This window comes from Nicotiana tabacum, chromosome 21 (genome assembly GCF_000715075.1).
Source record: "Nicotiana tabacum cultivar K326 chromosome 21, ASM71507v2, whole genome shotgun sequence".
Taxonomy (NCBI): Eukaryota; Viridiplantae; Streptophyta; class Magnoliopsida; order Solanales; family Solanaceae; genus Nicotiana; species Nicotiana tabacum.
The window spans coordinates 69948993-70021081 of record NC_134100.1 but is presented as its reverse complement, the minus strand read 5'-3'; the positions used below and the strand labels follow the sequence as shown (position 1 = coordinate 70021081).

At 38.7% G+C, this 72089-nt stretch overlaps 2 protein-coding genes across 3 annotated transcripts; both read right to left on the bottom strand.

The window, feature by feature from the left end:
- Positions 1–46410: 46410 nt before the first annotated feature.
- Positions 46411–53217, bottom strand: LOC107808643 (putative SWI/SNF-related matrix-associated actin-dependent regulator of chromatin subfamily A member 3-like 1). Of its 2 annotated transcripts, XM_016633171.2 has the most exons (4): positions 52667–53217; positions 51037–52262; positions 49492–49784; positions 46411–47331 (listed from the first exon to the last, which is right to left on the bottom strand). In XM_016633171.2, the coding sequence occupies exons 1-3, from the start codon at positions 53010–53012 to the stop codon at positions 49710–49712; spliced, it is 1647 nt and encodes a 548-aa protein (XP_016488657.2). In that variant the 5' UTR covers positions 53013–53217; the 3' UTR covers positions 46411–47331; positions 49492–49709. The 2 variants fall into 2 exon arrangements, with proteins under 2 accessions (XP_016488657.2, XP_075097765.1); XM_075241664.1 differs by lacking the exons at positions 46411–47331; positions 49492–49784 and having other exon boundaries at positions 50824–52262.
- Positions 46532–49660, bottom strand: LOC142175285 (putative SWI/SNF-related matrix-associated actin-dependent regulator of chromatin subfamily A member 3-like 1). Its single transcript, XM_075241870.1, has 2 exons — positions 49492–49660; positions 46532–47331 (listed from the first exon to the last, which is right to left on the bottom strand). Exons 1-2 carry the CDS (start codon positions 49658–49660, stop codon positions 46532–46534), a joined length of 969 nt encoding a protein of 322 aa, XP_075097971.1.
- Positions 53218–72089: the final 18872 nt, after the last annotated feature.

The following is a 72089-nucleotide window of genomic DNA, read 5'->3' as shown; positions in this document are numbered from 1 at the left end:
CATTAACGATTTGGAGGCATTATCTCTATGGTGTGTCTTGTGAGGCATTTATAGATTATCGGAGTCTTCAGCACTTGTTCAAGCAAAAGGATCTAAATTTGAGGTAGCGGAGATGGTTAGAGTTGCTAAAGGACTATGATATTACCATTTTGTATCATCCCGTGAAGGCTAATGTGGTGGCCGATGCCTTAAGTAGGAAGGCAGTGAGTATGGGTAGCCTTCCATTCATGCCTGTTGGTGAGAGACCACTTGCATCAAATGTTCAGGCCTTGGCCGCCCAGTTTGTGAGGTTAGATGTGTCAGAGCCTAGTCGGGTTCTAGCTTGTGTGGTTTCTCAGTCTTTTTAATATGATCACATCAGAGAGTGTCAGTATGACGACCCCTATTTTATTATCCTTAAGGACACGTTTCAGCACAATGATGTCAATGAGGTATCTATTGGAGATGATGGGGTGTTCTAGATGCATGGTTGGATTTGTGTGCCCAATGTGGATGGGTTACGTGACTTGATTCTTGAGGAGGCCCATAGTTCGCAGTATTCCATTCATCCGAGTGCCGCGAAGATGTAGCAGGACTTGAGGAAGCACTATTGGTGGAGGAGAATGAAGAAAGATATAGTGGGGTTTGTAGCTCGATGCTGAAATTGTCAACAGGTGAAGTACGAGTACCAAAGGCCGGGCGGTTTGCTTCAGAGGCTTGAGATTCCTGAGTGGAAATAGGAGCGTATCACCATGTAGTTCACGTTGCAGTTTTGGAGAGCAGTGCAACAAGAGTTAGGCACACAGGTGGAGTTGAGTACAACACCCTCAGACGTACGGACAGTTCGAGCGCACCATTCAGATATTAGAGGATATGCTACATGTTTGTGTTATGGATTTAAGGGGGTTCTTGGGATGTGTTTTTGCCGCTTGTAGAGTTGCCTACAATAACATCTACCAATCGAGTATTCAAATGGCTCCCTATGAGGCATTGTATGGGAGGCAGTTTCGGTCTCCAATTGGTTGGTTTGAGCCAGGAGAGGCTAGGCTATTGGGTACTGACTTGGTTTAGGATTCTTTGGAAAAGGTTAAGTTGATCCAGGACCGACTTCGTAAGGAGCAATCTACACAGAAGTGTTACACCGATAAGAAGGTTTGCGATGTTGCCTACATGGTGGGGGAGAAGGTATTGCTTAGAGTTTCGCCCATGAAGGGTATTATGAGGTTAGGGAAGAAGGGTAAGTTGAGCCCTCGGTATATTGGCCCTTTTGAGGTGCTTTAGATGATTGGAGAGGTGGCTTACAAGCTTGTATTTCCACCTAGTCTATCGAGCATTCATCCAGTGTTTCATGTTTCCATGCTTTAGAAGTATTTCGGTGATCCGTCTCATGTTTTGGACTTCAACACGGTTCAATTAGATGGGGATTTGACTTATGATGTGGAGCCGGTGGCCATTTTGGATCGGCAAGTTCGAATGTTGAGGTCAAAGAATATAGCTTTAGTGAAAGTATAGTGGAGAGGTCATCCAGTCGAGGAGGCTACTTGGGAGACCGAGCGAGATATGCGGAGTAGATATACACATATATTTGAGACTATTTGTTTAAGAGGGGGAGAATGTAACGACCCGGCTGGAAGCCTAAGTTGAAAGAGTAACATTCATGCATCTGATGAACATTATATTCTGAAGACGACATTCAGGACCCGCTATAGTCACTATGAGCTTTTTGTAATGTATTTTGGGCTGACCAATGCCCCAGCAACATTCATGCATCTGATGAACAGTGTATTCCAACCATATCTTGACTCGTTTGTCATAGTATTTATTGATGATATCCTGGTGTACTTACGTGGCCAGGAGGAGCATGCACATCATTGGAGGATTTTACTACAGACATTGATAGAGGAGAAACTTTATGCCAAGTTCTCCAGGTGTGAGTTTTGGCTCAGTTAGATGGCGTTCTTGGGGTACGTGGTGTCCAGTGATGGGATCAAGATGGATCTGAAGAAGATTGAGGCAGTTCACAGTTGGCCCAGACCGTCTTCAGCTATTGAGATTCGGTGTTTTCTCGTCTTGGCCGGATATTATCATCACTTTGTAGAGGGTTTATCGTCCATTACAGCGCCTTTGACCATATTGACCCAGAAGGGTGCTCCATTCAGGTTGTCTGATGAGTGTGAGGAAAGCTTTCAGAAGCTCAAGACTGCCTTGACCATAGCTCCAGTTCTAGTTTTGCCTTTAGTATTGGGTTCTTATACAGTGTATTGTGATGCTTTTTAGATTGGTATTGGGTGTGTCTTGATGCAGGAGGGTAAAGTGATTGCTTATGCTTCACGTCAGCTGAAGCCTCATGAGAAGAACTACACCATTCACGATTTAGAGTTGGCAACCATCGTCCATGCATTAACAATTTGGAGGCATTATCTCTATGGTGTATTTTGTGAGGTATTTACAGATTATCGGAGTCTTCAGCACTTGTTCAAGCAAAAGGATCTAAATTTGATGTAGCGTAGATGGTTGGAGTTGCTAAAGGACTATGATATTACCATTTTGTATCATCCCGGGAAGGCTAATGTGGTGGCCGATGCCTTAAGTAGGAAGGCAGTGAGTATCGGTAGCCTTCAATTGATTCCTGTTGGTGAGAGACCTCTTGCATCAGATGTTCAGGCTTTGGCCAACCAGTTTGTGAGGTTTGATGTGTCGGAGCCTAGTCGGGTTCTAGCTTGTGTGGTTTCTCGGTTTTTTTAATATGATCGCATCAGAGCGTATCAGTATGATGACCCCTATTTTCTTGTCCTTAAGGACACGATTCAGCACGGTGATTCCAAGGAGGTTTCTATTGGATATGATGGGTTGTTGTAGATGCAGGGTCGGATTTGTGTTCCCAATGTAGATGGGTTACGTGACTTGATTCTTGAGGATGCCCACAGTTTGTGGTATTCCATTCATCCGGGTGCCTCAAAGATGTATCCAGACTTGAGGCAGCACTAATTGTGGAGGGGAATGAAGAAAGATATAGTGGGGTTTATGGCTCGGTGCTTATGTCAGCATGTGAAGTACGAGCACCAGAGGTCGGGCGGTTTGATTTAGAGGGTTGAGATTCCTGAGTGGAAATAGGAGTGTATCACCATGGACTTTGTAGTTGGGCTCCCACGGACTTTGTAGAAATTTGATTCTATTTGGGTCATTGTGGTCCGGTTGACTTTGTCCGCGTATTTCATTCCAGTTAGGACTACATATTCTTCAGAGCAGTTGGATGAGATCTATATTCACGAGATTGTTTGTCTTCACGGTGTGCCTCTTTCTATCATTTCAAATCGGGGCACGTAGTTCACGTTGCAGTTTTGGAAAGCAGTGCAACAAGCGTTAGGCACACAGGTCGAGTTGAGTAAAACATTCCACCCTCAGACGGATAGACAGTCTGAGCGCACCATTCAGATATTGGAGGATATGCTACGCGTTTGTGTCATAGATTTACTGAGTTCTTGGGATAAGTTTCTGCCGCTTGCAGAGTTTCCTACAACAACAACTACCAATCGAGTATTCAGATGGCTCCCTATGAGGCCTTGTATCGGAGGCGGTGTCAGTCTCCGATTGGTTGGTTTGAGCTGGGTGAGGCTAGGCTATTAGGTACTGACTAGGTTCAGGATGTTTTGGAAAAGGTTAAGTTGATCCAGGACCGGCTTCGCATGGCGTAGTCTAGACAGAAGTGTTACGCCGATAAGAAGGTTCGCGATGTTTCCTACATTGTGGGGGAGAAGGTATTGCTCAGCCTTTCGCCCATGAAGGGTGTTATGAGGTTCGGGAAGAAAGGTAAGTTGTGCCCTTGGTATATTGGCCCATTTAAGGTGCTTGAGAGGATTGGAGAGGTGGCTTACAAGCTTGCATTTCCACCTAGTCTATCGAGCATCCATCCAGTGTTTCATGTTTCCATGCTTTAGAAGTATTTCGATGATCCGTCTAACGTTTTGGACTTCATCACGGTTCAATTATATGGGAATTTGACTTATGATGTGGAGCCGGTGGCCATTTTGGATCAACAAGTTCGAAAGTTGAGGTAAAAGAATATAGCTTTAGTAAAAGTACAGTGGAGAGGTCAGCTAGTCGAGGAGGCTACTTAGGAGACCGAGCGAGAGATGCAGAGTAGATATACACACCTATTCGAGACTCCAGGTATGATTCTACACCCGTTATGAGTGGAACACACTGGGACCGAATGTTTGGGGCTGAGGGGATGCGCAAGTGTGAGGTTTTGTCCGCATTAGCGGGATCGCAGATGCGGGAAGTGGAGCGCAAGTACAAATATGGCAAGGGGCAGGAGTTTCTGTAGAAGCGGAGCCGTGGTCGCATGTGCGACTCCGTAGAAGTAGAGCTGAGGTCCCCGGTACGACTCCGCAGAAGCATAGCCTGGTCCGCAGAAACGAAGGTAGGGGGCCTTTATGGAAACCACAAAAGCGGAATATTTTGTCATGCCTGCGGGACCGCAGATGCGGTTAAGTGAACCGCAGGTGCGAAAGCACTGGCAGTGTATTAAATTCGAAAGGGTTCTGAGATTTCTTCATTTGTGGACTTTGCAAGCTCGGCTAGATGTTATTTTTGAGAGGGGTTTCAATAGATTTCAAGAGGTAAGCCACTTTTGATCATTTTTATTCATTAATATTGAATACCCATTGAATTTCTTACTTAGATTATGTGTTTCAAGGTGAAATTTGGGGAATTTTTGACTTGAGATTGGATAGTAAGATTTGAGGATTTGAGTGACGATTTGAGGTTAGAATTAGGTGATTTTGGTACGGTTGCACTCGTTGTTGAATGGGTGTTCGGATTTTATAAGTTTTGTTAAATTATGAGACATCGGCCCAGAGTTGACTTTTGTTAAAGAACCTAGATTTATCATATGGAATTGATTCCTATAGCTCGTATTGATTGTATTAAGTAGTTTGTGGGCAAAATTCGAGTCGTTCACAGGTCGATTCGTGAGGCAAGGCCTTGTTGGAGTAGGGATTTGCGTGGTTTGAGGTAAGTAACACTTCTAAACTTGATACTGAGATTATGAATCCGTGAACTACGTGTTATGTGGTTGGTGTTGAGATGATGCACATGCTAGGTGACATGTGTGTGGGCATGCACCGTAGTAATTGTGACTCGATTGATTCCGTGGAACTTTGTAGTTACCTAACCTTATTATTATTCATGTAATCTCTACGTGTTAGAGAAATTGAGATGTGATTCATGTTAGAAATCATGTTTAGGCTATATGTTAGTACTGTTGGGACCCACAGAGGTCGTTTTCTATTTTTGAGTTATGTGCTTAAATTGCAGTTATGTACTCAGTCGCATTCATCACTTGCATATCATGTCTCAGTCTCTGTTATCATTTATTATTACATCATGTATTATTGTTTGGGTTGATTGGCATGACTTTTGTGAGCCCGAGAGACTGGAGATATTGATGACTGAGTGAGGCTGAGGGCCTGATTGTGAGTGATATTTATGGGATCAAGCTGCACACCGCAACAAGATTTATTAATTCATGATGGGATCGGGCTGTACGCCACATCATGCTATGTTGGCTTATATTAGAGCTTGGGCAGGATCCTCCCTCCGGAATCTGACATACCAACAGTGAGCACATGTACTGTTGAGTGCTGAGTGCTGCGTTTATCACTATGTTGCATTTCTGGTGACATGCATATTGACATGTAGACATAGAGAAATAATATTCCTCATGTTAGATTTACTTGGCATATTTTACTTGTATTGGGCCTAAATTGTTGAACTTGAAAGCATGTCTACTTTTTTTGCACTATGTACAACTAGATACGAGAGTTTCTTTGAATTATTATTGTCCTTTTCCTGTCATATCTGTACTGTTATTGTCTAGATTCAGACTGTACCAATTTGAGCTCGTCACGGCTTTTAGCCCAAGGTTAGTCCTGTTACATATTGAGTACATTTGGCTAGTTGTACTCATATACACTCTGCACTTGGTGTGCAGGACGAGGTACATCTGGCCGCGGTGATTTCTAGAGTGGTGCTAGTACATGTTCGGAGACTTTGAGGTAGCTGCTATGATGCGTGCACACCCTGACTCTCTTTCCTTTCATTTTATTCAGTACTGTTCTATTTTTTCATACAGTTATACTAGTGTTTTAGACTATGTTGACACTTAGTAGCTTATATACTCGATGACACTAGGTTTTTGGGATGATTGTAGTAGAGTTTCAGTTATTTTATCAGATATTTATGAGAATTTTCACTGTTGAGCTTATTAAATCATATTATAATTCCAATGCTTTGTTATTACGTGATTGTCTGCTTCCCTAGTAAATGTGTTAGGCACCATCACAACAGGTAAGGATTTTGGGTCGTGACAAGTTAGTATTAGAGCACTAGGTTACTTAGGTTTTAAGAGTCTTGAGCTGGTTCAGTAGAGTGTTGAGGATCTGTACGGAGACATTTGTATTATCTTCGGATGGTTACCGAACCATCAAGAAATTTCACTTTCTTGTACTCTTGTTGTGCGGATTTGTTGATTATGGAAACTGAACTTCTATTCTTATATTCTCTCATGAATGGTGAGGACACATGCGATTAGATCAGGTGGATGACCACCAATATTACCAGCTAGGGTAGCGAGAGGCCGGGGCTGCGGTATAGGCCGGGGTATGGTTCGTACTACAACTAGAGCAACACCTGTGGAGCCACTAGTTGTTCCATCTTGGGAGTAGGTACTAGATGTGGTTGAGCCGGTGGGAATAGCTCAGGCACCAGTTGTGCCCATTGTGATTCCAGGCCTTCAGGAGGCTTTGGCCTAGATATTAGCTGTATGCACGAGCCTTACTCAGGCGATTTCTATTCTAGCTACACCAGCCACTTCTCAAGTCGGGGGAGGTGCTCAGACTCCCGCTGCTCGTACTCCAGATCAGGTAGCTCAGGGACTCTAGACACCAAGGGTACTACCAGCCCAGCCGCTTGCAGCTGCTCGGGACCAGGTTGGCCCACCTATGAGTGATAAGGAGCAGAAGAGACTAGAGCAATTAGGGAGGTTTAAGCCCCCAAAAGTTTATTGTGGCCGAGTTAGAGGATGCTCATGATTTCATACACAGGTGACAGCAGATTCTTCACACAATGGGCATTTTTGGAGACTAGTGGAGTTTCATTCACTACCTTTTAGCTGACAGGGGCAACCTACAGATGGTGGGAGGCCTATGAGTTGAGCAGGCCAGCCGGTGCTACACCACTTACGTGGCATGAGTTTTCAGTTCTCTTTTTAGAGAAGTTTGTTCCACAGACTTGCAAAGAGGAGTTGCGTAGGTAGTTTGAGCAGCTACGCCAGGAGGGTATGTCAGTGACTCAGCATGAGATGAGATTTTCAGAGTTGGCTCGTCACACGGTATGGTTGGTTCCCACTGAAAGGGATAGGATTAGGAGTTTCATTGATGGCCTCAACTATGGACTGCGTTTCATCATGACTCTGGAGATTGTGACGGGTTCGAGGTTTGACGAGGTGATTGATATTGCTAGACGCCTAGAGTTGGTTCGCAATCAGGAGCATGAGGAGAGGGAGGCCAAAATGCCACGTGGTTCAGGTGGTTTTAGCAGTGCCTCATCAGGAGGACAGTCCTACCACAATAGGGGTCGTCCTTATAGCCTCTCTCAGATGGCTCGTCCAGTTTTTTGTGGTGCATTAGCTAGACATGATTCATACAATTCTCGTCCAATTCAATCATATTTCAGTGCCCTTCCAGCTTAGAGATCATCGCGTGCTCCATTAGTTCAAGGTTTGTCTGCACCAGGGTCTTCTAGTGGTTATTCTATTTCTCATGGTCCAGTTCAGTCCCCACCACCATCATCAGATCAAGGTTGCTTCGAGTGTAGAGAGTTGGGGAATGTGAGGGGTTATTGTCCCCGTCTTATGGGAGGTCCAGTTTAGTAGAGGGGTTAGGCTATGACTTCCGCACCAGTTACTTCACCACCCGCTCAGCCAAATAGGGGTAGAACTCAGGCAGCTCGAGGTCGCCCTAAAGGTGGATGTCGATCATGTGGTGGTCAGGATCGATGCAATGCTTTTCCCGCAAGGCCAGAGGTTGTTTCTTCTGATGCAATGATAATATGTATTGTTTCAGTATGCCACAGAGATGCTTCCATATTATTTGACCCTGGTTCCACCTATTCAGATATATTATCGTACTTTGCTCGTTATTTGGATATTCCCTGATTAATTAGTTACGCCTCTTCATGTATCTACACTGGTGGGTGATTCTATTATTATGGACCATGTGTATCGGTCATGTGTGGTGACTATTGGGGGGATTGGAGACGAGAGCTGATCTTTTACTAAGTATGGTTGATTTTGATGTGATTCTAGGCATGGATTGGTTGTCACCATGTTATGCTATTCTAGATTGTCATGCTAAGACCGTGATGCTGGCGATGCCGGGATTGCCTAGGATTGAGTGGATAGGTTCTCTAGACTATGTTTCCAGTAGAGTAATTTCATATTTGAAGGCCCAACGGATGGTTGGGAAGGGTTGTCTGTCATATTTGGTCTTTGTGAGGGATGTTGTTGCTGATACTCCTACTATAGAGTCATTCCGGTAATGACTTTTTGGATGTGTTTCCTGCTGGACTGTCGTGCATATCACCCGATAAGGATATTGATTTTGGCATTGACTTGGTACTGGCACTCAACCTATCTCTATTCCTATGTATGGCACCAACAGAGTTAAAGAAATTAAAAGAGCAGCTTCAGGAGCTTCTTAATAAGGGATTCATTAGACCTATTGTGTCACCTTGGGGTGCACCAGTTCTGTTTGTGAAGAATAACAATGGCACGATGCATATGTGCATTGATTATAAGCAGTTGAACAAAGTTACAATTAAGAACAAGTACCCACTACAGCACATTGATGACTTATTTGACTATCTTAAGGGAGCTAGAGTGTTCTCTAAGATTTATTTGAGGTCTGGGTATCACCAGTTGAAGATTCGGGATTCTGATTTTCCGAAGACGGCATTCAGGACCCGCTATGGCCACTACGAGTTCCCTGTGATGTCCTTTTGGCTGATTAATGCCCCAATAAAATTTATGGATCTGATGAACATTGTATTCTAGTCATATCTTGATTTTTTTGTCATAGTATTAATTGATGATATACCGGTGTACTCACGTAGCCAGGAGGAGCATGCGCAACATCTGAGCATTGTATTGCAGACATTGAGGGAGAAGAAGTTTTATGCTAAATTCTCTAAGTGTGAGTTATGGCTTGATTATGTGGCATACTTGTGGCACGTGGTGACCAGTGAGGGGATCAGGGTAGATCCGAAGAAGATTGAGGCCGTTCAGAGTTAACCCAGGCCGTCTTCATCTAATGAGATTCAGAGTTTTCTTGGCTTGGCCGGATATTATTATCGTTTTGTGGAGGGTTTCTCGTCCATTTCTACATCTTTGACTAGATTGACCCAGAAGGGTGCTCCATTCAAGTGGTCTGATGAGTGTGAGGAGAGCTTTCAGAAGCTCAAGACTGCCTTGACCATAACTTATGTTCTAGTTTTACCTTCAACATCAGGTTCATACACAATGTATTTTGATGCTTCTCAGATTGGTATTAGGTATGTCTTGATGTAGGAGTGTAGGGTGATTTCATATGCTTCACCCTAGTTGAAGCCTCATGAGAAGAACTACTCAGTTCATGATTTAGAGTTGGCAGCCATTGTTGATGCATTGAAACTTTGGAGGCTATATCTATATGGCAGTCTTGTGAGGTATTTACAAATCATTGGAGTCTACAATATTTTTTAAGCAAAAGGATCTAAATCTGAGGCATTAGAGATGGTTAGAGCTATTAAAAGACTATGATATCACCCCGGGAAGGTCAATGTGGTGGCTGATGCCTTGAGTATAAAGGCGGTGAGTATGGGTAGCCTTGCATATATTATAGTTGGTGAGAGACTACTAGCATTAGATGTTCAGGCCTTGGCAAATCAATTTGTGAGATTAGATGTTTCAGAGCCTAGTTGGGTTCTAGCTTGTATGATTTCTCGGTCTTCGTTATATAAGTACATCAGAGAGCGTCAATATGACAACCCCCCATTTGCTTGTCCTTAAGGACATGGTACATCACGGGGATGCTAAGGAGGTTTCTATTGGAGATGATGGGGTGTTGCGGATACATGGTCGGATTTGTGTGCCCAATGTGGATAGGTTATGTGAGTTAATTCTTGAGGAGGCCAAGCCCATAGATCGTGGTATTGCATTCATCTGGGTGCCGTGAAGATGTATTAGAACTTGAGGCAGCACTATTGGTGTTGAAGAATAAAGAAAGATATAGTGGGGTTTGTAGCTCGGTGCTTAAATTGTCAGCAGGTGAAGCATGAGCACCAGAGGCCGGGAAGTTTGCTTCAGAGGTTTGAGATTCCTGAGAGGAAATGGGAGCGTGTTATCACAGACTTTATTATCAGGCTCCCTAGGACTTTGAGGAAATTCGATGCTATTTGGGTGATTGTGGACCGGTTGACTAAATTCGCGCATTTCATTCCGATTGTGATTACCTATTCTTCAGAGCAGTTGGCTGATATCTATATCCGCGAGATTGTTCGACTTCACGATGTGCCTGTGTCCGTTATTTCTAATCGGGGCACGTAGTTCACATCACAGTTTTTGAGAGCAGTGCAACAAGAGTTGGGCACACGGGTTGAGTTGAGTACATCATTCCACCCCTAGACGGACAGACAGTCCGAGCGCACCATTCAGATCTTTGAGGTTATGCTTTGAGCTTGTGTTATGGATTTCGATGGTTCTTGGAATCAATTTCTACCACTGATTGAGTTTGCCTACAACAACTACTACCAATCGAGTATTTAGCTTGCTTCTTATGAGGCCTTATATAGGAGGTGGTGTTGTTCTCCAGTTGGTTGGTTTGAGTTGGGGGAGTCTATATTGTTGGGAACGAATCTGGTTCAGGATGCCTTGGAAAAGGTCAAGTTGATTTAGGGTCCTCTTCGTAGGGCATAGTCTAGACAAAAGTGTTACGCCGATCAGAAGGTTCATGATGTTGCATATATGGTGGGAGAGAAGGTATTGCTCAGAGTATCGCCCATGGATGGTGTGATGAGGTTCGGGAAGAAGGGTAAGTTGAGCCCTCGGTATATTGGCCATTTTGAGGTGCCTGAGAGGACTGGAGAGGTGAACTACATGCTTGCATTACCACCTAGTCTATCAAGTGTTCACCCAATATTTTATGTTTCTATGCGCCGGAAGTATTATGGTGATCCATCTCATGTTCTGAATTTCAGCATAGTTCAGTTAGATGGGGATTTGACTTATGATGTGGAGCCGGTGGCCATTTTGGATCGGCAGGTTCAAAAGTTGAGATCAGAGAATATAACTTTAGTAAATGTTTAGTGGAAAGGCCAACCAGTTGAGGGGGCTACTTGGGTGACCGAGCGGGAGATGTAGAGAAACTATCCATACCTATTTGAGACACCAGGTATGATTCTACACCCGTTCTCGGGCGAACATTTGTTTAAGAGGGGGAGAACGTATCTACCCGACCGGTCATTTTGAGTATTGTAGCATCGTTCCCCCATTTATTGCTTATTCTATGTTTAATTATGGTTATGTGACTTGTTGGGATAGTTGGTTTATTTTCGGAGATGTTTCGGAATGAATTGGAGCAATTAGTCTCAAGGTTGGAATCTTAAGTTGAAAGAGTTGATCGGATGATGACTTATGTGTAAGCGACTCCGAAATGGAGTTTCGATGGTTCTAATAGCTTTGTATTGTTAGTTTGGAATTAGGAGTATGTCCGGATATAGATTTGGAGGTCTGTAGGTCATTTTGGCTTGAATTGGCAAAATTGAAAAGTTAAAGGTTTGAAAAGTTGAGAAGTTTGACCGAGAGTTGACTTTGGTGATACTGGACTAGGATTTAGGTTCCAGGAGTTGGAGTAGGTCCGTTGTGTAAGTTATGACTTGTATGCAAAATTTGAGGTCAATCGGAGTTGGTTTGGTATGATTCGACATCAGCTTTAGAAGTTGGAAATGTAATAGTTCATCAGGCTTGAATTGGGATGCGATTCATGACTTCGATGTCGTTTGATGTGATTTGAGGCTTCGACTAAGTTCGTATCGGGTTTAAAACCTATTGGTATTTTTGGATGGGGTCTCAGGGGCCTCGGGTATGATTCGGATAATGTTCAAACTCATTTTAGACTTTATTGGATTGCTGAAGTCTGTGCTTCTGGTTTCCTCTTTCGTGATCAGGAAAGGATGAGCGCGATCGCATATGGTTAATTATGGCAGGTGGGAATTTGTTCTGTGTTTTTGTGAGGTTATGTCTGCGATCGCGAAGCTTTGATGGGTTGTGCTACATGAACGAGTGAGCGGGGATGCATTTGCGAAGAAGGCAGGGTGAGACCTGGGAATTTTCCACGCGTTGTTCTTCGCGATCGCGTGAGTCTGTCCGCGATCGCGTAGCTATGGGAAATTAGTCACCACATTCGCAACCTGGAGAATGCGTTCGTGTATAAGGTTTTTGGCTTTGCGATCGCGTAGTGTAATCACTAGGCAGCAGAATGTTTAAAATCCTAAAAAGAGGGTTAGAGTGTTATTTCACATTCTGGGAGCCGAATTGTGAGTGTTATTGTGGATTGGGCTACGCGCCACAACAGGCCTTATTGGCTTATTTTTTATTGTGGATTAGGCTGCACGTCGCAACAGGCCTTATAGGGTTTACATTAGCGCTTGGGCAGGATCCACCCCTCCGGAGTCTGACATACTAGCAGTGGGGGCAGGCACAATGATTTGTATACACGTACTTTGATGAGGGGCATTAATGCGAGGAACCCGTATAGTGCTTAGTTATTTTGCACACAAGTGATAAATGACATAACGAAACTATTCCAAAGGCTCGAAATCCCAAGTGGGCATTGATAACATTAAAATCCACAAACCAAACATAGGAAATTCTTAAGCCTTCAAAATGCTAACCTTCCATAATAAGCGTTGAAATGCTCCCGGGTGATCCGATACTCAACCCGAACATACGCCCAAGTCCTAAATCATCATACGAACCTATTGGAACCTTCAAATCTCGATTCCGAGGTCGTTTACTCAAAAGTCAAACCTTTGTCAATTCTTCCAACTTAAGGCTTCTGAAATTAGAATTTTTCTTCAAAATTAACTCTGAACTTGCCGAAATTCAATTCCGACCACACGTACAAGTCATAATACCCGAAGTGAAGCTACTCAAGACCTCAAACCACCAAACGATGCACTAGAGCTCAAAATGACCGGTGGGGTCGTTATATTCTCCCCACTTAAGCATACATTCGTCCTTGAACGTGTCGAGGCCTGCTCCGGAGTTGTCCAAAATCACTGTTTAACACCTTGTGCACCTACCCGTGCCACCACATTCTAGTTGAGCACATTAGCTCGAGCCATACTAAAAATCCTCCCTATAACCTTAACTAACAAGCTTTAAGACCAAGTTCCAACTTACAAATTTCTTCACAAGACCTGATTCTAACACACGAACACCATACCAAACACCACGCACTGTACCACAACATGATCATACACCTATGACAATCACCCATGCACCACATAAGTCGGTTGCCCATAATAACATCCTCCGACCACAATAGCTGAAATTTCACGAATCTGATGCCCGCAATACATCTCATGACACATGTAAATCATGTTCCAACTCTCACAATACTGCCACGACTAAAGAGACGTGTAGAAACTCATAACCACCTACCGAATCAATAATTCACGGAGTCTCTCCTCCTGACAAGAATCATTACCTCATTATGAACTGAATAACAATATTTTCTCTTTAATGTACCTTATATAAATCTGATTGCACTAATTTTAGGTCCAAAACATCTCGTCTCACCCAGTACAAACTACTCAGGCAATAAACCATCTCAGTCATTGGCAAATATCTTATATGACGCCCAGCATGCGCCAACTAAATACAACTCGAATGTGATACATAATGAAGAACGATCTTTGGAGAAGGACTACCCAATCCGCGTAACAAATAAAATGTCCGAATAGATGTTGTAAACCTAACTCAGGGATTAAAATAATGCACACAAAATAAGTGTAAGGAGATATGGTCAACATCTCGTTGTTGTAGAGTGCAACCCGATCCGACATGGCATTGTTGCGGCGTGCAACCCGATCCACATAACCTGCCCATGACGGCGTGCCACCCGATCCACACATAACACTCACGAAGAAAACACACATATCAAACCGTAACGCTTATATTTACGAAATGCCCGAATATTGACCATAAGCACGCCAAGTGCGTAATACAAATGTTGGGGAGACGGATAGCGCCATACACTACGAAACCCAAGCACAACTAAAGTGAAATAAATGACATGCATCTGGATAGCCATCCTGCTCACATAACACCACAAGCTACACGTGACCTCAACACGTGTGCGAATAATCAAGTTGTCTCACAACCCTCATGGAATAATAGATATTTACATGGAATAGCTGATGATGGGAATAACATCCAACGCCCGATGCCTCCTCCACAAGAAATGCTATGACGAAAGAACACATGCGACCTGATGTAGAGCACACACTCACATTAGACCCACCAATGGACCTCACACCGATTCGAATCATACCATACTGGGCCAACAACCTTTAAAGGATCCAAAATAGCCATATTCATGACACACACGAGCAGTCGTCCCATCCAGAATAAAATCCCACAGTCCACAACCAAAGGAATAGAGCGTGTTTCAGGCATATACTCTCACATTAATGATAGTACCATAATCTTCATACTATGTTTCAATCTTTAACAATAAAGTGACTAACATGTCACACTTATACTGATTTCCCCGTGGGAAATTCTCACACGACCTTCCACTGCACCCATCACGCCGCTACGCGAGAATACAATAATTCATCATAACCCCCAAATTATCAGTAGAATAAATACTTCATTGGCTAGAAACCTTTCACTTAACTTATTTAAGAATAACTAATGCAACATGCAATTGAATTCCCAAACCGCAGAAAATACAAACCTCAAGTCGTAAACCGAAACCGCCATGACCCTTCTGCAATCCATTTACACAACAAGGCCATTTGAATAAAATACCTCCTAAATCAATCAAGCTATGGTGTTTGTCAAGCCCGCACGTACAACCACAAACCACATGTATGACTTCACACACCGAAAGAACTGATCATTGCCACAATCATGCCGACTCAATGATTACTAACCGACCCAACTTCTTTCAATTTACTCTTGACCAGACTTAGAAATATAATAGCTCCATTTACAACATAACGAACTCAATTCACACTCATCCTGAGTGACCCGAATCACAAGACCACATCGTCTCAATACCCATGAATCATTTCATACCTCCTTACACACATAATAGAATCTCCAACTTGTGCACCCATTCTGCAAGACCTTTCGCGAGTCCGAAGCTATCTCTTCATTTCCTCTAATACTGCACTTTACTTCTTGAACCCACTAGGACCGTGGTCAAGAGTTACGCACTCTAACCTGATCCCGAATATCACCAACTTCAACGCTCTTCTAACACATGAACACAATCTCAAAGAAGCAACCAGCTGAATTCTTTTCCTTGTACATTACATCCATAAGAAGCATAAACTCGGAGTCTTCCCAAATCCTGCAATTCAATCGATAAGGGCGAATATAGCATACATTTATCAATTTCCTTTTCTTAGTCACAAATAATCTACGCGATCCAATCGTAGACGGTGGGGCTCCCCCACTTAGCTTTAAACTACCATCACATAATGTAGAGCCCACACCAATTCCTCCTTCTCTTTTTCCATGACTCCATATCGTTAACCTGCCAAATTTCTCGAAGTTGTTTGTTAAGCTTTTCATGAACATTCTAAATCATCAATCACAATCATATATTCGACCTATTATCGGGTAGCAAGTAGTATTCTTTGCAGAAGTTTCATCAACATCACGCAACCGCTAACTTGCTCACAGGGGATAACCCACCTGCGAAATTCCTTACCGACATCTTCTAACGACGCTGCACTGGGTACAACTACCACATAATCAGTAAATTCTCCTGAGCCCAAGCTCGCCCACCAGCTGTATAAGTCTGCTCCTTCCCTATTGACATCAACTGAAAGTTCAACAATACCTTCCCAACTCAAATCATATTGCATCATAAATGATAATCAAATCTTCACACCCCTCTTCAACTCAAGCAACTCCTTTATGCCATATTCAATCTTTCTTCGTACCATAACCATCATTGCAAATAAAATTCGTAGACTAAATCACCTTCCATCATGACTCGCAAACCGTTCTACACTTTCTCAAGGTACGTGGCTCTCCTACTACAGAATCCACCTGTTAATCTGCCATTCTTACTTCGGTTAAACCATCCCCTTTAAGCAACTTCTCAACCTCTTCTTTTCATACTTGATCTGCTAGTACTTCAACCACCGCGATACACTTCCTGCCATGTCTTTCCTCATACTTCGCTACTCAAATGTTGCATCAAATAAAAAATCTATCTCTATAGTCCCTGAACCAATAAATTGTTACCGACTCTACGCCTCTTCAAAGATCATCTTCCTCGAGCCATCAACATTAGAAATACCAATTCGATCCCGAACCACTACACACCGCTATCTCTGACAACTGCCCCTCAGGCACCATCTCACAACACCCTGCCCCGAAGGCAAAAATCAAGAAGACCATGCCACTGGTGAACCTTAATGTGTTCGAACAAGGACGACGACACTGCATCAAAATGAAAATTCCACCACACTCAAAACCGTCAAGTCTCGTTACTCCATCAACCAAAACCTGAACATCCATAGTCCGATTGCCTTTCCTTTGTTGGAATTAAATGTCGAACCTCTAAATCATGCGCTGGAAAATCCTCTCTTCAAGTCACTCACTGCCTCAACAAATAAATGAGCACCCTACCACTACATCACTACTACGCGATAACGATGTGTGAACATCATAGAAATCCGTGCAAAGCCTCAAACAATCGGAAATACAACTACTGAGCTGAAATGACATAATATTCTTCAGCAAGGCGATGATAATTGCCTGCCCGAACACGCAGGGAAAACCATCCCGCACCACATCTGCAGTACCAATACAACTCCTCAATGTCCAGTTGACAACAAGCATTTCGCGTCGCATAGGATTGAGTAGGAAGGAAATAAAGGCACAAGCCTCAAAGGAATCAAATCGCACGATGAGGAATCAAGAAGGGAAGTGCTCCTAACAGCCCTGTAGCCTCTCGAAAATAAGTACAGATATCTCCGTACCGATCCGCAAGACTCTGCTAGACTTGCTCATGACTCGTAAGACCTAAATGAACCTAACGCTCTGATATCAAGCTGTCACGGCCCAAAATCCACTATAGGTCATGATGGCGCCTAACGCCGCCGTCAACCAAGCCAACGGTGATTTACCAATTTAATTACTCATTTTAGTATTTTGAAATCATAATTTTTTTTTCCTTAACTGAACAATATCAACTAAAATTTATGGAGTAAATGAAAATATTTACATGAACTACAATAATAAATAACCCAAAAGAAACCCTCAAAACCCAGTGTCGCACGTGCATGAGCATTTTTTAAAGAATATAATAATCATACAACATCTGTCACGAATGTAATAAGACAGAATAAAATAAATAGTATAATGGGGACTCGGTGGAATGCGATGCATGGCCGTAAATGTAGCTCACATAAAGTCTCCTCAACAAGTGCTCCAACGCGCCAAGGTGATCATCAATGAACCTATAAGATCTTTCACATTTGGTGCAGAAGTGCAGCATGAGTACGTAAATCAATACGTACTCAGTAAGTATCTAGCCTAACCCCGGAAAAGTAATGACGAGAGGTCAACATCGACACTTACTAGAGGTCCAAATATATAATATGATAGGTCAAAACAGATATGAAATGTACAAATATAGTAAAGTAAATATGTAATCTCATAATTTTCCAATTTATTCCCTTTAAAGCATAATTTTCTCGATATTGCAATCTACCTTAATAGCTTAGAAAATGCCAAGTGTCAACACCAAAAAAAAATAAGGAATACCATAAAAGTCCGGGCATCAGTGGGAGGTTTATCTCGTGAACATTCAGACGACTAGCGATATAACGCACGATTTTTGCCGAGATCGTTCGGCCCGATCCAGAATAACGTGTACACTGCCGAGGGACGTGCGACACGATCCATAGATGCATCTATATACTACCGAGGCATTTGGCCCACTCCACAAGTAAAGGAAGGAAATCACCAAATTACGAGACACGTGTTTACAATACAGCACATGAACATTAATTGAATATAATCTTTACCATTTCTCAAATAACTTGCCCAAAATTCAAAGTGTTAAGGCTTGGCCTAGTGTACATATATTTATTTCTAAATCAAATTTAGTTATAACTTTAAGTACTTAAGCCAGCAACATGAGTTCAAATAATTCAAATACTACGAAATATGATCCTAAGTCTATCGGGACATAAATATGCTTTAGCTACGTATGAACTCTCATCACCTCGTTCGTACATAGCACCCCCAACTAGTTGCACATAACAATAAATATCACCTAGGGGTAGTTTCCCAATCACAAGGTTATACAGGAGGCTTACCTCTCTTCGAAGTTCCATAACCGACTCCAAAGCCTTTCTGACACCTCGAACCAAAGCCAGTCGATCCAAAACTATTCAAACAGTGTGTAACCCAATAAAAATGTTTTATAATACCCATAATTAATCAATTTAAACAATTTCCAACTCCACTCGAAAAGTCGATAAAGACAACCCTCGAGCCCACGTGCTCGAATTCTGAAAATGTTTGAAGATAATCCTTACTCATAACACCATGAAATCAAATATATAATTTATCCCCAATTCCATGTCCAATTTCATGGTCGAAATTCAAAAATACCAATTTTCTAGGTTTTCTACCAAAATCTCAATTTTTACAAATTCTCATGCTTAAATCCATATATAAACTATGTATTTAACTCACAATGTAAAGAAATTACATACCCCATAATAGTTGATAAAGATGGCACTCCAAAAGTGCTCAAAAATCGGCTCCCATGGACAAAATGAAGTGAAAATGAGCCAAACCCCTGTTTTAAAGAAACACACTGCCCAGCCCGACATTCGCACCTGTGGTCTAATAGCCGCTTCTGCGGCTCTGCACCTGCGAAAAATCAATTGCAGGTGCGGCTCTAACTCAACTCAGTAGCCTCCTCTTTTGCGGTCCATATAGTGCTTCTGCGCTTCCGCTTCTATGGACAACAAGCGCTTCTGCGCTCACGCACCTGCGTGCCAAAGTCCGCTCCTGTGGCCCCAGGCCTTCTTGGCCAATTCCGCTTCTGCGATCTCCCCTTCGCATCTGTGGCTTCGCAGGTGCGAACATTTCCTGGCACCTTAGCTCCTGCCCATCTATCCCATAACCGCTTCTACGACCCTCTTGGCCGCTTCTGTGGCTCCGCACCTGCGGCCAAAACCTAGTAGGTATGGTTACACCAGATGCCAACTGCTTCAGCATTTTTCCCAAGTCCAAACTCGATCCGTTTTCAATCTAATTCGCACCCGAGGCCCCCAGGATCCCGTCCAAACATACCAACACATCCCGAAACACAAAACAGACTTAGTCAAAGCTCCGAATCACGTTAAAAACATCAAAATCATGAATCGCGCCTCGAATCAAACTTATAAATTTTTAAATTTCCAAATTCTATATCTTGTGTCGAAACGTATCAAATCAAGTTCGATTGACCTCAAGTTTTGTACACAAGTCATAAATGACATAACAAAACTATTCCAAAGGCTTAGAATCCCAAACGGACATCGATAATATTAAAATCCACTTCAAACCAAACTTAGGAAATTCTTAAGCCTTCAAAATGCCAACCTTCCATAATAAGCGCCGAAATGCTCCCGGGTGATCCGATACTCAACCCGAACATATGCCCAAGTCCAAAATCATCATATTAACCTATTGGAACCTTCAAATCCCAATTTTGAGGTTGTTTACGCAAAAGACAAACCTTAGTTAATTTTTCCAACTTAAGGCTTCCGAAATTAGAATTTTCCTTCCAAATCAACTCCGAACTTCCCGAAGTTCAATTACGAGCACACGTACATGTCATAATACCCAAAGTGAAGCTACTCAAGGTCTCAAATCACCGAACGATGTACTAGAGCTCAAAATGACCGGTCGGATCGTTACAATAATGACACGCCCAAACTGATACCTCTACAGACGTGAATGCACATGCCCAACAACTTAACTTTTCAAATAACTATCTCAAATAAGTAATGAGAATAAAGTGTATATAACACCAAGGTGCCTATAGAATAATGTATGACTAAGCAGTTCTATCATGTTAAACATGTACATAAAATCATAAACTTAAACTAGCATCTGAATGATGCCTATTGCAATATACTAGCATGAATAAGATGCGAAAATAGTCATACAATAATTAGTGATGACATTCAATATTCTTATGATGTTAAGGTAGTATATGAGAGATGCCTATAACCTGATACTAGCATATATGAAGATGCAAAAACAGTCATGACACAAGAAAATTAAGGAAAGCCATATGAAGCTTATCCTTCTACCCAAGTATATAAGCATATGGCAACCGTATATATGGTTGTCACCTCACATATTTGTTATGCCCAAATACGTAGCACGTAGCAAACACGACAATTTCGAAAACAAATTCTCTTATTGAGGTCAAGTCTCAACTTACCTAGGTTCAAGCTGTCCTTACCCTTCATAATCGATTTCCTTGATCCAAATACGTTAATTGAGGGCCAGCCCGAAGTCAAAGTCAACTCAAAAAGTCAAACCTGATCTTTATGGTCAAACTTCAAAGTAAAAGTCAAATCCCATTGACCCATATTTTCACGTGCTCAAATCTATGCTTAGATTTACATTCCATGTCCTTTTAGTCATTCTAATCAATATATATAATGTTGTACATTCTAAGTTTATTCCAAAAATTCAACTATCACACCTTCAATCCATGTTCTTAAAGTGAAACCAATAATAGATTCATGATATAATCATAAATTCATGTTAGAATCATTTACCACAGTATTGTAAATGTTAATATTGTTCAAAATAGCCCAAAATTGAGCTCTCTAAGTCTTTAAAATAATAGAAAATGACCCTAAATTACGAAATGTGGCTATTTATATAATTATAAAATTTTGCCTTGTGGTTATGGGTGTGCATTGCACGCCTAAGTGCTCTTAGTTATGAAATTTTGGCCTAATTTTACAAGAACATAACTCTCAATATATAATAAGTTTAGAGATGAACCAAAAATAATTGCAACCCTTTGAGTCTAGCTTCTTGAGGTATAAATCGTTTATTATATGAAAATTTGTACAAAACGTTATATTCATTTCTTTGAAGGGTGAATGCGTAGGAACTAGGTACGCGATGTGTACCTATTCCCCAGCCCTTCAATTTTCTGCAACTTTCTTCTTCCTCTCTAATTGACTCGAAACTCATGCGGGGCCTTAGGAGCTCCTCCAAACCATCCCAACAAGTTTAAAATTACAATACAAACCTATCCAAGCTTCTTTGAGTTTGAGACCCCCTTTTCTTTAATTAAGACTTCCCTTATATTTATTTGGTGATTTATAACTTGCGGTTATGATTGGCACGAATCCCAAGAGGGGTCTAGAGCAGTTTTGAACAGTTAAACTTAAACAAGAAATTTTAAGTTAAGAGAGTTGACCAAAAGTAATTATTTTGATTAAACGAGCTTAGATTCATGATTCAAAGGTTCTTACAATTTCGTATGATGATTGTGAACTTGTGCATATGTTCGTGTAGCACCCAAGGGGCTTGTTGTGATTCAGATGCTTGGTGCGAAAGTTGGAACTTGAAGAACTTAAGAAAGTTTATAAGCTTGATGTGAACTTTGATTCTTAGTTGTGATGTTTATGTGCGTATTTTAATCCTTTGAAAAAGTTTGTATAGGGTATATAGACTTGTCGGGGATGGTTGGGAGAGGTCATGGGGGGCTCGAGTGGGTTTCGGGGGTGTTCTAGAGTGGTTTGAAAGCGAAAAATGAGTAAGAATTGCACTAGGTCACATGGGCTCGCAACCTGGCTCGCGTCACGTATGGTGTAGATGACCACTTGGAGGAGGATGCGAAGGGGCTCGCGACACTAGGACCCCACACGTCTAACTCCAGTTGCTGGAATTTCAGCTTTTGGATATTTAACCCTCTTTCAAACTTGGGATTTACTTTATTCTTTTGGAAATTAGAGAACAAGAATTTGGGTGATTTCCGAGAGGATCTTCATCTACTTCATTAGGGTGAGTAATCCTAACCTACATAAATGATTTTAACATAAATCCAACTTCAAATTTGCCTTTGAAACTAGGATGTCAAAGAAGAAATTAGAGTTTTGATCAAAGGTTAAGAAAGTGTATTTCAGAGTTTTTAACACTGATTTGAAGTCGAATTTGAAAATAAATTACATATTTGAAATCCTTAGATTATGGATTTATCTCCTTTGTACTTTGGTTCGGGTTTGGACCAAGTGAGTCTGCATTGACTTTTTATTGACCTTTGAGATTTTTGTTAAAGATTGAAATTTTATCATTTGGAGTTGATTTTTATAGCTTTATTTGAGTTTCTTGAGTACTCTTTGGCTAGATTATGGATGTTTGGAAGCCAAAGATAAAGGAAAAGGCGTTTTTGAAGGTTAAAGCTATTATGGAGAATGCAAGTATCTTGGCTAACCTCGGTTTGAGGAATTATTTTCTAAAATGGACTTATGTGTTACATGCTACGTATTTAGGATGACGTATATGTGAAGTGACGAACGTATACGTGGGCACCAAGATTATACCATATATGGGGTAGATTTAGGCTTATTTTTGTCTTGCTTGTTACATACTCTAACTATGACATGTTTTATTTATTTGTTTGACTACATGAGCGTTTTTATTCATGTTAGAGATTATGTTTAGGTTTTTGATTCCTTATTTGAGCATGATGGCTATTTTTTATGTTGTATTACGTATTATAGTCGTAGTCTTACTTAATACACAATTATGATTATGGGATGATGATTTATTCCATGCGGATTGATGAAATATCTCTAAGATATTTATATTTGATATGGCGTATGGATTTGGATCCATTTATGGGCCGTGTGTGCACAGGTTTGTTGGATACTTTGAGGGTGTCAGTTGACGTAAAGTTAGAGTCTTTATCATGCATATACATTTTAAACTCATCTAAAAGAATTCATATAAATATGTTTTGATGCATATCATCTTTACATGCAGTTTGAGTGCATTGATTTATGATTTTGATCATTTTATCTTAAAATCTTACTTGTCACAATCCTCTTTCACTATGCTCCTTGTTTTTACATCCACTATTTCTTGGTTATTTATTTGTGTGGTGTATGATTATGAATTTCTCATCTTACTGAGTAAACGTTGTCTTTCGTACTTATACTATACTTTTGCATATTTGTATTCAGATCCTGGCATTGGTTGTGGTGGCATTCAGGAGAGAGCTTAGAAGCATAATTTGTAGACTTCTTGGTGAGCTACTATGCTTGGATTCACATCTCATGGAGTCCCACTCTAACTTATCTATTATTTCTTATTTCAGATAATATTTTGTACTTAAGACTATGTTGTATTCCATTTAGCGTCTTATCATTTGTATTACTTATTGGGGTGATGTAGTATTTTCGTACTTTTATGGTGATTTCAAACTTATTTCAGCACGTATCTATATTATGACAATTGGACGTCTTTTATATTATCTCATCACGGTTACTTATGTGTGTTGGTTCTTCTAGCGGGTTGAGTTATGCACCATCATGATTATGGTAGAATTTGGGTCATGACACCAAGGCCTCGAAACACGAAGCAAATCACTACAAACCAAAACAACAAGTCAATTCAACTTAAAGAATCTCAAAATTTCCAGCTTTCATGCAATAATGCCGGAATGCTTCTGAGCCCCTCGAGAACGTACGTTCCAGTCCAAATATATCATATAAAATTATTAGAAGCTTCAAATCATGAATCAAAGTGCGTATACTAAATTGAGGGGTAAGGTTGCTCCTTAAGCCTTTTAACCTTTCAAATAGCAAGATACTATTCTAAATCCTTCCTAGACCCTTTGGGACCTGAACTACTCATTCTCCCAAGTCATAAAACACCAAAAAGATCTATGAAAAATCTCAAATTTGGGAATGGAATGTTAAATACCAAAACGTCTGGTTGGACATATTCTTCCCAACTTAAATAGATGTCTGTCCTCAAACATACCTAAAATCATTCCAAAACTGCCGAATAAGTGTATAAACTTGTCATATATATTATCGTTGGTGATATCATGTCACCTTTATGAAGATAATATCATAAGAACACCTTGACTGAAGATTACTTCCTCAACCTTAGCTTATAAGCTTATAATCCAACATATGTACCTAAAACTTCCTCAAATGTCTGATTCTTGTTCATATTCATTACCTTAATTTAAATAAATCGTGTAGTGTTATTAGTAAACTTTCAGAATGTAATCACATGATGTATCTCATATCTCACACAATCATAGCAAAATCTCTTGGCCACGACAATCTCTCATTGCCAAACTGGTACTGGTAAAATTCTCCAATTTAAATATATCCTTCTACCATGTATTCATCACCCTACTAGTGATAAACGGAATCTCTAGAAACTCATAAACACCCACCATAACTCTAAGTCATGGATTTCTCTTATCTGAAAAGAGCTTTTGCCCCTCTTTGTGTTGTCTTATAACATTATTATTCCAAATTAACATTATCCAACTTTGATTAAGCTAACTTCAAATATGTTAGCTTTGTCTTATTAAGTACAAGCTACTCAACCAAAAACACATGTCAAATTCCTTACAGAACCTCAAGCGACATGGCTTGTGTACTATACAAGTAATTGGCAAAATGTGCCAAATCTATAGAAAAGCAATTGATCACTCGAATAGCTCCCCGAATATATGGTATTCCTTTACAAAAAGTCTATTCGCATATGCACATCCCACTTAAACTGTTTGTCAGGTAGCAAATAAGAAAACCAACTCAACTCAGCCTATGCCCCCAAACCATCTGATACAATTGCCATAACCACATGGTGAGTTATCACTCTATCTAATCAAATGAAACAAGTACTTTGTGCAACTATACAACCATTTAGATAAGGTATTTGTATGATACACCTCATTGTATAAGCAAATCTATTTTGAATTCAAGTTCATGGTCTCTACAAGATATCAAGAGTTACCTAAATTGATCCCAAATCCTTCCTACGTAGGTAGTAAATCTTCCACAATTCCACAATGATCCGTCTTGTAATGACCCAATTGGTCGTTTTGAGTTCTACCATCCCGTTACTTTATTTGAGACTTCCAATAGGTACATTTGGTGATTTATTACTTACGGGTATGGGTGGCTCGAGTCGCGAAGGGCCCGAATGAATTTTGGTATGCGTATTTGTTAATTAGAAGCCTTAAAGTGTATATAGTTAACCAAAGACAACAATATGGATAAACAAGCTTGGATTCATGATCTAAATGTTCTAATAGGTTCATATAATAATTTTGGATTAGTATGTACGTTCTAATTAGGAGCCAGAGGGCTCTAGCATAATTTAGCATTATTTTATAAAAATTGGAAGTTTAAGGTTCATAAGTTTGACTTGAGAGTTGACTTTGCGTTGAAGCATTTTAGTTATTTTTTTTTGAGACTTTTGACTAGTCCATCTAGGGTATTTGAACTTATTAGGATGGTTTGGAGGGGACCTGAGGGGCTAGAGTTAGTTTCGACGCATTTGGAGCAAGTTTTAAAATATTTGAAAGGCTGAAACATGGCCCTTCAATAGTTAGCCTGGCTTCACAGGAGTATTTCTCCTGATCTATAAAGAATTTGGTGATAATGCCTTGATGAGAATTGTATCCATATGAGTCAAGTTTCTAGTGGTTCAAACGTTTTTTATTTTGACATTTGTACAAGAAGGTATGGTCATTTTAGTAGAGAGTGTCATGACCTAAAATCCCGCCAAAGGCAGTGATGGCTCCTAACCCTCTTGCTAAGCAAGCTAATAACCAATCAACACAGCAAATATCCAATTATTAAGACATTAATTATTTTATGATATAAATAACAATGAGAAATAAATTTCAAATCAATAACATGGGTACATAATCAGCAACAAGGTCTAAATACGACCACAACTGTCTAACAATTTCCCTAAACTTTATGTCACTACATCACGAGTGTCAAATAAGAGTGACAAGAGTCAACTGAATAAATATATTTGTTTGAAAAAGAATACATGAACATAAAATAGATAAGTAGGGAAGGGGACTCCATGTGCTGCGGATCAGATAAAGTACAATAACTCATCATGAAGTCTCAAATAATACTCCTACTCAGCTCAAAGCGTACTGCTAATATTGGCCTCAAAACCTGTACAAAATAAGTATTGTATGAGTACAAAATTACGGTACTTAGTAAGTATCAAGTCTAGCCTCGAAGAAATAGTGGCGAGGGGTAGACACCGACTATTACTAACATCCAATAACCAGATAAAGCATGAAGTGGATACGAGATACGACATGATATCATCAAATAAGATATGAAATCCAGATACACGGTTCATACAGAAATTTAGGCATGCTTCACAAATATTTGGAAATCATATTAGGTGTCAAATACTTCAATCCCCAGCTTAGGATATTCTACATGTAAACAATATTTATATAAGTGAGTTGCATGAGTATATGAATGCATGTTCAGGATCCCTTTCTCAATACCTCACAACACAAATCCATGTGTCTGACACATGCCACGTGTCCAACCAAGCACCACAAATCTGATGCCTACATTCACAGGGCTCAAGATAACATGAGTAATCACCTGACTCCAGAGGGACGGATCCATATTTAAGCATATGATCATTTGATAATTAATGATCATTAATCAATCTTTGCATCGCACAACCCGTTCCAATCATAATTTGTAACACCTCACATTAAAAAAAAAGAGTAGTTAAGTAATTGGCCAAAAAAACAATAATCAAGTAAAACAAGACCAAGAATTAAACAAATTTAAAAAAAAAAAAAAAAAAAACCTTGGTGGGCCATAGCCCTTAAACAAAAGGGCACCAGGTTCTAAGCAATTAGAACACGGGATTTGGCCGTCACTTATGCCCCGCAAAAACAGAAGCTATAACAAAGTAAATACAAAGAAAGAATGATGAAGAAGAAGAACAAGAAGAACAAGAAAAAAAAGCTGATGCAGTGCGTTGGAACCATAGCAATAGCAGTTGAGAAAATTTTAAGCATTAACTGATTCTCACGACTAATACTTGAACTTCTTATTTGAGTTCTTCTAGCAGATTTTAATTTTGTTTCCGTGATTGAAGGATTTCACAAGAAAAATAATTTAACACCAATAAGAAAATATTATGGATAAGTATAGACAAATAATACTACTGGTTTTAGTTCATTCACGTATTTAAGAACTTTCTTTGTGAAGAATCCATAAAACTTCATAAAAATTAGATTCGTAAATTATATGAACAAGTTGAAGTTGATAGATTACTAATTATTCATAGCGTGGGTAAAAATAAATCGGGGAATTAAGAATCAAACATGAAATTTCGAGGGTTGGGTATTCTAAATTAGCTACAAATTAGCTTAAACAAGGAAATTAACACGAGATCGATGTTGATGTGATTAAAAATTGATTGAAGAAAGTTGTTCAGATCGCTCGAGGTGACGAGTTTGGTATTTCAACACGAGTATTGTGAGTAGTAACCTTACCGCAATTTGTGTTTCTACAACTGCATGATTTACACATAATTTTAATATGAACATATTATCGACTGTTTTAAATTTGCATGTGGGACATGTCCTTTTACTTGATATGATACCAAAATAGTTATATGAGATGATTAATGTTGTTTAAATATTCTCATTGTTACTAGATATTTTTACCATTACTTCATATTGTACTGAACAGTTTACTTGAGATGTTTATAGTTATTTAAAATGTTCTCACTGTTACTAGACATGTTTTACTATTACTTGAGACATGATTACCGTTACCGGAATGAGATTACATGATTTGATTTTAAAATGCCCTGTACTATTTTAAAAATGCTTTCGTATAAATATGTACTGTTTACAAAGAAAAATATAAATAGAAGGAGACTTTGAAGAATCCTGTAGCTAACAGCAGGTTTGTTAGACCTGGTACACCTTGTATTTACAGATTACTGAGTACAGTTATAGGCCTCGCTAGTGGGAAGGTAGAACTAGCATATAGTTACAGTTTTTCCTCGAGTAGGGACCTACAGTTATATTTAACTCCTTTTACGAAGGGATCCACACAATGATACGGATTACATGATCCTTTCTTGGAAACCTCCCAAACATAAAGATTTGCTATGATGCAGTGTTTACCGAGTTTATTACCCATTTTTGATTTCTCTTACAGGATACAGGAAACACATGAATAGATTGATTATATTTATCGTTTTTGAAAGGGCATTCTTATGATATTTTCTGTTTGATATACTAGCATGTTTTCTGACTTGTCCCCAATTAAAAACGATTGTGTTTATGTGTTATTACTCACTGAGCTAGTGACTCACTCCCTATTATTATTTTTTATAGAGACAACATTTGACACTTGCGAGGATTTCATTAATTAGAGTACACGAGTTGACAGTTCCTGGTGAGCCACGCACTTGTTCGCGTGGGCGAAGAGTTTATTTAATTTTTATGATATTTTCTTTTGAACTCTTAGAGTCACTCCATAGTCATTTTTTGTGTCAATATATTTTAGACTTATAACTAGTACTAGACTTCCTTATCTTATTTCAGAGATGAATTTAGTATTACTGTATTGCTAGTGATTGATTACCGTGGTGGATAACTGTTTGATTAGTTGATGAGTATTATGAGCATTTTGGTTGATATAGGTTAGTCTTGTTGTTGATTGTTGGGACAGGGTAAATTTTTGGATAGTCCTAAAACAAGAAAAACTCTTGTAATGACCAGACAGGTCGTTTTGAGTATTTGCATTCCGTTCAACTATTTGAAGTCTTGAGTAGCTTCATATGATGTATTATGACGTGTGTGAATCGTCGATTTTGGTTTTCAAGTATTTCAGAATTTGTTTAGAAAAATGAATTTTATGATTTAAGCTTTAAATTGGAAGAGTTAACCAAGTATGACTTTTTAGTATTCGACCTCGGATCGGAGCTTTGATGATTCCTTTAGGTCCGGATGGTAGTTTTGTACTAGGACTTATACCCGAATTTACATTTGAATATTTCTAGAAGGTTTCGGTACTAATTGGCGGAGTTGAAAATTTGAAGGTTTGGAATGTTCATGAGTTTGACCGAGAGTTAAATTTGATGAAATCGGGTTTGGATTGTAGTTCTGGAAATTCCAGTAGCTTTGTTATGTCATTTGGAAATTGTACGCAAAATTTGAGTTCATTACGAGTTGAATTGATATGGTTCGGCACGAGTTTTGGAAATCGAAAGATCGAAAATTTGCTAAGTTTGAATTGTGGTGTGATTCATCGTTTCGATGTTATTATGTGTGATTTGAGGCCTCGAGTAAGTCTGTATTATGTTATGGGACTTGTTGGTATATTCAGACATGGTCCCGAGTGGTTCAGGTGAGTTTCAGTATGGTTTCAGATCATTTCTAGGCCATTTTTAATTGCTGGTTTTTAGCTACAACACTGTGCATCGCGATCGCGGACATTGGGTCGCGTTCGCAAAGAAGAAATTTCTACTGCACAGGGCTGACTTTGGAAGCGTATATCTTTCAATCTATAAGGAATTTAGAGATGATCCAAAAATAAAAGTCGTAGCCCTTGGTGCCTAGTTTTCAGAAAATCAAATCACTTATCATTTGGAGTTTCGTACAAAAGGTTATGACCATTATACTTGAGGCTGTCTGGAAGAGTCGGGCAAGCTTGTTGGAATTTGTTCATCGCAATTGCGAAAGGTAAAAATTGAGCTGGAACTTTTTTGGAATCGCGATCACGATGTTTGGGACCCTGATCACGAAGAGAGACCCCTGACAGTGTATTTAAACATCAAATTTTGGGGGTTTCAGCCATGTTTAGCTTGCTCGGTATTGGATTCGGCATGTTCGATATAAGTAACACTTCTAAACTTGAAGTTGAGGGTATGAACCCCTGAATATACATATTATGTGATTGGTATGGAGGTGACGCATATGCGAGGTGACAGGAGTGTGGGCGTGCACCACAGAAATTATGACTCAATTGATTCTGCGGAACTGTGTGGTCAATTGACTTGTTAGTTTACCATGTATGTTCTATGTGTTAGAGAAACTGAGCTGTGACTTATGTTGGAAATTATGCTTAGGCATATGCTGGTATTATTAGAACCCACTGAGGTCATTTCTGTTGTTGGGTTATATGTTTAAATTGTAATTACATACTCAGTCATGTTCATTCATTTCATATTATATCCCACTCTCTTTTGCTATTCATTGATACATTTTATCATTATTTTTGGGCTAATTTTTATGACATTTTTTAGCACGAGATACTGGAGAGATTGATGACTGAGTGAGGCCGAGGGCCTGATTGTGAGGATATTTATGGGATCGGGCTGCACGCCGCAACATGTTTTATTGATTTATGCCATGATTAGCTTATTATAGTGCTTGGGCTGGATTTGCCCCTCTGGAGTCGGCACACCCACAGTGAGAGCAGGTACCTACTGAGTGCGAGTGCCGAGTATGAGTGCGAGTGCTGAGTGATTGAAAGGATTGACTGAATGTGATGAATGAGTGATTGGGAGGACTAAGCAAATTGGAGGACTGAGTGATTGAGCGTGTTGAGTGAAATTTTTACTCAAAGAGCATGCATATGATTTTATCACTATGTTGCATTGCATTGGCATGCACATTGACATGTAGGCATAAAGATGTACTTTCCTTATGCCATTTGATAATGAAATTTCTTATTGTGGAAGAAAGTTTTTGGGAAAATCATAGTTTTCGAAATCACTCATATTTTGGTGGTTTGGTGAAAAGAATTGAGTTTTACTATCATATTTGAAAAACATGCCTATTTTCCGAAATTTTGACGATCGGAGCATCATCTTGAGTTATTACTTTTATTGTTTTATTTAGGCAGAATAGCCTGACAGATACCTGTACTTGTTCGTATTTGTCATCCCGACCTGTACTCAATATAGTTTCATACAGATAACTGAATTCAATCAAAATATGTATTTTATATCCCTTTGACCATTGACTGAGTTTATGTGGCATTTGTTTTGCTGAGTCAAAAAAATGAGTGATTACACGCTCTAAAAAGGGGAGTGGTTGTACTAATTTTAATTTAAAAATATTAAAAATCATAAAAAATAATAATAAAAAGCCAAATATGTTTATTGCCCAACCCAAGAAGATCCCTACCCTTTTCCGCCCCACCTGTCTTGAACACTTTCCTTGTCCCCCATTTTTCCCATCTGCTTCTCCCCCTCCTTCCTATCGGAAACACCCCCTTCTATTCTGTCCCCATACCCTCCTGATTTGTTTCTTCTTAATTAAGATCATATTGAAAATGAAAATAGAGTATTGCATCAAAATTCCCATATGAAGATTCATTTCAAACTAAATCAAATGTTATCTCTATAATCTCCCTTTCTCTTGATTAGGTACGCTGCTCGTAGGAGAAGAAAAAGGGTTTCGCAGTATAAAAATTGAAAGTATATTGTTGTCCAAAAAGTGATTGTTGCCCCCTTATAACTATACTTTCAAACTAAATTCTAGTGAGGTACACACTCGTTGGCCCCCTTTTTGTGTCTCTATACTTGAGGATTTACTTTGTTGAAGCCTGTAAATTCCAAGATTATTATGGTGATCTAAATTTTATCAAAAATAGTGAGAGTAAGGAGGTAAAGCAAGATAGAATTATTTTTTATGAAACTGAAGAGTTTTAGATATGAGTTGGGTTTAAGATTATGCTTAGAAAGGAGGAAAGAGAGCAAAACGGTGGAGGCGACTCTGTGATTTTTCGTCTGTTTTCCTGGTGATATGGGTCGCCAAACAACATAGAATATGGGGATGGATTTGGAATATTTTTATAAAGTAATATGTTAATTAAATAAAGATGTGGCATTAATTTATCTGATGTGGATATGATATTTTCTCCACGTCAGGGCGAGTGACAAACACGTAATGTTGGAGGGGTTTAAAACACACGTTTTGACTGAGTTCATGTGTCTGGATAAAACTATATTAAGAACAGGGACCGGGATGACAAACACGAACAAATATAGGTATTTGTCAGGCTATTCTGGCTTTTACTTATATTGTTCTAAGTAGTTTTCCTAACTGTTAATGTTAGACTCTGACTATTGTCCAAGCTCGTCACTACTTTAAACCTAAGGTTAGGTTTGTTACTTATTAAGTATATGGGTTTGGTTGTACTCATACTACACTTCTGCACCTTGCGTGTAGATTTCGGATGCTGATATTACTGTGTATGGCGGGAGCTGGCATTGATGATGTACCTGGGATCCAGTCATAGTTGCCTCTTGTTCTTGGTAGATTTAGAATTATTAATCTGTTCATGTATATTTCAAATAGATGATGTATTTTATTTCATACCAGCTTTGTAAGTTCTAAATCTTAGAAGCCCATGATTTGTACTACCAGTCCTCGGGGAGTGTATTAGAGTTAGATATATTATTTTTAGTTTCTCAATTAAATCTCTTTTGAATCGGATTGTTGTTATTTGGCTTACCTAGCGGGTGAGATTAGGTGTCATCACGACTAGTTAGATCTTGGGTCGTGACAAGTTGGTATCAGAGCTCTAGGTTCATATGTTATACGAGTCATGAGCAAGTGTCTAGTAGAATCTTGCAAATCGGTATGATGACGTCCATACTTATCCTCGAGAGGCTGCAACGCATCTAGGATAAACTTCTCATCTTTATTTCCTTATCGTGTGGCATTAATTCAACTTGAAGTGTATATCTTTGAATTTCTTCCATTCATTCGTATGCGTATGTGAACGCTCAGTATTAGTTGTTCATCGACGGCTTGTGATTCTATGAACGAGATACGAGATGTGTTTTCTGTCTTTGGTGATGGGCCAGTGTGGGGGACTTGAGGACAGGTTTAGACCACAACTGAGGCTCAGTAGTTTCAGTTATGAGAACTTGTGCTTTTGGACTTATATGTCAGGTAGTGTCCCTATGAGTGAAATTTGTATCTCGATGAGCGGTTGAATGGCTATATGATGAGTATGATGTAACTGCGAGATGTGTTCAGATGGTTTGAATGTGATGAAAAGAATTTTCTTGAGATGTAAAAAGGGCTATTGGGTGCTTGATGTCTGTCTCGATTTTACGTATAGTCTCGAGTTAAGGGTATGTTGAAGGATCTTTCATGTTGTTTAATTGTGGAGTGAAATAGATTTTCATGTCTTGTTGATGATTTCAAACTCAGGAAGGTTAAGTGATTACATAGTAGTTGTGGCTGTAAAAGGGTATAGAAAGATGCCAATTTGAGGATAAGCAAACGGGTTATCACCTGCGGGCTAATTTACGGATGTGTGATCCCTATAATATTGTGTGGAGGGTTTCTTTTTTACCAGCAGGGTATATGTGTTGAGATTTGAGTTTGGATTGGTTAAGAAAGTTGACTTGACTATCACGAAGATGAATGCGAGTTTAGCGGATGATTGAGGTATTGTATGGTATGTGTTACATGAGTTTATGAAGGATTTGGTTGAATTTCAGTGCAGGATTTTTGGAAGTAATAGAGTTTGGGTAAGGTGAGTTATCAGAGGTTTTATTCTATGGCTTTGAACCAAGTGGGAGAGCCTGCTATTGATGATTTGATTTCATAGATATGTGTTAAATACTAGTTTTGGATCTGAGGCATAATTGTGGATCCGTTATGACTTGCGAAGGTTGAGATCGAGGATGACTCGAGTAAGGAAATTCCTGAATATGGGTTATATTGCACTTTATGAGTATATGAAAATCACGGGATAAGTGAGTTGTTATTTGTGAAGGTTGTAGTACGCACGAAGTATGAATTTGATTAGTGGTGTTAAGGTAGGGTTACTTATTTGAGTGTTGTTGTGCTAATGGGGCACGTGTCTTTCGGCTCGTTTGGACGGTGCAATTTAGATTTAAGCAAAGTGGTTGACTATCGAAAGGGTTCTAATGGATTCAAAATGTATATGTGGCAATTGAATATTTTTTTGGATTTGTATATCGCTAGAATATATTATTTATATTGGATGGTGCGGGGGCTTGCAGTAATTCTGTATGACTATGGATTCTACATTTCATACAAAAAAGGTAAAAAAAAAAAAGAACAATTTTAAATTCACATAAGGTCTTTTTAGAGTGGGTGTCTCGGTTGTGGTACTTATAGTGGTGCTTAAGAATAATACAATAGCTTATGGGCCTTAGGGCGGTATGGTTTTATATTAGGATGTCTTGTAGTGAGCTTTGGGTAAGGATCGTGGTGTTCTAACTAGGAGAAGTGTCAACTTGAGGGTAATTCAAAAGAAATTCGGATAAAATAGGACAACTGGGTAGTAGGCTGGATCAATATGGTAATGGTATGCTCGGTTCTTTTGGTCCTTATGATGAGGTGAGGCTTTACAGGTATTTTGTGACAATACTCTCGAATTTGGCAACCTGCGTGGCATGGTAGAGTTAGGGAGATTAAGCTCTAATAGCTTGGTTATGTGCAAATGGGTTTCGAAGAGTTCTCGATAGTTTCTACCATGGTTTGAGATGGATATTTCTATCGGCGTGAGGAGCATGTTGCATATTATGATTCTCTCCTAAATGGGATCAAATGGAAGGTTTGTAACTAACCGGGTATGTATTCTATTGGTGACTTAGAGTGATTATGAGATTCTCGTACTTTTCGTATGATGGCCTAATAGAGGCGGTGTGTCCTGTGGGATTGAGATTTGCATGTATAAGGTGGCGGTTCAATTTTGAAGGGATGGTCATGAATTCTTAGACAACATGGGTAGTTCCATATGACTAGATGAATACTATTACTACTTGGTATTGCCTAAAAAAGGTGCACATTTCAGAAGGCGCACTGTGTTTTGAGTTACAGATGTTTTGTTGGTATTGCACTACTCACCTGGTTGATAGACTTCTGAAATTCAAATTTTTGCTATGTGCCACGGAAGAATTAGGGAAGTATCACTCGTGGGATGATCATGCATGAAAGATGTGTCATTCATTCGAGTGCTGGAGTTGGGATCAGTTACAGTGATTCATGTGTTCTACGAATTTTGAGGCTAGGAGTTCTCAGAAGCAGATTGTTTCGGGGTTGCGAACTGTGAAGATGTGGCCAAAGTTAGCTAGATAGTGGTACGTGTTATGGTTATATCATTGTGGACTTTTGGAGGTCTATTTATCCATTTATGGATGACCGGAGTTAATTTGGAGGCACATTGGTAGGCCCAATGAGGACATGTATTCTACACCGGGTCGGATTTGTTGACTCAGCACCATTAATACCGAAAGGTGTGTCATTCGGTTAGAATTGACCTTATTTGTATCTAATATGTTCAATGTGTTACTCTGATATGCTACGGAGGGTGTTGATTTATCGGATATATGCACACATGATGCGATTCTGTCTGGGCCTTGCAATGAAATTCGAGCGAGATGGATATTGAGATTTCGAATGATTGATTGTGCCTTGGTTATGGTCTTACCAAGCCGTGGTATATTGTATTATTTTCTTCCTCGTGGTTATGGTCATGCATTTTGTATACTTGTTTAACTGCTCATGTACGATATGTTTGGACTGGAGTCCTGGGACCATACCGGGCAGATCATATTATTGGCACGTAAGTTGTCCGTGCAGCACATAAGTTGTCCATGCGGATCCAAGTATTGATACTACAACGCGTGAGTTGTCTGTGCGGTCGATGTTGATGTGAGCTCTAGGAGAGCTGGTTACCGTTACTGGATCGGTGTTTGGATGGGTCACGCATTGCAGCGGAGTTGTGTTGGTATATTATCCTTGTGTTAGATTCGTGTGTCTTGGGCCCATTATGTATGATGAGCTCATAACATTGCGGTTGTTGTGGTACTTGTTGAACTTGCGAAACGGTTCTCTCATTTGAGTCATTTTCCATGATTAAGTACATTTGAATTGTTTCCTATTGGTGCACGGATTGCACAGTTTGTGGCTTGAGTTGTATTGGTATGGCATGTCTATAGAATAGTTGTGTTTGATGATATAAGGTCATTGGACCTAAAATGGGTACTGTCAGGTTGATTACAGCATGTTTGGAAGAATAATTTTAGCAGTTGACTTAGATAAGTGGCTAGGGTCCTTATCGAATAAGGGAAAGCTCCCTGACTTGTGGATCTGGTGAGTGGTTATGAGTTTCTGTATGTTTCTTTCATCATCGGTAGTGTGCGAAAGTTTGGAACTAGGTTTTATTTGATATAAGGCTTATTACTGGTATTGGGTTTGTTTTGATTGGTTATTATGGCCTAAAATTATCGTTGTGAGTATGCGAGTTATGTGGTATGTTATGTGATTATATCTTAAATTATGGCTAAGGCTTAATACAGCTTATTCATACTTATATAGTATGTAGATGCGAGATTCGGGTCTTGTAAGGAATTCAGGATGTTGGAAATTGTGTTTTAAGTTTTACAGACTAAGGTTAAAGTAATGATCATATGTTATATTGTCAGGCCTATATGGAATAGGGTGACGTGAGATCACCCCCGGGTATGTACGTGGTAAGGTGGCACAATGATTTGAAGGCTTAGGAACAACTCTTGGAACGTTTGAGGACAAACGCATTTTTAAGTGGGGGAGCATGTAACGACTCGACTGGTCGTTTTGAGCATTTGCATTCCGTTCAGGTATTTAAACTCTTGAGTAGCTTCATATGATGTCTTATGACGTGTGTAAATCGTCGGTTTGGTTTTCAGATGTTTCAAAATTTGTTTGGAAGAATGAATTTTATGATTTAAGTTTTAAGTTGGAATAATTGACCAAGTTTGACTTTTTAGTATTCGACCTCGGATCGGAGCTTTGATGATTCTGTTAGGTCCGGATGATAATTTTGGACTCGGGCGTATGTCCGGATTTCTATTTGGATATTTCTAGAAGGTTTCGACACTAATTGACGAAAGTTGAAAATTTGAAGGTTTGAAATGTTCATAAGTTTGACCGAGAGTTGACTTTGTTGATATCGGGTTCGTATTGTGGTTTCGGAAATTTCAGTAGATTCGTTATGTCATTTGGGACTTGTATGAAAATTTTGAGTTCATTCCGAGTTGAATTGATATATTTTGGCACAAGTTTTGGAAATCGAAAGATCGAAAATTTGCTAAGTTTGAATTGTGGTGCGATTCGTCTTTTCGATGTTGTTATGTGTGATTTGAGGCCTCGAGTAACTCCGTATTATGTTATGGGACTTGTTGATATATTCGGACAGGGTCCCGAGTGGCTCGGGTGTGTTTCGGGGTTGTTTCGGATCATTTCTAGGCCATTTTTAATTGCTAGTTTTTTGCTACAGCAGTGTGCATCGCGATCGTAGACATTGGGTCGCGTTCACGAAGAGCAAAATGGGCAAAAGGCGCCTGTGAATCGCGTTCGCAGAGACAGATTCGCATTCGCGAAGAAGAAATTTCTGCTGCACATGGCTGATTGTGGAAGCTTATACCTTGCAATCTATAAGTAATTCGGAGATGATCTAAAAATAAAAGTTGTAGGCCTTGGTGTCTAGTTTTCATAAAATTAAACCATTTATTATTTGGAATTTAATACAAAAAGTTATGACCATTATACTTGAGGCTGTCTGGAAGAGTTGGGCAAGCTTGTTGGAATTTGTTCATCGCGATTGCGAAAGGATTTCCGCGATCACAAAGGTTAAAAATTACGCTGGAACTTTTTTTGAATTGTGATCACGATGTTGGAGACTGCAATCACGAAGAGAGACCCCTAGCAGTGCATTAAAACATCAAATTTGGAGGTTTCGGCTATTTTAACATATTTGGAGCTATAGAGCTCGGATTGAAGCAATTTTTGAGGCGATTTTCACCATATGGATTGGTGTAAATATTCTCAACTCGGTTTTGGTTAAATTGTATGAATATATTGTTGTTTTTATCATTAAATTGGTGTTTAAATTTTGTAAATTTTATCGGATTTCGAGATGTGAACCCCACGTTGATTTTTGGTTGACTTCGGAGTTGTAATTTTAAATTTGACCTTTATTATTTAGAATTGTTTCCTTAGGAGTTAATTGATGTAATTGAGTTGCTTTTGGCTAGTTTCAGCTTGTTCGAAATAAGTAAGACATCTAAACTTGGAGCTGAGGGTATGAACCCCTGAATATACATGTTATGTGAATGGTGTGGAGGTGACGCACATGCTAGGTGACGGGCGTGTCGGCGTGCACCGTAAAAATTATGACTCAATTGATTCCGTGGAACTGTGTAGTCAAATGACTTGTTATTTTTCCATGTATGTGCTATGTTTTAGAGAAACTAAGTTGTGACTCATATTGAAAATCATACTTAGGCGTATGCTGGTATTATTTGGACCCACTCAAGTTATTTCTCATGTTGGTTTATATGTTTAAATTATAATTGCATACTCAGTTATGTTCATTCATTTTATATCATATCTCCGTCTATGTTGCTATTCATTGATACATTATATCATCATTTGTGGGCTAATTTTCATGACATTTTTTAGCCCGAGAGACTTGAGAGATTGATGACCGAGTGAAGTCGAGGGCTTGATTGTGAGGATATTTATGGAATCGGGCTGCATGACGAATTATGTTTTATTGATTCATGCCATGATTGGCTTATTATAGAGCTTGGGATGGATCTACCCCTTCGGAGTCTGCATACCCACAATGACCACAGGTACCTACTGAGTACAAGTACGAGTGCCGAGTGATTGAGAGGATTGAGTGACTGTGAGGAATACGTGATTATGAGAAATGAGTGATTGGGAGGACTAAGTGATTGAGCGTGTTGAGTGAAATTTCTTCTCAAAGAGCAAGCATATGATTTTATCACTATGTTGCATTGCATTGGCATGCACATTGACACGTAGGCATAGAGATGCGCTTTTCTCATGCCATTTGATAATGAAATTTCTTATTGTGGAAAAAATATTTTGGGAAAAATTACAGTTTTCGAATTCACTTATATTTTGGTGATTTGGTGAAAAGAATTGAGTTTTACTATCATCTTTGAAAAACATGCCTATTTTTTCGAAATTTTAATAAGCGGAGCATCATCTTGAGTTATTACTTAAATTGTTTTATTTATATTATTCTGAGTTATTTTCCTGACTATTGATGTTGGACTCTGACTGTTGTCCAAGCTCGTCACTACTTTTCTATTGCCTTATCCTAGGACCATCTAGTTGATCGAGGGATAGACGAATATAAAGAAGGGATGGAGAATCTTCAATCTAAGGTTAGGTTTGTTACTTATTGAGTACATGGGTTTGGTTGTACTTATACTACACTTCTGCACCTTGCGTGTAGATTTCGGATGTTGATGTTGTTGTGTATGGCGGGAACTGGCATTGAAGATGTACCTGTGATCCGGTCATAACTGTCTCTTGTTCTTGGTAGCTTTACAATTATTAATCTGTTCATGTATATTTCAAACAGATGATATATTTTATTTCATACCAGCTTTGTAAATTCTAAATCTTAGAAACTCATGATTTGTACTACCGGTCCTTGTGAAGTGTATTAGAGTCAGATATATCATCTTTAGTTTTTAGTTAAATCTCTTTTGAATCGGATTGTTGTTATTTGGCTTACCTAGCGGGTAAGGTTAGGTACCATCACGAATAGTTAGATTTTGGGTCGTGACAACTCTGTCCGATGTTTTGTAATAATACAGATAAGGCTTACTTGGGGGCACTTGCTCCTAAGCGCCGGTCATGATCCTAAATTAGGTCGTGACAAAGTTGGTATGAGAGCCATAGGTTATTCCTGTGACTAATGGAGCACACGTTAGTAGTAGAATCTCAATTATAGTTATGTAGCTGACCATTCCCATAATCGTGATTCTGCGAGGGCGTGATAGGATGTGTATTGTCTTTCTTTCTTATTCCTCCGTACGTCTGTGATGATTAGGTCAAACAATTAAATTTTTTCATCATTATCCTTTTCTTGAATGACCCGGACGGCTAGAGGTTCGAATGACATCAAATGTTGCCACTAGACATGCAATCATCTCCCAGCAAGAAAGCGACAAAAGTAGTGGGCAAGACAAATGAAAGGGTTGTTGTTCCATAGTGAGGATCTTACTGGTAATACACTTCATTCCTAAAATTAGTACGGTTTCACCGTTATAACAATAGGAGAGTGCCATCACAAAGGTACTTACCTCCATGCAAAGGAAAATTGAGGTCTCGATGGATATAGTGGATAGACAAGAGAAGAATGGGAAATAATAAAGGGCTCTAGAACCCTTAGGCATTTACTCTAAGTTTCAAACCAAGATGGTTCTCTAATAGAGTTCCTAAAATTAAAGCCATTAAGTACCTCTCTCTTTTTATTAATGTGAATGATTCTTATAGGTTCTTATTGAAATACTTAACGCATTATAAACTCTAAGATATTCCAACGAGATGTCTGTGGAGCTAGCAACTTATAGATTGGAGAACATGGTCAATACATGGTATGATAACGTACTGTCGAGAACACCAATAGGAGCTGCGCAATTAATTTGGGAACGAGTTCACTAAATTGTCTTGAAAGTCGAAACTGTCAATCTATTAGGTAAGAGTGGAATAAGAGGATGTACTGACATATGATACTAGATTTTATCAACTAGATAGATACATGTCATCTCTAATTTAAAGGCTTTTAAGGAAGGCTTAACCTTTAAGACAAGGCAGTATACTATGAAGACTATGACCTATTTTATTGTAGTTGAGCTTGCTAGAGAGAGACTGAAAATATGGACGTGATAGGTATGTAGCCGAAGTTTGATGAGAGAAGAATAAGACTTGGAATTCTTCCATGAGCATTTTATGCGAGTTGAAAATTGAAACATGATAAGTGAAATATTGAATGATCTTTTCAAGTTGTTGCTTATGTGGAAACCTTACTTAAATGTCGGTCCTTCCAAAATATATTTTATATTGGACAAAATTATAATTTAAGTAAATTTTTTAAATTTTAAAATTTAAAATCAACTAAAATTTTGCATTAAATTATTCCTTGTTTGGACTAAATAGGAAGTCCTAATATTTTGGATTTAAAAATTAATTAAAATTTTACTTTATATAAAAACTAAAAAAATAAGTAATGCCGAATTATGCTGATGTTGATGTATGATCTGTTGGGTGATTTTAATCAATTTTATTACATTTTTTCATCATCTAATACAAACGTGACATTTCTTTTAGTGTCAATGTTGTTTAACAAAAATTCATTTTCTTCAATATTTAGGAATTGATGCATGTACGTTAAAGCTAGTTTATATTAAAAACGCTTATGGTCTTAGCCGTTAATTAATATTCGTACTTGGCGAATATTTTTTCAATTAGTCTTTGTCCAATACCTAAAATCGATTTTAACGCACCCATTTCCATGAAGCTCCAACAGCCTTCTTGGGCCTCGACACAATGTGTAGCCTATGCAGTTTCAAATAGGAATTTTTTCTTATATACAAAATAAGAATAATATTTACTCGTTTGGTAAGTTTTGTTGTTACAAAATATATACAAATTCGGTCAAAAGTAATAATTATATATAACTTATATGCAATGATTTTTTGTATAGAACCCGATAAAAAGGCTACCATTTACATACAACTTGTAAACAATGATTTTTTATACATAATTCGATCAAAAAACTACTTATATACAACTTGTGTATAATTATACTAGTTTCGCTACACGTCGCACATGTATGTCCGAGTCATGTAATACACGATTTTGTAAAATAATATCAATATTATTAAAGAAAATATTTGAGTAAATAATTATACATGACAAAATAAAGTATATATGTGAATGATCAATATTAATTATCGTATATTACTTTATTTGTCTAGGCCAAATGATTGGATCATCTAAACCTACAAAGATAAACAATCAATATTTAATTAGATACATGTGATTTTCAACAAAATCTCCCAATAAAGTAAGAATTATATTATATAGTTGTATTTTAAAATTAAAAATTGCATAAATTACATTATCTTATTTATATAGTACAAAAAACTAATATTTTTCACGAAAATTTATGTAATTTTAACTTACCTTTTATTTGTCGCTATTATTTGTCTTCTTCTACTTCATGTCTTCATCCTTCTCCAATAAGTAATATTATTGTTACTAACATGAAAATTATATATAAAAATTATGAGATTAAATTAGTGATAAGTATAAAGTAATTGTGTTAAAAAAATAACTTTTTTGCCTCTTCCAAGGATAAGTCATTTGAATTTTTTTAATTGGAATGTCATTGTCAAATTTCTTTATAAAGGTATGACTAGTAAAAGTTATTTTGACTTCTCTGTGCACCGAATAGTGGTTAGGATTAACATGACCTAATCGACCATTAATAATATTATAGCTGTTATTTGATTCAAAAACGTCCTTATGTTATTTCCGATAATTTATCAGAAAATGTAAAACAATGAAAAACTACACTCAATTAGCAATGGGAAGGCGTATATAGAAGGTCATTATTTGGTTCATATTGAATATGTCGCTATCAAACCATATGTCAATCTTGGCATGCATGGTAGAGCAACAATTTTTTAAAGATATTCATTGTATTTTTGGTTCCTTTAGAGTTTAGTCTAGGAAAGCTAAAGAAAGGGAAAACGTAGAAAATTTTCAAAATCTCGAAGTTCTCTATTCCTTTGTTTTTAAGACAAACAATTGGCTATAATCACAAAAGTAACTTAAGTTGGCTTGTCTAGTATTAGGTCAAGTAAGGTTGTTAGGTCCTTTTATTTTGTGCATATGCGCGTACTGAAATCCTCTTATTCTTAGTTTTCAAACACACATACACTATATATATATATATATATATATATATATGCGCGTACTGAAATCCTCTTATTCTTAGTTTTCAAACACACATACACTATATATATATATATATTTGACTCATCTTCTGGTGGGCTACTTTTTGGTCATGAGTTGATTCATTTCAACTGTTGAGATCGATATATTCTTTTATATGAATAAAAATTTCAAACAAAGAGTCACACATTTATACATATTTTCAATTATTTTCTTCTACCTTTGATACCCATGCAAAAAATTTATATGTCTTAAATTTTTAATACATGGACCTTATTATACACGCGAAAAATGTACGTGTCCATGACGTTGTAATAGAAATAGGTTAAAACAAATGGTCTCTTTAGTATTAATCATGTAAACTACAGTAATACTAAAGAGATATTACTTTTCTTGATTAATATAATGATCTTTTTACGAAATTACTAATTAGGTATTTCAAATGTAAATTTTTCTAAGGAAGAATGTATGTTATTAAAGATATTCCTTTTGATTATATATCATTCATGGAGCCACATGTCATGGAAGATAAAGTATTAAAATAAAATAAACTTAGTAAAACTTGCAGAGAATCATGAAATATGTGAAAATGATAGAATTTTCGGGTAAATATTAAAGTGATACTCACAAGTAATTGTAATGAGATTTGAGAAAAGCAAGTCTGGAAAGATAGAAATAATATAAAGTGGTGTTCAACAGCCCCTCTATGAAATCAACGCACTTTAACATCATAGGTTAGACCAGATTGAGGATATATAGTAGAAGAAAAATACCACCAAAAGGTAAAGACTTTAATTTTCATGGCGTGAGATGAATTAGTTATATTTATACCAGAATAATCATTTAGTTGGCAAAGAGAAGATTTCTTTGATTTCTCTGTTTGTCGATGATGCCCATCCATTGCTACTCTATTTGAGCATTAACTCTAATAGTTGCCAAGTTAGTTATAATACAATTGAAAGGACACAACTATTCTATGAAAGAACACTCCAAATTAGTTTTATACTTTTTATTTCAATATTATTATTAACTAATATTTAAAATGGGTAAAAGATTCCATTTTATGGGTATTTTTTGTAATTTAACTTTAGACTTAGGAGCTTCCCACTTTTAATATAGTATAGATATAGATAGATTAGTTGTATATATTTTGTATGTTGTTTGTACATCCGATATAGAAAATATATACAATTTATTTATATCTTCGTCTTCGAGTTTCCAATTGAATTTCCAACCAAAACCAATCGAATCTTCACTAAATTCCGTCACAATTGAGATATAAACTCCATGAGATATTTCTAATCATTTGCAACAACACCCAATCTATATAAATAACAATTTCGCCAACCCAATTTCGAATTAAAATTGGTAGCCCATAGAGTTTTTAATGGATTTTAATTAGGTTTATTATTTTGGACGATGTACAAGCCGAATCACCTCCGAGCATTTAGAAGAATTTTCAGTAGTTCTTTCATTGTATCTCTCACATTGCTCTAAAGCTGTCTTCTTCAATTGCCAGTTCCGCCTAATACACCTCAACCCGTTGCCTTGCTTCCTTTTAATCCCAAACGTCTTAATTCAATACTGATTCTAGTGTCTCCTCACTTCCTTATTCGTATAGGTGTAGGAGTGACTTGCACTTGAGCTTTAATTTCAGGATCTCGATCAACAAATGGGGTAAAGGGAGACTAATTTATCACTAATTTGTAAATAGTTAGATAAATTGTATATGAGAATGTAATTAAGTGATAACCTCTCTATTGGGGGTAAATAAGTTTATAATTTAGTATAGCTAGGTAAAAAATCTCAGATAGATATGGGGGATTTGCAGCCGTACTCTATATTTGTGTTACCTTTTAACCTGTATCCTGTTTTAAGAAATTATTGATTTGGTAGCCAGCTAACAAAAAATCCGTAATAATATGACAATTACACCCATGACAAAAGATATAAAACCTACATGTGATCTGCAACCTCATTCATGAAAAAAGATCTCCTCCTCTCCTCTCAGCAACTTTATCAAAAAACCAGAAACTTGTCCAGATTCATCTTCAGGATCACACTTGCATGAAGTTGTTTCACGTTGAATCTAAAACTTCATGCTAATGTAGCATGAAGTTTCATGTTGAAGCTAAAACTTCATGCTAATATAGCATGAAGTTGTATCACATTGAAGCTAAAACTTCATGCCAATGCAATGCATGCTGAAGTTATATATCTTGCAGTCTACAGTTTTGTCATGAGTTTTATCCGAAACTTCAGTCTAAACATGCTAAAGTTATTTAGTTCATTTGCTAAAATTTCAGACTAAACATGCTTAAGTTTTTGTCTTTCATTATGTAATTTTCTAATGAGTTTTTGAATGCATGCTTAAGTTATTTAGTTTATTTGCTAAAATTTCAGACTAAACATGCTTAAATTTTTTAGTTCATTTGCTAAAACTTCAGACTAAACATGCTTAAGTTTTTTAGTTCATTTGCTAAAACTTCAGACTAAACATGCTTAAGTTTTTGTCTTGCAGTATGTAATTTCTAATGAGTTTTTGCTAATGCATGCTGAAGTTATTTAGTTCATTTGCTAAAATTTCATACCAAAACATCCTGAAGTTTTGTCTTGCAGTCTGCAGTTTTGTCATGAATTTTATCCGAAACTTCAGTCTAAACAAGCTGAAAAAAATTTTCATTTACTAAAACTTCAGACTAAACATGCTTAAGTTTTTGTCTTGCAGTATGTAATTTTCTAATGAGTTTTTCTAATGCATGCTGAAGTTATTTAGTTCGTTTGCTAAAACTTCATACCAAAACATGCTGAAGTTTTGTCCTGCCGTCTACATTTTTGTCAATAGTCTTTTATCAAAGAAGGGCAAAATCGTCTTTTTAAAACGCTTTTAACAAAAAAATGGGTACGGATGCAAAAGGAAAAACAAAATGGGTATAAGTTAAAAAGATGCGACCAAATAAGGCGCTCATAGATATAAAGGAAAAACAAAATGGGTATAAGTTAAAAAGATGCGACCAAATAATGCGCTCATAGATATGCAGGCCCACTTGAGATCCAAATATACAGCTCCAACCTTTTTTTCTTAGATACATAGGTTATCGGCAAGGAGAAACCGTTTGCTCCAGTCCTATTATATCAGGATGGTTTACAAAAACCACAAGAGGCAAGTTCAAAGCACTATTTCCAATTTCATCCAATGGATTACGGAAAATTATAGCAAAATAATTCAAAGCAGAGAAAATTGCATTAACTGAATAGGCATGCATTTCTGACCAAAAAAAAGATCAGAAGGATAGTAAGTTAAGCATTTACAAAACATATACATCCATCCCATCTACAGATCGATAAGAAATACGAATGACTCACAAGTGCATCAAGGTGCGAAGGTCATCTAAGCTAATGTCCCTTTGATCTTTTGAGCCCTTCTTCCCGAAAGCCTTCCTTGCCAGCAGTTTCTTCTTTTCTTGCAGTTCCAGTATCCTCTCTTCAATGGTGCTTCTTGCAATCATCCTCACAATCTTCACATCTTCCTTTTGACCAATTCTATGGACTCTGTCCATAGCTTGCTCCTCAACTGCTGGATTCCACCAAGGTTCCAGTAGATAGACTCTAGACGCAGCTGTAAGATTTATTCCAGCACCTGAAGCTTTTAGGCTTGCAAGCAAGATCGTAGGCCCCTCCGGAGCTGGGATTTCAAACTCCTTAATCACTTGGCCTCTCTTTTTCGCATTCATTGACCCGTCTAAGCGCAATATCTTAAAACCAGCTGCTTTAAGCGGCTCTTCAAGTAGGAGCAACATCTTCCTGAACTGAGAGAAGACGATTGATTTTCTGTTAGAGCTTTCATCTCTTGATGCACAGAGAAGTTTTAGGAGTGCTTTCACTTTGGATGATGCAGTGGAAGAACTTCCACTATTTGCTGCATTAGATGCTTCAGGTGGGCAGAAAAATAGGTCAGACTCTGACAGCGGATGACGGCAAAGTGGGCAGCAAGGCTTGGCACGTTTTATGGTCTTCAAAATGCAAGACTTGCAAAATATATGCCCGCAACAAGTAATGACACTATCGGTAGGTGGAAAAATGCAGATTGGACAATCAATTCCCTCGTCATCTTGCAATGCTGAGAGCATTTTGTCCAACAACTGTGGGTTGCTGTGTACATCTGTTTCAATTCAATTCTTAAATGCATTACTCACTGACTAGCTGAACAACATGAGAAAAGCAGGATAGAACAAAAAGGCCTTTTACTTGGCTAATTAAACATCTTTTCGAAAATGATTAAATTCCCACTTATCAAACCTAAAGAAAAGGCAACAAAAAATACAAACATGCAATATATTTTGTCAACCACTGCAAAAGAAACAGAACCAATTATATAGTAGGAGCTTTGTTCTTTATAAAACATGCAACTGCAAAACTCAAGGAAGCATTGCCAACAACTTGAACCGTAACAACATATGACATAAATCAGCTGCTAACTCAATAATGACAAAAGAACTATCTATATTATCCCTCGAAACAAAGGTATACACAACTCAGAAACAGGAAGTTGACATGTTATAGCACGTGTTTCTCACTTATTTAAGGAAAGACTGCAATGGCACAAGTAATTTCCAGCTAATCAGATTATTTTCACATTTTTGTGGGGAGGTTATCGGTCGGCAAAACCCAAACTTATCTCTCATGATGATATTCAATGGAAAAGAAACTAAAGTAATTCAAAATGAATCCACTATACAAAGTAGCTTAGGTTTGAAAGTAATTTAACAGGTAACAACCACATCTGGATATCTTATCTATTCAAAGTAAGAACAAATAAATTCGACAGACTGATATTACACGAGGAAATGATCAAAATGGTCCTTAATGTATTGGGGTTGCTTTATTTTTGTCCTTAATGTATCCCCTTGACAGATATGATCCTTGATATATGTAAAAAGGTGACAGTTTTGGTCTAAAGCCCTAAGTTTAACAGATTTTCCAAAAAGTGCCGTTGAGTTTAACTCTTTCGCCCATGTGCAGCTCACGTGTGATTCAACTAGGAAATGCTACAACCTGTCAAAACGACCAAACCTACTTTTCCCTGGGTATCTTCTTAGCAACATTCATACTCATTTATTGCTACTCAGCCAACCTTGTTCATTTTCACCTTTCTGTCTCGAACCTCCATAATAACTATATTTGATTTAGTCTCCAATTTTGTGTCTTTTATATCAGACTAAACTATATTCCCACTCTTTTCAACCAAAAAATTCATCTTTACTTCCTCTAAACAGGGCGTTTCACATCAGAATTAACAACACTTGATTTTAATGAGCTTGACATGAGCTCATTTGTATCACAACAATCAGAAAGTTTTCTTTGAGATGTTGTCATCAACTGCGTTCGTCATTGCTGCCGCCGAGTCTGCTTTGTCGATTCTCATATGGTACGAAGCGGCAGTGGTCGATGTTGTCGGGCCCGGACCCCAGAAGTAGGTCTCGGGTTTTCTCTGCACTCTCGCCGGAAGTGAAGTGATATTGTCTCAGGCACCACTGCGATCCTTAGCCGGCTATCTGATATTGTCGTCGATAAGGGAAATGGGTTTGTGAATTTTTTATGATTTGTGAATGTTTATTAAGGTTTTTGGAGAAGAAAGGGGGAAAGAGTTTTGCCGTGAGAATTAATTGGTTGGCTGTTAAGTATGTTCATCTCAATAAGGAAGATGTATAAGAATTTTGAAGCTAGAAGATAATTGTACGTACTTGTTTTATGCTTTGGATTTTTCTCTTCAGATTGTTCTTTAAGTTCAATAGGAGGCAGTTTCTCAATTGTCTTGCCTTTCTTAGTTCGTTGGGGGAGTCGATGTGCCTAAGCTTTGGTTTTCATTTTCTTTTTGGTTTCTTTCTCCTTGAGCCGATGTGATTCTCGTTGTACAAAGGTTGAATCTGAAATTGGGTCTATCTCTTGTTTCATCTAGTGGCATATGATTTGGGAATACTTATTGCTAGTTTTAACGGTTGAAGTTCTTAACTTTTAATCACACGTGAGCTGCACATGGACCTAAGAGTTAAATTTAACGGCACATTTTGGAAAATCTGTTAGACGTAGGGCTTTAGACCAAAGTTCTCACCTTTATACATACATCAAGGATCATATCTGTCAAGGGGGATACATTAAGGACAAAAATAAAGCAACCCCAATACATTAAGGACCATTTTAATCATTTCCTCGATATTACACCTCGAATGTTATTTGATGGCAGTAAAGATGATTTTCGCCTGTCTATTTACTTTGTAATAAAAAATAAGAACAAATAAATGTAAGAGATATCAAGTCTAACCTCCAATTTTATTTGATGGCAGTAACGATCTCAGATCTGAAGGACACAAGGCTAAATCAATACAGATTTGTCGAAGCCGTACAATTACACTCAGAACAGTCCAATAATTTTTCATTGAGCTATCAGAAGATATGTATTGCTTGACAATCCTCTTAGCTTCTGATTCCATCTGATCATAAATTTCCCTTTCTTCTCCAGAAAGTTCCACAAAGAAAGTCTCAATAGATTTTGATGGCAAACCAATTAGAGCCTTTTCTTTGGTCCTTCTCAAAGACATGGTTGACATTAGGAACCTGAAATGACAATGACGATCAGAATCTTAAAGCAAACTAGTAGGGCACATAAAGAGTGTACAACTAATTAACTATGAAAAGGGTAAGAGAATGGATAACAGCCACTTGCCTTGATTTAGCAACTAATCTTTCACACTAACAAACAAATAAAATGATACTTCTTTTCACGAACCACATTCTTTCTCAGAGATATATGTAAATCAGAGTAATAATAAGTTCAGATGAATTTCCAGGTGTGATCAGCTAAATCTCAGATTCCAGAGTTGTGCTTCAACAATGCAAATGATGAAATAGTGTTCTAAAGCTTGCATTTGTATTTGTCAGAGAAGTCTTTCTCTAACAAAACTTTATAAACTATAGCGAAAATATTGCGTGCACTAAACGCCTCAAGAATACAATGTATGCCAAAGAAGCCAAACACAACACACTTGCACTGCTTCAAAGTATTGTTGATCAGTGAAGACTCATGCATCAGAAATTCAATAGAAGTGTACCTTAAAAATAAATAACCTTTTACCGATATAAATATAAACCAGCGGCACTAATAGAGTAAGCCATATCCAAAATTTAAACAGTTAGATGTACACTCTCAAAAGGAACTAGAACATTGAAACTAACTAGCAACAGAGCCTAGGTACACTATAAAACTTTAACCACAGAAATGGCGCTCTATCCATCAACGAGGAACACAACAGATACTAAGAAAAGGTTGTCAGAACCAGCTTTAGTGCTGACTTTTACTGCCTGAAACTGGATCAGCCCTTACCTTCCCCTTATTCTTGGTCGCACAAACTATTTGAGTCTCCAACCTCGTAACACTATAATACTTGGTAGATTTTGCCAAAGCCTGAGACTAAGCCACCCAGCTTCCCACCCCTCCTTCCGGAAAAAGCCCTTCTACCCCTCCCTACATAACCAACTGCTCAACCATTTGTCCAGTGCTCGCAAACTTCCTCTCCTGTTTTAGGAGTAGAGAGGAAGGGAGCAAAACTTAATACAGTATGGTACAAAAAGGACCTAGAGCATCTAAACATTAAGCTCTTCTCCTCACATTTCAAAGTTCATCTACAAAAACGTTGTGGCATACTTTTCTAGGTACAGTCATGATGGGAAGAGATGAAAAGCATGATAAATATGGAAAGGTACAATTACAGAGACAATAGCACGAAAAGAGAATGCTGAGGCTTTCAATCCAACACAAACTTTTTTTAAAAAAAAAAAAAAAAAAAAAGAGCAAATAAGAAGAGCTTACCTGCAGTCTTGACACCCCCTTCTCATCTCCCTGGGCAAGTGGACGTTGTATCAAACTGTTCCAATAGGCTTTAATAGACAGAGGCTCAAATCTCAAAAATGCCATCAAAGAATACAAATCGAATGAGTTATTTTGTATCGGTGTTCCTGTTACCACCCACTTTCGTTTAGCTTTCAAGTTGTTAACTGCTCGACTTTGTTGAGCATTCACATTCTTAATGACATGTGCCTCGTCCAAGATAACTCGCCACCATTCTATCTTTTTGATGGGAGAATCTATCCATGTGTCTTCACTAGCCAGAATACTATAAGTAGTTAAAACTAAGTCATACTTTGCCAGCTCATTGGCATCTCCTGTCCGCTCTCCATAATAAATATATGACTTCAGTGAACCTGGTTTAGTGTGCTCCTCAATCTGTGAGATCCACGCTGACAGTACAGCTGGTGGACAAACAACCAATGTCGTCCCTGAACTTGAATTGCCAGAACGACTTTCAGGACTGCAAGCTGATTTTTCCTTCACTTGTAGTGTGTTTGCTCGTTCAGTCTTTTGCTTCTTTCGTGAATTGTCAGTCTTTCTACCAACTCTTCCCCTCTTATTCCTCTTACTAATAGAAGCAGTATTTTTGTCTTCCTCTTCATCTAATCCATCATCTCTCTCGGCATTTTGATGACCACTTCTGATTGAAGATGAAATAAAACCACCACGTTTATCCAAAGCAATTAAAGAAAGGAGAGCAAGTGTCTTCCCCAACCCCATGTCATCTGCAAATATTCCACCTCTTATAGGTTCAGGTCTTTTATCGGTAGAGTAGTTTGTCAAAACATTCACATAACTACCCTCTTTCTCTTCCCAAAAAGGAGGCAATTCTTCAGAGTTCTCCCTCTGAACCAACCACTGCAATCCTTCCTTCTGGTGCAGAAGAAGCTCCGACTTTATTATATTTTTAGGTGGCTCTAACGCTTTCAGTTCTTCCTTTTTACTGATTTTTTCATCCAAAAGTTTAAATATCTCATCGATGTCCCTCCCTTCTGGTGTACTTCTTTTCTCCTTAACTACCTCCGCCTCTGAAAGTGTGAACGACGGATCGCTCTCGCCAATCAAATACAACCCACCATTTGTAATTGCTGATTTTACTATTCCAAATGCCTCCAATCTTGCAAAGATGTGAACTTGACAGGGAAGTTTGTATCTGTTTCCTGGACGAGCCACCTTTGGAACAATTCCTATGCAGAAATGATAAAGAAACTTATTTACAAACAGACTGGTAACTATCAAACATCATTCACATATCATTTGAAGAGTCAGAGACTATAAGTCCATAACTAAAGAACAAACTCATTTATCCAATAGCAAAACTTAGGTAATAGTGGAAAGAGGAAGAAACAGAATATAAATTTACACTCGACTAAATTTTGATTCCTACATTCAAGATCATAAGGTGATGGAAGCAACCCATGAGTACTGAATTCAAAAAGTTATCCAACTACTGAAGCAAATACCGCAGGTTTGACTAGTCTGCTTTCTTGACAACATCGATAAGAATCAAACAAACAATTTCAGATTCCTTTAACCTTTGAACAACAAAATTTCCAAGAAAAAGAGGGAAGAACAAAAGAAAAAGAATTACCGTCAATGGTGATGACGTGGGCGTCCAAAAGCGGTGATAAAACCCTGGCGGCGGAGCGTTCGATGTGTCCAACTTGAACGGAACGAGTGTTGAGAACTTTAATCGCGTTTGGGTCATACTGATTGAGGGGTTCACGTTGAAGCCCAACGATTTCTCGGCCGCTGATTCTACCACTGTAGTACTGAAGACCCACAACGTTGGCGATCACAAAACCCACCATGTACATCTCCCCTGATGACTGGCTGTTGTTCTCCTCCTCCTCCGCCTCCGCCTCCACTTCAAGCGGTGATAGAGGCCACCGTTCTAGCCTCATGAATACCTCTACTGGGTCTTGCCCTTCCACCATTTTCTTCGATTCAATTAATTGGGTTTACTTCTTTCCTATTGGGAACTTTAAAAGTGAAATGTTTTTGGTGGAGGACTTTTCAAAAGAGGAGAATTGAAGACCGTTTATGGGAGAAAGGGAGGAGTTTTTAAAGTGTACGTGTTAGGATGGTTGTTACCCCAAGTTTTATATATCCTATATTGATATTTGGCCATTTTGAGTGTGTGATTAGTACACCTGTCCATACCAATATTTGTTTAACTATACTAACCCCTAAACCATGGTTAAACTTAAAAATCCTACTACTATGTTTCCTTTCCTTATAAGTAGCAGCATATGTGAGTTCTCGCATTATTATTTCTTCAAGAAATTATCCAACTAGTTTTTTCAATTTAGATTATTGTGTGAATATCATCTTTATTTTCTCTACAAGAAATCTTAGTTTTAAGCTAACAATAAATTAATAGAGCTTTTAGAAGTTTAGTTAAGATGATTGTATACGGTAGAAATCGGGTTCGTATATTGTATGACTAGTCGAGACCGAAACATGATGGGTCGAGGCTCGACCCCGGATTATATCGAATCCAGGCGCGAAGTTGAATCGTTGAGCTCGTGACTCCGGGACCAAACAAGATCGAGGGAACTTTGTTGAGCCAAATAACGGAAGGCCAAAATATCCGCGATCAGTTAGAGATCACGGCGAAAATCTCGGCACGTATCAAGGAGAGGCCGATTAATTAGCAAATCACGAGATTTTTACCTTTTATAGAATTATATCAAGAGTAGGGCTCCCCTACTATAGAAAGGGAAGTCTGATCATTTGTAAACAACATTGTAACAGGCATCAAAGAAGCAATATATTGATCATTTCTAGTTCTTGTTATCTTGTTAACTTGTTCTGTTATTGATTGAAGCATTTCCAAACTCGAGGGCGACCAACCTTTAGGGCTAAGACTGTTCAATTTCTGTGGTTTGCATTTATTTTCTCGTGATTAATTTCAGTATTGATCTATTTTCTCAACTTGTATCAAGTTATATCATGTACCCTTAAAACCGCGTATAAATTCAATTGTTATCCGATTTTAGGGTAAATAGTTTGGCGCCACCATGGGGCTGAGGATAATAGTGATTATTTGATACAAATCTCTATAACACATACTTCTTTACAATTGCTCTTTGAAGTGTCTTTGATTCTAGGCTAAAATACAAAATGTCAAATTCCCAATCAGCACCTCTGCACATTGACAACGAGTCCGGTCACCAAGATGAAAATAATAATATAGCACCCGGTAACGAGATACCACCTACTGATCCCGTTAGAATTCCGACCGTAGATCCGATTGATGCTAATTCACATGTGGCTATCAATGCAAACTTGCCTACTGACCCCGAAAATAGCATTCGTGGTGGAGCCCGATCGGCAACTCGAAACACATAAAACGTTGAAGGGGACGGGATCAGTCTACGAGTGATCTTCGAAATGTTGTAGGCACAACATGTGGCAATAGCCCAGTTACAAAACCAAAACCGTGCACAAAGCGGGGTTGAGCCCAATCGTCCCCGGGAAGTCACTCGCAGGGATCAACCGGTCACAGAAAAGTCGAACGAAAAATGAATCGAGGGCTAACCCGGAGATTATAAAAAAGCTCGAGGAATTGACGAAGCGGATAGAATCAGGGGAGAAGAAGATCGAGGCCAACGATAAAAAGGTGGAGACTTACAATTTCAGGGTGGAACAAATACCAAGAGCACCACTGATATTGAAAGGCCTGGATTCTAAGAAGCTCATGCAAAAACCCTTTCCCCCGAGCGCGGCTACAAAACCGATCCCCAAGAAGTTCCACATGCCCGAGATTCCTAAGCACAATGGAACGACCTATCCGAACGAACATGCCACCTCTTACATGTGTGCCATCAAAGGGAATGATCTAGAGGATGATGAAATCGAATCTGTCTTATTAAAGAAATTCGGAGAGACCTTGTCAAAGGGAGCCATGATATGGTATCATAATTTACCACCTAATTCTATTGACTTTTTTGCTATGCTTGCAGATTCTTTCGTAAAGGCACACGCCGGAGCCATCAAGGTCAAAACCAGGAAGTCAGACCTTTTCAAGGTAAGGCAGAAGGACAATGAAATGCTCAGAAAATTCATATCTCGATTCCAAATAGAATGGATGGATCTACCACCGGTCGCTGATGATTGGGCCGTTCAAGCCTTTACCCAAGGGCTCAACGTTCGAAGCTCGGTGGCTTCACAGCAGTTGAAACAGAATCTGATAGAGTACCCAGCTATTACTTGGGCCGATGTGCACAATCGGTACCAATCAAAAGTCAGGGTCGAAGACGATCAACCTAGGGCTCCTTCCAAGTCCGTTTATCCCATTAGGCCCGTCGACAAAATCAAGAGAGATATTGACCGGGAACCAAGGTCGAATAGAGATCGGTATCAGCCATATAACGGGGATCGAAGAGGCAACGTGTCCGGGAGAAATTCCATAAATAATGAAAGAAGAAATGATCGAGGTCACAACAGCAGGGGACTTATGACCAAAAACGGCTTCGACAGGCCCATCGGGCCCAAAGATGCACCGAGGCTATCGGAATACAACTTTAATGTCGATGTTGCTGCCATTGTATCAGCTATCGGATGAATCAAAGATATCAAATGACCTCGACCTCTACAAACCGATCCAACCCAAAGGGATCCTAACCATATATGTAAGTATCATGGCACCCACGGTCACAAAACCGAAGATTGTCGACAATTGAGAGAGGAAGTAGCTCGTTTATTCAACAATGGGCACTTCCGAGAATGCTTGAGCGACCGAGCCAAGAATCACTTCAGGAACAGGGATTAAACAAACAGGCAGAGCAAGAAGAACCTCAGTACGTCATCAACATAATCATCGGCGGGGTTGATATCCTACAGGGGTCGATGTTGAAACGCACCAAGGTATCCATCACTAGGGAAAAACGAACTTGAGACTATGTGCCGGAAGGAACTCTATCTTTCAACGATGAGGATGCAAAAGGGATCGTACAGCCCCAAAATGATGCACTGGTAATATCTGTACTCATGAATAAAATTCGGGTTAAACGTGTGTTAATTGATCCAGGTAGCTCGGCCAACATCATTTGATCAAGAGTCGTGGAGCAGCTCGGTCTACAAAACCAAGTCGTACCCGCAGTTCGAGTCCTGAATAGATTCAACATGGCATGCGAAGCCACTAAAAGGGAGATAACATTACCAGTCAGTACTACTGGTACGATACAGGAAGCCAAGTTTTATATGATCGAGGGTGACATAAGATACAACGCCCTGTTCGGGAGGCCATGGATCCACAACATGAGGGCAGTACCTTCGACCCTTCATCAGGTATTAAAATTCCCGATGCCAGAAGGGATTAAGATGATATATGGGGAACAACCAGCCGCAAAGGAGATGTTTGCAATCGATGAAGTGATTCCGATATCAACACTTGCAGCATCAAAAGGGCCAAGGTAGAAAGCAAAACAAGAGACCAAATAGCAATTACCGGTGCCGGCCTCGACCCAACTAGACAAGAAGGGGACTGAGACAATGATTACGGGGCTTCTCGATCCTTTATAGTCCCCGATGACTCCGACGCTACCAAATCAACGATCGAAGAGCTGGAGCAGGTCATACTGATCGAACATCTGCCCGATCGGAAGGTATACCTGGGCACGAGGTTACCTCCCGAGCTTAGGAAAAAACTCATTCAATTTCTTATAGCCAACATGGATTGTTTTTCTTGGTCCCACCTCGATATGACAGGGATCCCATCGGAGATCACCACTCACAAACTGAGCCTGGACCCAAAATTCCATCCGGTCAAGCAAAAAAGGAGACCCCAGTCCGAGGTCAAACATGCTTTCATCAAGGACGAGGTAACTAAACTCCTTAAAATAGGGTCCATCCGGGAAGTCAAATACCCGGAATGGTTAGCGAACGTAGTAGTAGTACCTAAAAAAGGGAACAAACTGAGAATGTATGTGGATTATAAAGATTTAAATAAGCATGCCCCAAAGACTTTTTCCCTTTGCCTAACATCGATCGCATGATCGATGCCACGGCCGACCACGAGATCCTCAGTTTTCTCGATGCCTACTCCAGATACAACCACATACGAATAAACCCGGATGATCAAGAAAAGACCTCTTTCATCACTAAGTATGGCACATACTGCTATAACATGATGTCGTTTGGGTTAAAAAATGTCGGTGCCACTTACCAACGCCTGGTAAACCGGATGTTCGAAGAACAAATAGGGAAATCCATGGAAGTTTACATTGACGATATGTTAGTTAAGTCCCTGTGAGTAGAGGACCATTTAAAGCATTTACAGGAAACCTTCAGCATATTGAAGAAGTACAACATGAAGTTGAATCCGGAAAAGTCTGCGTTCGAAGTCGGATCAGGTAAATTTCTCGGGTTCATGGTATCCAATCGAGGGATCGAGACCAACCCCGACAAGATCAAAGCTATTAAAGATATCACGGTAGTGGACAGCGTGAAGGTCGTGCAAAGGCTAACCAGGTGTATTGCCTCCCTGGGACGATTCATCTCAAGGTCCTCTGATAAGAGCCACCGATTTTTCTCGTTACTAAAGAAGAAAAATAACTTCACATGGACCCCGGAATGCCAACGGGCCTTGGAAGAACTTAAGAGATACCTATCGAGCCCACCACTGCATCACACAACTGTACTTGTATTTGGCAGTATCGGAAATAGTGGTAAGTGGAGTCCTGGTTCAGGAGGAACAAGGTACGCAATTTCCAATTTATTATGTTAGTAGGACCTTGGGTGAGGCTGAAACTAGATATCCTTACCTAGAAAAATTGGTGTTCGCTCTGCTAAACGCCTCTAGGAAATTGAAACCATATTTTCAGTGCCATCCTATATGTGTTGTGACAACTTACCTATTACGAAATATAATGCATAAACCCGAATTCTCGGGACGATTGGAAAAATGGGATGTAGAAATTAGTGGGTACGATATTGAGTATTGACCCAGGATAGCTATTAAGTCTCAAATTTTGGTAAATTTCGTGGCCGACTTCACGTCGGCTCTGATACTCATGGTCGAAAGGGAGTTGTTGGTAAACTCGGGGACGTCTTCGGGGATATGGACCCTCTTTACGGATGGTGCCTCGAACATAAAAGGGTCCGAACTTGGCATCGTACTGAAGCCACCCACAGGCCATATAGTTAGACAATATATTAGAACTGTGGAATTGACTAACAACGAGGCCGAATATGAGGCCATGATTGCAGGTCTATAATGGACAAAAGCTTGGGGGCGGAAGTGATCGAAGCTAAATGTGACTCCCTCCTAGTGGTGAACCAAGTCAATGGAACGTTCGAAGTCAGAGAAGAACGAATGCAAAAAAGAAAAATGAATGCAAAGGTACCTAGATAAGCTGCAGGTAACATTATATCGGTTCAAAGAGTGGACTCTGCAGCACATACCTCGAGATCAAAATAGCAAGGCCGATGCCCTTGAAAACTTAGGGTCATCGGTCGAAGACGACGAGCTCAACTCGGGGGTAGTCGTACAACTCATGACATCGTTAGTAGAAGAAGTCCATGCCGAAATAAACTCAACAAGCCTAACTTGGGATTGGAGAAATAAATACGTAGAGTATTTGAAGACCGGGAAAATGCCCTCAGATCCAAAAGAATCGAGATCCCTACGCACGAAAGCAGCCCGCTTCAGCTTATCCAAGGACGGAACCTTGTTCAGAAGAATGTTCGATGGCCCGCTAGTAATATGTCTAGGACCGGGAGATACCGAGTATGTTCTGAGGGAAGTCCACGAGGGCACCTGCGAAAATCATTCGGGCGCAGAGTCATTGGTTCGAAAGGTAATCAGAGCCGGTAATTACTGGATCGACATGGAAAAATATGCGAAGGAGTTCGTACGAAGATGTGACGAATGATAACGACATACTCCGATGATACACCAACCCGGGGAACTGGTACATTCGGTTTTATCGCCATGGCCATTCATGAAGTGGGGAATGGACATCGTCGGCCCCTTCCATGGGCACTATGTAAGGCTAAATTCATCTTGTTTATGTCTGACTATTTTTCTAAGAGGGTTGAAGCACAGGCGTACGAGAAGGTTAGGGAGAAGGAAGTCATCGACTTTATTTGGGACCACATCATATGTCGGTTCAGAATGCCATCCAAAATTGTATGTGACAACGGAAAACAATTTATCGGCACCAAAGTGACCAAGTTTCTCGAAGACCACACGATCAAAAGAATCTTATCGACACCTTATCACCCTAGTGGGAATGGACAAGATGAATCGACCAACAAGACCATACTCCAAAACCTTAAGAAAAGGTTAACCGATGCCAAAGGAAAGTGGAAGGAGATCCTGCCCGAAATCCTTTGGGCATATCGTATGACTTCGAAGTCCAGCATCGGGGCAACTCCGTTCTCATTGGTTTATGGTGCCGAAGCTATAATAGAGGTCGAAGTCGGGGAACCAAGTATCAGATTCTGATATGCAACAAAGGAATTAAATGACGAGGCCATGAATACGAGCCTGGAGCTATTGGATGAAAGGCGTGAGGCTGCCCTTGTTCGAATGGCTTCCCAAAAGAAACAGATCGAAAGGTATTACAATCGAAGGGCCAACTTTCGATACTTTAATATCGGGGACTTAGTACTAAGGAAGGTCACACTAAATAATCAGAATCCGAACGAAGGGAAGTTGGGTCCGAACTGGGAAGGACCGTACCAAATTCTCGAGGTAACCGGGAAAGGATCCTATAAGATCGGAACGATGAACAGAGAACAACTACCGAGCAATTGGAATGTAGTTCACCTAAAACAATATTAATACTAAGGTACGACCTCATTCATTTTATTTTATCTGTATTTCAGACTAACACTTGCAGGTGATCGTCAAGAAGCATCACGAAGTCTTTAGTTCCGAAAGCACGCGTTACACTCTTTTTTCCCTTGAACCGGTTTTGTCCCAAATAGGTTTTTCGGCAAGGTTTTTTAATGAGGAAACAAGTAAATCATGCTAACTTAGAATCGAAGGCCGGCAACGAACTGGTAACGACAATCAAAAGAGTATTCGAGGCCTCACTTCAATCAACCTTGAACACTGGGGGGCATTACCCTTCGATGTCAACTTTATCATGGAAAGAGATTTCAAGATTGAAGGGTCTCGATTGATAGTATTCAATGTAGGGCCAAACGATCGAATGAACCGTGCCCACATAGACTGCTCGAACCGTGACAAAAACCATGTACACATACATCCTTATTACGCACAAGAATAAAGAGAAGTCTCTTCTTTGCAACCATCTTATATTTTAATATGTCTTAAAATTTCTTATCTACATTCCTTAAAGAATTTCCTACTTCTGATTCCCTAAAGGTAACAAGCCCAAGGGACACTTATAACCAGAGTTCGAATAATCACTTTCTCACTCGGGGACTGCCGTCCGAAAACAAACTTGGACAACCCAAGCCACTAGGCCTCGGGGGCATAAGACCTATTAGGCAACCCCCGAATTTTAAAGGCCACAGCCACGACTACCCCCGCTCGGGGACTGTTATCTTGGGAAAGCCCGGATAACTCAGGAAAGCACATCCAATGGGTGACTCCCGAACTAAAAGGCTGCGACCACATTAACACGGCTCGGAGATGTCTGAGACCCGTAACAAAAACTAGGCCTTTAAAAAAGAAAACTTTTCATAACCGGTTCTAAAGGCTACCCTCGATGAACTATAATCTCAACTGCTTACTTTGGGAGGAAGTTTTCGGTAACACAGAACCACCAAAGAATGCCTTAAGTAAAGGCAAAGTTTTGTTTGAACTTCCGAACATAACCTGATTATTTCGTGCTAAGGCATTTTGATCTTTGTGAATGCAAATAAGAAAGCAAAGGGAAAAAACCGAAAGCCGAGAAAGGGAAAGAAAGCCTTATATATATTCATAACAAAATTCTTTTTACAAGGTCCAAACAGCCCGATAAATTGTTTTACAAAGGCCGAACGACCTCAACAAAAATGCAAAAAACAAAAACATCTAAAGGCCTAAGTGGCCTGGTCCCCATCGGAGGTAGCATCTTCACCCTGGGGATCTTCCCCGCCTTCGGACTCGCTTAAGCCCTCAGAATCTTCTTCGAGATAAGCCAGCTTCCGTACCCTAGCTTCACATATCTTGGCATTCTCAATTTCAGCCAGTATGTCGAAGTTCTGAGCAGGACTCCCTCGAGGGCTTCCCTTCGAGCTTGCCACTTTGCATGCTTCACCATGTTTTTAGCCTGTGCCTGAATCGCCTCGACATCAACCTTGAACTGGCCCACTTTATCATCAACCTCGGTCTTAGCCACAACCACCTCCGACATGGCCGCCTCGAGCTCCTTGGCCAGATTCTCTTGACTAGAAATAGACGAGTTCAACTGGGATTAGAGCTCCTCGATCTGCTTGGCCTGCACCAAGATTTTTTCTTTTGCAGCCCGGAGCTAGACCTCAGCCGAAGCCAGTTGTTCTCGGGCGGTCTCCTTTTCCGAGGCCAGGCGGTCCATATTCTTCTTCCATTCCTCGGCCTCAGCTTTCACCGTATCCACCTCCGCCTGGAGTTGCTCGATCTGGTTAAGTCTCTTCTCGACCTGCGGGTTCGGGTTGTTAGCCATTGTATCTAAATCATCATCACTAAGTTCGAATACTCTTCTTACCTGCTCGACCAGATCGTCATGTTCCTTCCGAGCCGCTTCTAGTTCGGCCTGAAGTTTGTCACTGAGAATCTTATAGGCGTCCCTCTTCTCAGTTAGCTCCCGAATCACGGCCTCGTGTTAGGATAACTCCTCCCGATATCGGAGGAAAGTTTCATGGTGGAGTACTAAGGCCTGCGAGCATAAGGAAGAATGTTACGATTATTATAACTTAAAATCTAAAGTGCTAAGTAAAGAGGCACTCGAAGCTACCTGATTCAACGCTTGTTGAGCCTAGCCTCGTTGAACAGGCAGGACGCTTCCACCTCGTCCATCTTGGCCTGGTCCTCCTCGGTCACTAAGTACCGAAGATAGCTAGAAACCCCCACGGGGGTGGAGAGTACCCGAGCATCCTCCGGGATACAAATAACTATTGACCATTTTCGGTCAGATCAGTACTCGGAGCCGGGAATTGATCCACTAACTTCTGGCTCGAAAAAAACCCACTGGCTCCCAAAGACGGTGCTTTCTTTGGCACCGGTAAATCACCAAACCAGGTCACGTCCTCTAAGGCAGTAGACTCTAGGCCGTCAAAGAAGTTATTGAGATCTGCCGCCCCTTGAGGCTCATCGTGCGAATGATCCTTTAGTATACCGGCCTCGTTAATATGGAGTCGGAGAATAGAGGAGACCCGGTGAGATCAATCGCCCCAAGCGCATATTTCGGGGCACTCTCTCCTGCTCGAGGAATATCGGCCCCGGCTTCCTTTTCGACCTCCCTAGCTTGGGGCATAGCGGCCTAGCCCTTCTCCGATTCGAGGACCTCGGTCACTGCCCTCTCAGCAGCTTCCCTGGCTTGAGGCAATATGGTGTGGGCTCGCACCTGAGCCACCAACTCGGAATCTTCTTCTTCTTCTTCTTCTTCCGAATCATCCCTTAATCGACGGACTAAGTCCGATGGGAGGGCACCGATGTTCTCTTTGGGTTTGCGTGCCTGCCTCTTTTTCAGTTTCTGCTTCTCCGAGTTCGGGGAACTCGGAGCCCCTTTTCTTTTCTTCTCTTTATCCTGCTTCAGAGCAGGATATTGAGGGATGACAATTTCATCTGCGGATAGGGGCCTTATTGCAACACCCTTTTCGAGGCCTACAAAGAAAAAAAATGAGTGAGCTTGTAAAGAAACCCAAATGATGTTAGTTCTAGGAAAGAATTTTATCGTGAGAACGGGCCTCCCACTGGCCCTTTGAAAGTTTGCACCATGCACGCTCGTAATAGGATTTTTTTAATACAATGCCCTCGACCCACTCCTTGAGTCAAGGAATTGCATCCGGCATACGAGCGACAGCTGCACCACGAAACACCGATTAGGTGAGAGAAAAGGGAAAAGCAGTAAGCAAAATCTTAAAAGTGAAGTTATACTTACGTTTCATGTTCCATTTCTCGGGAAATGGCATTTCCTCGGCCGGGATTAGATCCGAGGTCTTCACTCGGACGAACCGGCCCAACCAGCTTCGGTCTCGGTCATCATCTATGCTCGAGAATGGGGCCTTAGTAGCTCGACGGGCAAGCTTTATCAGTCCCATCGGTAGAGTCAGGGACTGTACAGATGCATGAGATGATCGATAATGAATGGGCACTTGTCGAGCTTGCTCACGAAGAAACGAAGCAGGATAACAATCCTCCAAAATAAAGGATGAATCTGCCCGAGCGTCACTTCATACCTTTTGCAGAAGGCAATGATAACTAGGTCTAGAGGGCCCAACATGAAGGGATAAGTATAAACACTTAGAAAACCCTCCACGTGGGTAGTTATTAATTCCTCAGGCGTAGGCACCACCACATGTTTACCGGCCCAATTACAGTCTTCCTTGAGTTTGGGGAGGAGATCGTCAGTGATAGAGCATATGTACCTCGAGACCGGCTCGCATCGACCCGGTATGGAAGGGGTTTTCTCAATCTTGAAGTCGGCCCCAGTTGGGCACCCCATAGGAATGAACATAGTTGAGGGGGGTTCCGGTGTCTTTTCCTCGACAACAGTAGACAAAGCCTTTTCTTCTTCAAACGGTCTCGAGGAAGAGGGAGTTTCCTTTTGAGGGACAAATTTAGAAGCCTTTGTCATTGCTTCTGAGTAAGGGTGAAAAGATAGTACTAATGAAAGATAAGGTGTATTTGGATGATAGTTTATAAAAATTTGCAGAAAACTATAAAGGAAGAAATTTTGAACTTAAGCTGGAAAATCAGAGGATGAAGGTGATGAAAATTTTCTTTAGCACACAAGAACAAGCGTTTGAATATAAAAGTTCTAATGGATGGAAGGGTAAAGTATTTATAGTTTGCAAAACGGTAGTACAAAACCCGTAGTGGACGACTAACAACTGACACACATTTAATGCCTTGAAGACTGGACCGACGAGACTTTTCAGTGACCTTTTGTCGCTTACGTCATGGTTTATCGAAGCAAGGCTCAGAAGTTCATATCGTTTCCCGTCGTCTTCTCTTTGAAAAACGAGGGAACTATCTGTATACGGTAGAAACTGGGTCCGTATATTGTATGACTAGTCGAGACCGAAACGTGATGGGTCGGGGCTCGACCCCAGATTATATCGAACCCAGGCACGAAGTTGAATCGTTGAGCTCGTGACTCCGGGACCAAACAAGATCGAGGGAACTTTGTCGAGCCAAATAACGGAAGGCCGAAATATCCGTGATCAGTTGGAGATCACGGCAAAAATCTCGGCACGTATCAAGGAGAGACCGATTAATTAGCAAATCACGAGATTTTTACCTTTTATAGAATTATATCAAGAGTAGGGTTTCCCTACTATAAAAAGGAAGGTCTGATCATTTGTAAACAACATTGTAATATGCATCAAAGAAGCAATATATTGATAATTTCTAGTTCTTATTATCTTGTTAACTTGTTGTGTTGTTGATTGAAGCATTTCCAAACTCGAGGGCGACCAACCTTCAAGGCTAAGATTGTTCAATTTCTGTGGTTTGCATTTATTTTCTCGTGATTAATTTTAGTATTGATCTATTTTCTCAACTTGTATCAAGTTATATCACGTATCCTTAAAACCGCGTATAAATTTAATTGTTATCCAATTTTAGGGTAAACAATGATAAATATGTTAACAGTTGAAACAACTTATAAAAATAATATTTCATTTGAAGGAGCTTGGAATTTAGAGAGTTGAAATTTGAAAACATAATGATTTGGAGATTTGATTCATGAAAGGATAATAAAAATAAAAATTTATGGAAAAGGGTTTAATCGATGCTGGTAATTAAGTCACCAAAATGGTGTTGCAGCCTGCGCGATTCTCAGTTCTCACCTATCTATATGCTGTTAATAAAAAAGAAAGGATAAAACATAGTAGGATTGTTTAGTTTTAACCATAGTTGAGGGGTTGGTTTAGTTAAACAAATATTGGCCCTTAAATTTTTAGAAGTGGACAGGTATATAATCAAAATAAAAGGGCAGTGGACATACACAAACCGGAGAGATGTTGTACACGAAGAGAGCCAAATGTGCAGCGTATCATATTGTACTTTATTATATTATCTTACATTGAGTTTAATCCGGTCCTTCCCGGATCTCGCGTATAGTGAGAGCTTAGTATATCGAACTATTCTTTTTCTAGTGAATACAATTATTTGTATAGATTGTATTATTTGTTATGGTTTAATAACATATTTATTATTTGATTTGATCATATCGTATTACATAATAAATGATAATTTAATGAAATGCCCTTAACTATTATAAATATTAAAATTATCAACAATTATTCTATAAATACTTTGAAACTTTGTTTTTTTTTTTATAAAATTTAGGAGAGGGATTTCTAAACAAAATCATGACTAAAGCTCACTTAAGCTTGAATTTGAAAATTTAAAATTTTAAAATTGACCTTTTTTGTGGGTATTGTTCGAATAGATTATGTACATCTTAAGGAATTTGAATCTCAATTTTGGGACAATTTGATGGAGATGTGACATGATTTTAATTGCAATTTGAGTCAAATTCGAAAATAGAGGATGAACATAAAAGATAAGATGTGTATTCCATATGTATTCCTCATGTATCATATTTGTGTTTCACCAATAAATTTTGGTTCCAAACCAGTATAAATCACCTCCAATCTTTCTCAAGTTTTCTATATTGCCTAATCTATGTGTTTTCAACGAATTTCAACTATACTTATTGAAAAAAAATCTTTTTTGTCTCGATTTATTGAATGTTGTATATCATTGATAACTTTTTCTTATCTATTTTTGATTGCATGACTTAATGGTAATTATTAATAAGTAGTGTCTATTTTTGACTTATTATGTAATTGTCTTTTTTTATTTGTTATAAAGGTGAAATAAAAGGACCAAGGGTGTCGAAAAGGACCAAGGGTGAAATAAGTAGTTCAACTTGAACCTTTCACGGTCTAACAATTGTCCAAAAGGACCAAGGGTGTATAGTTTTTAGAAATATTTATAAATTATTACATATAGTTTGTAATATTTCAAATATGTAAAATTTATTTCATTTTTTTTTTAGAATTAAGAATTTTGAATTCACTTTGAATATAAAATCCGCTGATTCTCGCAGCGTTAACCTGTTAATCATATCTTTTTTGTGTATAAAATAAGTACATTATGAATCACTTCATATATTATTATATTATTTTTTAAATATATAAAAACCATATTAATCGACCAAGCGTATTTTTGCAATTCTGACATCATTTAAGGGTAAATAGATAATTATTCATTATTATTTATGATTTATATTTGTGATCTAACTAGGGAGCTTCAGTTAAAAAGTAGTTCGAGTCTTTTTCTTTCTTTTTCTTTTTTTGGTTGAAAAAACCCCTCTAATTTTTTTAAGAGGTGAATAACCCTCTTTTAGGATTAAAGGTAATTCATAATTAATTACATTTTAGAAGGATTAAAATTAGATTATTAAATCTTTCAAAAAAGTCACAAAATATTTTATTTATGAAACGATCTTCCTTCCCCAAATCAAATTTTACCAACATATTTATTATCCGATGCAGCTGGAGACTGAGAATAACAAGATAGGTTGGAAGACAATAGAATTCCCAAACTTCCATTGAAGTTTGACCCGTTTTGAAAATTTTAAGAAGTGGCCAAACACACTTCTCTTGAAGTCATCGCTAAGCTGTGCATCTTGTAATACTTATTTGAATTCTCAAATTTAGATATTAAACATATTACCATGATCTGCACATAAGAAGACCAACGTCATCCAAATACGTTTTAAATCAATATTTATAATGACAATATTCTTCACATATTCAATCATGAATCGACTCTCTAGGTCCTGGGGTGGAGCTATGCTTCGACATGGGTTCATTACAATCAACTAACTTTGCCTCAATCTCTGTACTTTTATTAAAATATTCACTTAATATATTTATAGTTATTTTTTGTTGTATTATCCGGTTAAATTTATCATTCTATTTTGAAATATTTGACAGGATTATATAACAGTTAATAAATATCTTCTGGTGGAGACTCAGTCGTCATATGATTACTATAGGTTCTGCTGATATATTGCTCCGTTAATAGCACCCCTTATATGTTGATCTCTGTAAATAATATTCTTGATTCTTCGCTTCCTTTCCTTTATTATATTCATGTAACCTTTGTATAAAAAGGCTTCTATAATCAATAATAAAGCAAGGGTCTTTGCTTTTATTCATATCTGTTATAAGGTACCCGAGCCATCTGCCATACGGCAATTTTCTTTTCGATCTACAACAAATCCTTCACCTGTAGATTCTTCAACTCCAAGGGCACCAACAATGTCCAACGAAACTGTTAACAACACCTCGAATCCCTCTCTTATCTCTGCTATACCCGTAATCACTATTGCACCTTATTTTACACTAGTCAAAACAAGATTCAACTTGTGGTTTCTCTTATGTTGATGAAATAAATTAAAGTCGCCACCTAATATTTAAAGGTATACTAGGGTACCTATTTAATACTAAGTCATATTCTTTATTAGTCTGCTAACCGGTGAGATTATGGGTAAGGATTCTTGTTCTTTTAAGAGGAAGGTGTTAGGCACCCTTAAAATCTACCTGATGTAGCTCCATAAGACTTAGACTAGATTTGGAATCAATTATTTATACTAAGTCTTAACTAATAAGGATATGACTTACCGTATATTAGGACATAATTCTTACAAAGGGAGGGTGTAGTTTAAAAGGGTATGAATTTATAGAAGAAAATAATGTTAATGCATATATACTTGAAAAGAGATTTTGAAAGAGATATAAGATGTTTGTATTTAAGAAAATATATGAAAAGGAGAACTAAATTTAAACACTTATTCCTAAAGCATGAAGGTGCATATTGTTCTAATGGGATGAAGGTGCTATGAGAGTAAGCCTAAGATATACCTTGATTTTTTAGACTTGAAGGAAAAACCATTTGAAAATCTTTTGGGCGCCTTCACTTTATTTTTTGAAATGATTCGATTTTCTTTTTGAAGATGAGACTTTCGATTCAGTTTTAGTTTTCTTTTTGAAAGAGGAGCTTCCATCCTTTGCTAAGCTTTTGGGTTTCAAAGTCTTTAAGAAAAATTAGCGAAAACACAACAGAATAACTTATGATTAGCGAATGTGGGATTGGTTATTAACTAATACTTCTTTTAATCCTATATCATTTAAGACTTTGCCTAAGTTTTATATGACTTGGGATATAAAGTAAAACATTCAATCTAATATATAATTATTGTATACATGTGAGATAAAACAACAGCAAAATGCAACAAGGCAGTAAGGCTAAGGCAACGAACCAGTAAATAATAAGAGAGTTTAAAGGGGGGGATTTAATTTTGGTATTTGGGCAAAGAGGCGCAAGCCCAACAGTAATAGGGACGGTGACAACTTACTTCGAATTTTCAGAAATATAGCAATGCTGGACTTGGGCTTGAGTTTCTCAAGAACTCAGCAGGCCCAAACAAATGTACGTGTTCAAAAAAAAGAAAGAGAAGGTCATTAGATACATATTCTATATGTTCAATCATGCATGAAACACATAAGTAACAGATTGGATAAAAATATAACAAACTATCAATACTCAAATACTATGAGAACTCATACTAATGTGGCGGTTATACATGGTAAGTAATTTACATTAAAAACTTTTTCGTTGTCATTAAACACTAAACCCAAAGAGAATAACAAGTGTCAATGAATTAAGGGCTAAGGAGAGAGTTCCACTCAAGGTCGATGCCCCCGTTGAATATCCCGACACTTCAAAGTTCCTAAGGGTCTCAAGGCCCAGGGCAATGCTTGTGCCGGGGAGAGCTGCCCAACGTCGAGTTAAACTCTACTCCCAAATACCCCTAACCACTAACGACTCATTTTTCTCCGTAGGTTTAAGTACCAATGAGGATCTTTCAATGTAAATGAACTACTATAATATAACCTACCACAGAAGTATACTTCTCTCTTGACAAAATATAGAATTAATTTCATTTTTATAACTACATTCCCAATACTAAGTAGATGAAACACAAATTAAACAAGTCTGAAGGTCAGATTCCAAACATACGTAGAGGCAGAAATACTATAATATTACTGCTAAAGAACCAAACACTTGGGATCGCATTTAAAGGATAGATAAATAGCACAGTTCAGATATGCAGCAACCCAGAAATACAGATGCCTTTGTCTTAGCAGACTAATTACAGGTTGGTCAGCTTAGATCTTACCACTATCATACATAGGTTAACAGTACTACTTGAAATTCTTTAAAGTATCAACAAAGGTTCGGGCAAACAGTCATTGCTAGAAACCTCTACAGGTGTTACTAAGTTACCAGAACATAATCAATACTCTTAACATGACTACAAGTTTACATATTCAAACATGGAATTCCTAAAGGTGCTTAACGGGATCACAGATTATCAATCTTACTTCATTTATAATTGATGGCAGAACCACATCCTCATAAGAATACTAATCTTTTATTGAAATATGTAAACTATTATGCCCAAACAACAGTAATAAGAAGTTCTCTTAGGATTTACAAATCAGATTCAGTTCAGATTAGCAGGGAAATAGAGGATTGAGTGAAACTTCAAAACAATGTACAGGAACATGAGATCATGAAGACAAACAAGGGTACATACAACTTTTTTAATCAACTACACAAAGATACTTCAAATGAGGTTATGATGTTACACAGACATGGTGAGTTTCACCTATTATGAGACCAAGTTAGCAATGCCATAAAGGGGATTAAAGACAAGAAAGATATTGTACTAGACAAGTTTAACTCAGCTACACAGACTAAGATTATCATTTAAACATGAGGTAGTTATGCTCGGCTTGAAAACAAGTATCATTCAACTATGACAAATATAACTATAGCTATTTTGTATGAAAAGATAACTTGATCATAACAAGATATATGCAAAAGGGTTACTGATATTCATAAAGGTTCATCTTAATGAGATTGTGTCATATAGAAAGGCCTAGAGATGCAACCATCAGTTAAACAAGACATAAGACTGTCATAGTAGTGACTTAGAAGCTACTCGTAGAGTTAACAAGCATTTAAACACTTAAGCTTCATATACTCTAGCTGAATGATGAGGGATTAACTATGAGCTTTCAAATTTGTTCTAGTTAGAATTATTGAACAACAACCTCGACTACAGAACCATATGAATACAAGAAACAGTGTGGTAGAGATAGAGATCACAACAGAATCATTAAAAGAAAATATGAAGCCTAGGCAAACATGATAAGTTATTAAGGAAACTTAATCATGTAGACTATTTGAAATCAGAAAAAAATTCATCAAGGTCACATAACAACTTAATCAATACCAATTAGAGATACTCAAAAGTATGACAAATGATCACAAGTTAACAACACATTATCATGAACTAGAAATAACATCTATTAATGACAAACATCATAAACGAACACAATTAACAAAAGACAATAACATGTTTATGATATTCGGATAAGACAATTAAAAGAGAAAGGTCGGGGATGTACTGACCTTCTCTTGGGCAGCAGACCAAACAGAGATTCTTTCTAATTTCCTAGGACCCAACGCTTCAAGCTTGAGCAGTGAAAGCACTCAGAAATGAAAAGAAAAAACCAGAAATCAGTAAAAGAGCCTAAACTTTTACAAAATCTTAGTGTTACTTTTGTGTTCGTATTAGGTCTGGTCTGTTAGGTGAGAGCATTGAAGGCTCCTTTTATAGTGGCATTCAATGCCTCTAGGGTTTAACAAAATTTAAATTCGATAGTAGAAGATGACGATGAGCTAATGATGTGAGCAAACCGAGTGAAATCAGAGAAGAGTGGAGGGGAAAATAGCGAGGATTTTTACCTGAGGAGAGAGAGATTGATAGTTTAAGGTAGAAGACTATCAATCAAGACTCAAAACCCAAAGGTCACTATGTTTGACCTCTGGGTAAAGAATCCTCATATTGAATCCTCTGAAAAACTCCATGCATGCTCCGATTTGACAGAGCGAGAGAGGATTTAAGCGATTGGAAGTACCATCTTCAATCAAGGGTTTCAGATTTGAGAGATTTTGAATCTAATCAGTGAAAACGGAAAGTGAATCGCAGGCCTTACAGCCTAGGGACAAAGCACATGATCTTCTGAGTTTGGATTTGAAAGAACGAAGATGAAATAAGTGCTTCGATTTTACTGGCCATGTTTGGTGTTTCAAATTTGAAGAGCAAAATGGAAAGATCAGCAGGATTCTCGGATGAGGAAGCGAGGAAGGATGATTTGGTGAAGGATTTTGTGACCTTGCACTGATTTGGGAAAGATGGGCGGATGGTCTTGGGAGAGAATGATTAGGGTTGGAGGTTGTCTCCGGGTTTATAACGGGAGATGGAATGAGAGCCATTGGATCATTATGATCAACGGATCCTATATTTCAGAGATAAAAATATTTATTAGGAAAAAGAGGCGACCGTTGGATCTCTTTTAATCCAATGGCAGAGATAAATCACAAATGGATATTGAAATAAAAGGAAACAATTAGTTTAATTGTGGACCGTTGATAATTTGAATCAACGGTCCAGATGAAGCGTGCTTCTTGTGTGAGTGTTTGAAAGCGATGATGTGGCACGATGTAATTGGTTTAAATGTGATGGCATGGCTCACCATAGTGGGAAGAGCGGGATGGATTTGGACTGGGTATTTCCGGATTGGGCTTGGGTATTGGGTTGGTTTTGATTTAAAGAATGGTCAATTTGTGTTTAATAGAGAATTGCAATTATAGTGTTTAGCCTCTTTGATCCCATTTATAATTAAATTAAATAAGCTTAATAATTTTCAATAACATATAGTAAAGTTTTAATCATTATACACATTACTAATGAATG

Bases quoted from the DNA above. Each gene is read 5' to 3' on its own strand.
- LOC107808643 (XM_075241664.1), bottom strand. From the start codon at position 53,012: ATGGTGGAAGGGCAAGACCCAGTAGAGGTATTCATGAGGCTAGAACGG. The intron at 52,263-52,666 runs GTAATTCTTTTT...ATTTCTGCATAG, and splicing joins CCACGTCATCACCATTGACG to GAATTGTTCCAAAGGTGGCT.
- LOC142175285 (XM_075241870.1), bottom strand. From the start codon at position 49,660: ATGGAATCAGAAGCTAAGAGGATTGTCAAGCAATACATATCTTCTGAT. The intron at 47,332-49,491 runs GTTAGACTTGAT...GAATTGAAACAG, and splicing joins GCCATCAAATAAAATTGGAG to ATGTACACAGCAACCCACAG.